Consider the following 72,089-nt stretch of genomic DNA (forward strand, 5'->3'; position numbering starts at 1 on the left):
TTATGATGAGGAAGTGAGAACAATTGTTGCAAATTGTCACAATAACTTATGTAGAGCTAATATTGCACTTCCTAACATGGATTGTAAGAAATGTAGTAGGAAATATGAGCTAGTGATGATAAGTTATATAAAGTATCATGAAATTATGTAAGTAATAGTGTGAAGAATAGGAAACAATCAAATAACTCAAAAAGATCCATAAAAGAACACATTGGCCATTCAGCCAAGTTAATAAAAAAAGGAAGGAAGAAAATTTACGAATGATATGGTTGGATTCATAATGGCAAGAAGAATTATACAAAAAAAATTAGCAAGAAATGATTATATGTTGGAAAAACATTTGGTGTGTGTGTGTATTTCACTTATGTAAGTGGTCATACATGTGTAAGTGTGGACATGATAATAATGATAATGATACCTTGCTTGAAAAGTGTATTAGAGAAAATGAGATATTAGGGATGAATAAGATGATACGAAAGTATTCGTAAATGCATTATAAAGAATGTAGAAAGATTCATAGTTGAGAAGTATGATAACTAAATATATAATCATGATATATGAAATGAAATGAAATCAATTATAAGTTGACAAGTAAATAAATGTATAAGTATGTGTATTAATGACATGGATTAAACATGAATACGAGAATTCATAATTGTGGTGAAGTTTATAAAATAACCTTAGTCACCAACATTATAGTTATTAAGTATCATCACAACATATCCTTAGTCACTAACTTTACGGTCACTAAAACATGTTATTGGTTTTGAATCATGATGAATGTGTATTTGGTTTGATTGAAGTGTAAATATATTCTTGTTACTTTAGATTTTGGACATGTCAATTGATTTGAACTTTTCATAACTAAAAGTTAGCTCAGGAATTGTAAACTCTGCTTCTCGGATGTCGTACTAAGAATAATTGGATTTGTATCATAAATGTTGATGAAATGTATATTTGTATATTTATTGCTTTGGTGGATTTGTATTTTTCTCACAAGTTAAAATTAGCCTAAGAATTATAAAATTTAATTAGGCTTTTTTTGAATGTACTATGTATATGAATATTGATTTCTCATGTTCTTGTCTTTTTTTCTCTTTTAATTTTATATAGTCTAAACCTTCCTTGTAACTTAAAATCAACTCAAGAATTGAAAATTCTAATAAGGTTTTTTTCTTGGATGTCACATTAAAGGTAAGTAAGTTGAATTCACATTTATGATTCTATTTTTATGTGATTACCTTTGTCTTGTAAATGATTTTGGCTGGATCGATGTGTACCCACATAAGCCCATTAAGAGCGAGAGGCAACCTCCAAGCCTAGTTGATATATAACAAGAAGAAATGAGTTAAAACCTAATTAACCATAATCATTTTTTCGGCTACAATGTTTATATCTAAAAAGTAAGGAATGGGTTTTATTACCAGGCCCGGGTCCCAAATCACTACTTTAGGTTTTAATAATCTTTTACTTTTAAACACTCATATATCAGTTTAAACAAATTCTTAGTATGTAAGAACAATAAACACCTTTATCATAAATTCTTAGCATGTAAGAACAACAAACACCATTATCATAAAAAATACACACAATGCAGCTTAATTCAAGTAGGATGAACAAGATGATAGTTATCTTTCCTATTATATAACCAACCATTTACCTAGAACATCTGAAGACCAATTAAGGTTTCTAGTTACCATAAAATTAGGTGCCAAATCCTTTTTTTTTTTTTTACCCTAGCTCACCAAGATGTCCCCTACTACAAAATGACAACTCCACTAAAGAATTAATAAGGGCTATGCCTTGTTTTCTTGTTTAAAAATGATATGTTGTGACTTATATTTTTATGATTACCTATATAATGTGATTTGTTTGTTTATTTTTCTACTCTGATTTATTTATTTATTTATTTTATATATTTTGTTATCATGCATGTTGGATTCGATATGAAATTATGCTCATGCACACACTACACAACACTCATTTGCACATGCATCGCTTTAGGTTAGTATGAGGAATTAATGGTGTCCCAATGTGACTTTGCCCCAAGCTAGCATGTCTGAAACCTCAGACTCTCAATGAAAGTCTACTTGGTTGTGATTAGTAATAGATGTGGAATTAACCTATTCTATACTCTTTGCACCTTGTGGGCTTCAAATTGACCTTTTAAGATTTGTTTACATGAGAAATGAGGGACCTTTTGAGACCATTAGGTTTGAGAAACTACCCATATGTAATGACTAGAACCTTTCTTTAGGGTGTCATCCTATAATGTTACTAGGTAAGCCTGATATGCATGAAATTTTAGGAGGTGTATAACAAGACAATTGAGATAGTAAATTATACTAAAAAGTACTAATAAAAGTATAAAGATTGAAAATAGAAAGGGGTTGTCTAATAGAGAATCTAAAGCATTTGTATCAAATGGCTAAAAAAGCTTATAAACTTTTGGAAAAAAGCTAGAAAATACAATGTTACTAGAAGCCTAGTCAATACATATTTTTTATAAGTTGTTATCTCTTTAAGGAAATAGCTCGATATGGCAGAGTTTTTAAGGCATGGTTTGCTAACAAACTATTTTATATATTACCCTATTATTTTAATGAGTAAAATTTTAAAGTTTTCTTCTTAAGTGGTATAGGTCAAGACTTGTAATTTTCTTATATTTTTAGATAAAGGAAAGTTGTATACTAACTTCCTAAAATATATGGATATTGTGTTAAGTTATTTCCCATATTTTTAAACGAATAAAAATCTTTTATTTTTATTCTCAAAATTGATAGATTGGTATACGTTAATGGTTCAGTGCTATTTGGATCTACAAGGAAGCATACTAGATCTTTATTTTGTATACCATAGAACAATAAAACAAAATCTATTGTAAAATTACAAATGTGGTTATTGGACTTTATATCGCCACCAAACATTTAGCAATTATTATCACCTTTCATGCAAAGCTAATCCAACTTAATTAAATCTTTTTATACTTACATGTGAAAATTTATGTTTGTACTCTCATTTTCTTTTACATAGCTCTTCCTTATAAAACCAAACTTCTCCCTTAAACAAACAACATCAAGCTCAGAAAAAAATGGAGAATAAAGAGAGAGATCTTTTAAAGAAAAACCACCAAAAAGAAAATGAGTTTATGAAGAGCGAGATAGTTAGGCTTATAATTCTGCTTGAAAAAAATTTTTAGAATAGATTTTCTAGTGAAGAGCTTTCTAACAAAGAAAATATTGCAGGAATACATACCATATAATATACCCCCGATGCTTATAATCTCCAAATATAGTTCCAGGTTTTTATTTATAATGTATTTCCCACCAAGAAGTTGCATTTCATGTTGAACCAATAAACCAAGAATTTCCAAAAGCTCTTAATCCTTTTTTCAATGTCTCTAAAAGCATGGTTTACCCTTACTTTAGAGCCAACTATAAAGGAGATTGGTAATCAAAAGCCTAAAGAAGAGTTAGAGGCTAAGAATTATTTTTTTATGATAAAAGGATGCTTAAAAACGATCGAGTGTATTGATTTGTATGGTTCTGTAACGGTATCAAAGATGAGTTTAGTGCCAAATATAGTTATTCATCTAAATTTCACAGTGCTCATGTTTGCTAAGTATATGGAGTTAAATGCCTAAAGATCTTATCGTAACATCTACTATAGTAAAATAATTAAAGATGACAATGCTCATTCACTTCTTTCATGAAAGTTTAAGTGGTGTTGCCTTTACTTGGTACATGAGCCTGGATGGAAGTAAAATAAAAAAATGTAAAGATCTTGTTGAGGCATTTACGCACCAATATAAATTCAGCTTGGAAGTAGCTCCTAACAGGTCAAGCTTATAGGTGATGGAGAAAAACAAAAAGCCAGTAAAGAAATGTGCCTAACATTAAAGAGCAGTCTCGGCTCATATCCAACCATCTCTTAAAAAATAATAGTTTCCCTATTTATCAACACCTTTAAAAGTTCATTCTACAATTATTTGTTAGAGAATGAATCAACTAGTTTTATTGAGATTATGCTCGTGGCTGAATGAATAGAACAAGTAATCAAAGTTGGTAGAGTTGGTAAAATAACTGAATCTATTTCAAGAAATAGAGGAAATCTCAATAAAAGAAAGAGACAGATGTGCACCAAGTGACTTATCAGTCGAAAGGTTATAGAAGTCATCATGAGATATCTTTTCACTCCTATTTCACTTAAGATGACATTATCAATACCTCTTCTCCACTATATTTTCCATTTATCATGCCTACCCTACACCATATAGCTCAACTAAAACTATGGTTGATATGTTTTATTAAGTGCCACAATATCCCTAATACCAACCTCTAGTTATACCATAAAACACTCATTTTTTTTACCACAACTAACAACATACCAAAAGACATGATAAAAAAAATCATTGTACTCTTAATCCCTTTATAAGAACTATACTAGCACCTAGTTAAACTATAAAAAATTACTCTTATCCCTTATGAATATAACTAATTTACCCTTATTAGTACAAACCTAATAAAAGATATGATTATCATTTGGAGGCGATAAGTCATGACATTGTAACATTTACTTCATTTATGAGACATGTTGGTTTGTTAATTAAGAATGTTTGGATATGCTTCAAAAAAAGACACAAACACTCCATATATAAACATTAACCCTGTTACAAACCATACTAACGTCAATGTTGAAGGAAAAAATTATTAACTTTTAAGGATGTAACGAGTGACAAGAAAAGGTCATCTTTGAAAGTACTAATAGCTAAATTGTTTGACATGTTAAAAGCTATAATACATGTTAGCAACCTAAACAGAGCACAACCCATATAATGCACTGGCTAATTTTATGAGTTTCATCAAGACTAGGGGCTTGATAATTACGATGAATTCCTCCATGAAGTTGAGAGCTTAGTAACTCTTAACACTTTAAGGATTGGATAGAGCATATAATCTAAAGAAATCAACATGATGACTTTTGAATCCTTTGAATAGGCAAATTTAGTTGCAAACAACTAAGATGATATAAGATGCATAATGTGGCTAGTAAAAGCTAATGTTTATAACATTGTCAATTTATTTTTGTTACAAAACTTTGTTAATAAGATCATTTAAACCTTATTTTTCTTAGATTTTTTTCATGTGTTTTGAGATTATGTTGATCTTTTAATAAAATATGCCTTTGTTTTCATGATCTATTATTTTTATGAAATCAAGAGATGTATATGTAAGAGTAACACTTGATATAAATATAATAACAAAGTCATTGTTCAGATTTTGAGACATGTTATATAGATATTAGCCTTATTTTTTAGAATCCTAAAACTTTTTTTACCACCCTTAATAAACCTTAAAAGTATCAACCTTGTTTCATACCTTCATTTTGAACTCCATATTACCTTATTTATTTATTTACAAACCTCTATAAAAGGAAAATCTTTCTTTAAAAAAAATCTCATATGGAATGATATAACTATGCCCAAAATGAGATCAAATGATTTGATGACTTAGATAATGATAAATATTATCCATTCAGGTCATGATCCCACCACTTCTTTTCTAAGATCAACCTCATGGTTTTTATGATCAATAATGATTTTGAATAAGGCTAATATTTATCAACATGAGCATATTAACATTTGAGATGAAAAAAGATCACCTTTGATTTATCTTTTATAAACAAGATTATATCTTTTACAATCCAAATTTGAGCTTGAAAAATGTTTCTTGAATAATAACCCAGACTAGGATCACTTCTCGTAATAGGTACAAGTTTTGAAAATTCTTTAAATAAAAGAAAAGAAAAAAGATAAAAAGTGATATTAATGAGAGTTTACAAGAAAAAAAAAAGCTTTCCTAAATGTCCCTAATGTGACACAAAGTCCACAATTGAAGAAAAAATATCAACATCAAAGATTGATATAGAATTTAAAGAATTGAGATTGAGGTGAGATCATTCCTTAAAATGTCAAAATCAAGGTGGCGAACCTAGAAGAGCTCCATACAGAACAAGTGATTATGTTTTTAAACTCTCAAATGCCTTTCAAGCCTATATATATATTGCCACACACACAAGTAAGATCATTACATGGAGTGGTATTGGGGTATAACACGTCGTATCGTCACACCAACCCAACACAAGTTCCTCCACGTAACATGAAGTATGAGCCACACACACAAGTAATTCAAAATGTTGTAAGTGTTTGATATTTTTTGCAATTAATATGTGATGTTTAACGTGTTTTATTTATGGATTAATAACTATATTTACTGAATATTAAGTTGGCAATTTGTTGCGTGATGATAGAGAAGTCGTTACTGATATTTATGAGCTCAAAGATGATAGACTTGTTCATTATTATGCATTTTGTTGGTTCAACACTTGCCACACTACACTTGAGATGTTTGGAGAGACATCATGTCTTGATAATGCTGTTTTGAAAGATAAGACGATTTAGACACTGGAAAGTCAGTCTATCAACTCATCATCATATATGTAGATAGACTAGGATATATGTACAATGATTTTTAACTATAACTGATGAAATCACAAGAGATGAAGACGGGGGACAAACAACAACAGGAACAATGGAAATTTAAATCAAAGATCAGAGCGGGAATGTATCCAACGACTAAACGCACCGTTTTAGTTATTTTGCAATATTATTAGAAGACACGTGTAATAAGGAATATTACCCTTAAATTCGGAACAACCAAATTGTGTGTGTATATAATTGATTGCAACAGAATAAAAACTACGCTGAAAAATTGTAATGCAAGAAATGCATGAAGAGAGATTCGGGTGAATCATTTCTTGTTTCTATACAATTTTTATTTCATATTCATCTATCCAACTGATATCTGCATTACAATCTTCATTGAATTAACCAAATTAAGATTGAGATTAGTAATAGGGGAAGCTATTCCCATTCCACCCATAACAACTGGTATCAGAGCTAACCTTCCTTGGCTGAGGTTATGGCGCCCAACACACGAACCGCAGAGATAAAAAGGCTTAAGGATTCCATTGAATTGACAAAAAAAGAAACCAATACAAGTATGAAGTACTCGTTACTCTCGTGAAAGAACAAGGCCAGAAGCTAGACACCACCACAGACTGTCATGGAACTCAAATCGCAGACATAAAGAATTTTCTCAATGGTTTGGCGCAACAGTTGGAGTTTGTCATGCAAAGGATTCCATTTGCTACAGGGGAATCAAGTCAAAGTAGGGATCAGGAGGCGGCTTATCAAAATGAATCTACAAGCAGACCTAGCTATTCTAATGAGGTAAGACCAACTGCTTATAAGGTACACAGGCCAAAACACCTCTTTCCAGTATTCAGAGGGGATGATGTGCATAAATGGTTGTATAAATGCAATCAATACTTTGAGATTGAGGATATTGAGGATTCTGAGAAACTAAAACTTGCTTCTTATTATTTAGATGGCATAGCTCTATATTGGCACCAAAATTTAATGAGAAACTTAAATAACCGGAGAGTAAGTTGGGATGAGTATCTAGAAGCTTTATGTTATAGATTTGGAGGGTAAAAGGACCCTATGGAAAACCTGATTGATCTGAAATAAGTAGGGACACTAGAAAACTATATCCATGATTTTGACATTCTATAGAATAAGGCAGGCATAGGAGAGAAACAAGCTTTAGTTATATTCTTAGGAGTTTTGGAATTGGAGATTAAAAACATTGTTAAAATGTTCGAACCCAAAGACCTGAGGCAAGCTTACAACCTTGCTAGGTTGCATGCTAATACCTTAGCTCACAGACAAAATGCGGGATTTGCACCAAAACACTCAGCCTTTACCACTAGCCACAGCCTGCCACAAAAAAAACCATGCAACCACTAAACTTAACTCCTACAAATCTTACAACAGCCAATTTACCCAAGGCTAATCCTACATATTGGCAAAATAACAGTGCTCAAAATTCTTTTAACAAAATTACCAATAAACCCACCAAATCTATAAAAAAAAACAAGAGTTTGAAGAACGTAGATTAAAAGGGTTGTGTTTCTGGTGTGATGATAAATTTGTTCCAAGTCATAGGTGTAGAAATAAGAGGTTGTATTCTCTAAGTATTATAGAAGAGGAGGAAAAAATTAGAGGAGAGGAGTAATGTGAAGAGGGGTGTCCAACTGGAGAACTAATACCCTAGATTTCATTAAATGCTTTAGAAGGGACTATTGGGTTCCACACCATGAAAGTCACAGGGAAGGTATGGAAGCAGGTTCTCCACATTCTGATAGATTCAGGAAGCACTCATAACTTTCTAAAATCTTCATTAGCCCAAAAACTACAAAACAACTTAACCACCATCACCCCTATAACTATACAAGCTGCTAATAGAGGAAAGATGTCATGTACTTCAGTGTGTAAGAGCCTGAAATGGGAGATACAAGGGGTGTGCTTTAAAACAGATGTGTTCATCATGGACCTGATTAACTATGACATGGTGTTAGGTGTTCAATGACTGTCAATGCTAGGGGACATTCTGTGCAACTACAAACATCTTTGGATGTCCTTTGATTGGCAGGGCTAAAGGGTATTGCTGAAGGGAGAGAGTCCAATCAAATTCTAAGCTATTAAGCTTGCACAACTACATGGGTTATTAAAAAATTCAGAGCAGGTGGCAGAACTTCACTTCTGTAGTCTACAAGTCTTGGGGATTGATGATCTCACTCTTAGCTCCCTGACAGTAAAGCAACATCACCACCAGGATACCACATTAACTACATTACTGGAGAATTACAGTGACCTCTTTCAGGAGCTCGAAGGACTACCTTCAACTAGGGGCCATGATCATGTTATACCCTTGAAGGAAGGAAGTCAACCAGTTAACTTGAGACCATACAGGTACTCAGGGCTGTAGAAGGATGTGCTCAAAAAAATGATGGAGGAAATGCTGGGAACTGGAATTATAAGGCATAACAACAACCTTTTTGCCTCCCCAGTAGTGTTGGTCAAGAAGAAGGATTCCACATGGCGACTCTGTGTGGATTATAGAGCACTGAACAAATTGACTATCAAGGATAAATACCTATTCTAGTGGTGGAAGAGCTACTGGAGGAACTGGTGGGAGCAATAATATTTTCGAAGATTGACCTTCGATCTGGTTATCATCAGATTAGGATAGGTTCAGGGGAGGAATTTAAAATAGCTTTCAGGACACACAATGGCCACTACAAGTTCTTAGTTATACCGTTTGGGTTAACCAACGCCCCAACTATGTTTCAGATCTTGATGAATGAGGTTTTCAGAGCACACCTCAGGAAGTTCATCTTGGTATTTTTCGACGACATATTAATCTGCAGCAAGACATCTGCAGCTCACTATGAACATTTACAGACTGTTTTCAACCTCTTGAGGATACATCAGCTGGTTGCAAAGGAAAGTAAGTGTAGCTTTGGCAGTGAACAAGTCGAATATTTGGGCCACATTATATCCAAATATGGAGTTGCTACCGACCCCAACAAAATCAAAGCTATAATTAAGTGGCCATTGCCTAGGAACTTAAGGCAACTCAGAGGGTTTTTGGGGCTTACTGGCTACTATAGAAGATTTGTCAAGAGATACGGATCCATTTGCAAACCCTTGACGCAACTCCTAAAAAAGGATGCCTTTGGCTGGAACCTAGAAGTAACTACTGCATTCACCTTACTCAAGGAGCTGATGACCACTCCTCCAGTCTTATCTTTGCCAGCTCTAGATAAATTGTTTGTTGTAGAGACCGACACTTCCATCGTGGGTGTAGGTGCAATACTGATGCAAAAAGGGCATCCCATTGCCTACATCAGCAAGTCTCTAGGCCCTAAACAGCAAGCCATGTCTATTTATGAAAAGGAAATGTTGGCTATACTGCATGCAATCAACAAATGAAAGCATTATCTCTAGGGGCGACATTTTAAGATTCACACGAATCATGCACGTTTTAAATATTTGCTAGACCAAAAGATAGTTACTCCTATGCAGCACCAATGGTTAATTAAATTAATGGGGGTATGACTATGAGATCAAATATAGAAAAGGGAAAGACAATATGGCAGCTGATGCCTTCTCACAAACTTCAAGCCAATTACTATATTCCTTGGTTGTTTCTTCAGTCTCTACCCATCTTATGGAGGAGATTGCACAATCTTGGCACAAGGATCCATAATTACAGACTGTCATTCAAAACCTGCAAGTCTCTCCTACTTCACATTCACACTACACATGGGTTAATAGCCACCTACAGAGGAAGGGAAAAATTATGGTGGGACGTGATGTGGACTTACACAGAAGTTTAATCTCCTTATATCACAACTCAGTCATGGGTGGTCACTCAGGAAGCATGACTACTGCAAAAAGGGTAGGCAGTTTGTTCTACTAGAAGGGCCAGCAGAAACACATCCGATAGTTTGTGCGAGCATGCTCAATCTGCCAGCAAAACAAGCATGAGAATGTAGCCACTCTATGGCTACTACAACCTCTGCCTATTCTTCATGCTCCATTCATCGATATCAGCATAGATTTCATCGATGGGCTACCTAATTCTGAAGGCAAGGAAGTCATTATGGTGGTAGTTGATTGCTTCAGCAAATATGCTCATTTCATGAGCCTCAGCCACCCCTATTCAGCATTTACAGTGGCTAGGATATTCATGGATAATGTGTATAAATTACATGGTCTTCCAGCATCAGTTGTTAGTGACAGCGATCCAGTATTTCTGAACAAATTCTGGAAAGAATTGTTCACCATACAAGGGGTTAACATACTCTACTCCTCAACATATCACCCTCAAACTGATGGTCAGACAGAGATCGTCAATAAATGTGTTGAAAACTACCTCAGATGCATGACAGAGACCAACCCAAACTAGTGGGCACGATGGCTTTCATTGGTACAATACCAATTTCCATTCTTCAACTTAGCTCACTCCCTATGAAATACTATATGGGTTTCCTCCTCCTATACATGTTCCTTATCTTTCTAAAGATTCTACGATGGAGTCAATTGATGACATTCTAACTAGGCGAGAAGAAATGCTTAAGCAAGTCAAAAGAAACCTACAAGTTGCTCATAACAGGATGACACAAATTGCTAATAACAGACACAGAGAAAGGAGCTTCTCTATAGGGGACTACGTTGATCTTAAACTCCAACACTATAGGCAAAAATCAGTAGTCCACAGATCATCACAGAAACTATCAGCAAAGTTTTTCGGTCCTTACCTGGTGATCAATAAAATTGGCAACGTGGCGTACAAGCTAGAACTTCCACCTTCCTCGACCATACATCCAGTGTTTCATGTTTCACAACTTAAGAGGCATGTCGGGAGCCACCTAGTGCAGACTAGCCTGCCACAAATGCCTCCAACACCTGCATTACAACCATAAGCAACAATGGACAGAAGCATCATGAAGAGAAAGAATCAGGCCGTTACTCAAATATTAATTCATTGGAGGGGTTCTCACCTGCAGATGCTACTTGGGAATATGCAGAGGAAATCGCAACTCGTTTTCCACAATTTAACCTTGAGGACAAGGTTGTTTCAATAGGGGAAGATTTGTCACATACTATAACTGATGAAATCACAAGAGATGAAGACGGGGGACAAACAACAACAGGAACAGTGGAAATTTAAATCAAAGATCAGAGCAGGAATGCATCCAACGACTAAACGCACCGTTTTAGTTATTTTGCAATATTATTAAAAGACACGTGTAATAAGGAATATTACCCTTAAGTTCGGAACAACCAAATTGTGTGTGTATATAATTGATTGCAACAGAATAAAAACTACGCTGAAAAATTGTAATGCAAGAAAAGCATGAAGAGAGATTCGAGTGAATCATTTCTTGTTTCTATACAATTCGTATTCATCTATCCAACTGATATCTGCATTACAATCTTCATTGAATTAACCAAATTAAAATTGAGATTAGTGACAGGAGAAGCTATTCCCATTCCACCCATAACATATTATAATACACAAACAAAAACAACATTAAAATATTACATCAATGTAAATAAATTTTAATATCATTTTTTTATGCTTTTTTAAATCTAATAATATCCCACCTATTTTTATTCGGTGGTTTTTTAAATTATTTGTGTTTTTGGGGTTTGAATTTAGGGTTAGTAGTGTTTATGAATAGAGATTTATATTTAGGGTTAGTGTTTAGAATTTAAATTTTAAGTATTAGAATTAGGGTTTTAAAGTTAGGGATTTTGGGTTAGATTAAGAGGGCGTTTGTTTACGCGGTAGCTTTTGCTTTTAAAGCAAACCGCGTAAACCAGACGTTTGGTAACATATAAACAACAATTTATTAGTTGGTGGGTCTCATAATTTTTTGCATGAAACCGGCGTTTTGCACAAGCAGCTGGGAGCTGCTTCTCTCCCGTTGCTTCTCTTGTAATTCACATGGGCACTGTTCATAACAGTGCCCATGCCAGGTGACGCCAGGTGAATTATAATTCACCTGGACACTGTTCACTCAAGAAGTGAACAGTCCCAAGGTGAATTATAATTCACCCGCGAGAAGCATTCACTTGGCACTGTTCTCGTGAACAGTGCCAAGTGAATTTTTTTGCACTATTCATGTGAGTAAAATTTATGGACCGCGTCCGACCTGGTAAAAAAAATTTAATTTTTTTAAAATTGTGTTTTACTCAAAAAAAATAATGTTTAATATTATTTAATAACACTATATAAATTAGAAGAACATCGCATGATGACATAACACTTGTGGAATTTGATCGCAATTCCAATTCTGTTTCTGATGATATTTTACTTGATTTTGTTGCGCGCTCAAAAAACCATGGAAACTATAGTCCTTATCAGATGAATTTCATACGTGATGAAATTGTAGATAATTTAATGAAATAATAAAAAGTATTTGATATAAAATATTATTTATTTAATAATGTAATAATGGTAGTTAAATCTACAATATTAAAATTAAAAACCATCAATATTAATACATACATCAATATATTTAATTATTTTATAACCTCAATTTGTAAAGTATTTTTTTAACCAAACACATTAAACTACTTTTTACTCAACTTCAGTTTCAACCACAGTTTTAATTAAACATATATTTTTCCAAACCAATCTCAATTAAAAGTACTTTTTATAAAATAACTTTTTTCAAACCACAACCACAACAGCAACCGCAATACCAAACACACTTTAAAATTATGGAGTTTAAGGTTGGGGTTTACGAGCTCACTAACTGAACAACTAATTAGTTTGATTTTTGAGGTCACTTTCAAGTATTAGTATTATCCTCTGGTGGCATCTTTTGTCTTGGCTTTCAAGTGAATAAAACTCCGACAGGTTGCGTAAGTATATCTTTAAATACAGTTCCAACAGACCATTCTATTCATAGTAAGCTAAAGAACTAGCCATGGCTAAGTCAGGTCCTATCTTGTATAGGATCTTTTGTATGTTTTTAAGCTTTGTTTTACTCACTCACTCAGCCCCTGAAACTGCTCTTGTTACTCAGCTTCCTGGCTTCTCTGGCACTTTTCCTTCTAAACACTATTCTGGGTATTTTAGTTTCCTTTTGCCTTGTCATTTCTCTACTTGCATAGAATTTCTTGTTGCAATTATATAAATATATTGTAAGTAATTCGTCGCTGATGGTTTAAGATTTGTCAAAGCCAAAGCTAGTTCTTTTTATTGTTTCCCAATTCTGGGAATCACAGTGTAGTTGATATACTGGAATTAATGTCTATATTGGAATTTTTTTGGAAGGTATGTGACCATAGATGAAAGTCAAGGCAAGAGATTGTTTTACTATTTTGTTGAATCAGAAAGGAACCCACCAGAGGATCCAGTTGTTCTTTGGCTCAATGGTGGACCTGGATGCTCTAGCTTTGATGGATTTGTATATGAACATGGTAAATATTCATCTCATCAAGTTTCCCTTTTTAATCTATCTGTTTTATGCTTAGATTGAGATTTGGGCTGGTTATAACATAGGGATTGAAGGAAGCCTTGCTCCTCTTCGGTGATGATATTGGGGTTTCTCGTTAAAAAAATTGTCTACGTTTTACTTTTTAGTAATGTCAGTTTAGTTTTTCAAAAATGCGAGGCCCAGGGTAAAGTTCAGTCACTAATTCAAAACCCATCAATTTTATCATCTTAGCTATTTGACCTCATGGAATTGAATTAACAACAAAGAGGATGGTCTTATTCAGCACCTAGCTATGTTGGAATTTTTATTTTTTTTTACCAATTCATACTCTGAAAACAACTGTGTCTTGTTGCTGTGGTTTTGTGGATTGAGTTAGTTGTCGGTTTTTGAACAATGAATTCAATGTATATGCAGGTCCTTTCAATTTTGAAGCAGCAGAAACAAAGGGAGATCTGCCCAAATTGCATCTTAATCCATACAGCTGGTCCAAGGTTGACCGAATATTCTTCTGACAAAAGATATAATTTCTTTTGTGTGCTAATAAACGTCATAAGATTGCTTTGGCATTTCAGGTTTCCAGCGTTTTATATTTAGATTCTCCTGCTGGTGTTGGGCTTTCTTATTCCAAGAACGAAACTGATTATATAACTGGTGACACAAAGACTGCCTCTGATTCGCATGCCTTTCTACTCAAGGTATAGAGGGGAAAGAAAAATGGATAATTTGAGCATGTTTATAGCTGCTTTCTTATTTCCAAAATACTGAATATCAGTAATTTGCTATTCTGAAATCAGTGGTTCGAGCTATACCCAGAATTCCTCTCTAACCCATTTTTTATTTCTGGAGAGTCCTATGCTGGAATATATGTGCCAACTCTTGCTTATGAAGTCGTGAAAGGTATTTTTTTCAATCTATGAGTTGCGTTTTTGGAACTTGAGAGTATAATGCATTCTTGCTTTTTTCAGGACTTGATGCTGGTGTAAAGCCCATTCTCAATTTCAAGGTATGGATTCTTGAAATCCTCTTTTATTGAATTCAAAATTTATGACTGCTAAGTACTTAAACCTGCATTTTATACAGGGATATTTGGTGGGAAATGGAGTTACTGATGAGGAGTTTGATGGCAATGCTCTTGTTCCATTTGCACATGGGATGGGCCTGATCCCAGATGAGTTATTTGAGGTGAGTAAGATAAACATTCTATGATGATTTATGCTGTTTCCGTATGCTAGCTTTCCTTAAATACTTGGAAATCTTCACCGTGGAGTCTCACATCATTATAAAATCCTTGACAATATTTTGTGGTTTTGATATTAAGATAGAGTTTCTTTCTTTCCCTTTCCTCAAAACGTGTTTTCTGACAATGCATGATATGCTACAGGAGGTAACCAAGGAGTGCACTGGAAATTTCTACAACCCACTCGGTGAAACTTGTGAGAGCAAACTCCAAAAAGTTTACAAGGTACTTAGTGGGTTTCTCATAATTTGAAAGTTAAAATAATCTGCATAAAGTGCTCTGTCATTTGCATTGATATTTTTACTAATCCCAGGACGTTGAAGGTTTAAACATATATGACATTCTAGAACCATGCTATCATGGCTCAAATATAAGGGAGGTTACAGATGATAGAATCAGGTTACCATCCAGCTTTCGGCAATTAGGTGAGACCGAAAGGCCTCTGCCTGTGAGAAAAAGGATGTTTGGCCGTGCCTGGCCTTTTAGAGCTCCTGTAAGACCTGGAATTGTTCCAACATGGCCACAGCTTCTCGATGGCGAGAGTGTTCCATGCACTGTAAGTCCAATATTTATTTGTTGTAAACCCTGTGACTTTTATCTATTAATGTACTTATTTGTTTCTGAAATCCTCCATGGTGAATTCTGGTGGCTTGTTCTGTTATCTAGATTTGCTGAATGTTATTGTTGTAATGTTTGATGCTATTTTATCTTATAAACTTCCACCAGTAGTGTATGGTGAACATTGCACAAAAATTGTTTTTCAGAAGAAAAAAAAGATTGAAGTTGAAATGCTTCTTGAATAATGTGATAAGTTCTTAAGAATCAGTAATGACACTACTGAAAGAAGTTCTGCATTTGCATAGATGTGACACCATTTTCCAACTAGATTAGCTGATACTAATTCTTTTTGTTTTTCATTACAAAGGCACGACCATGCCAGTGAGGAAAACACAATCATAAGCTTTATAAGCGATGGAAGCCCTGGGACAAAGGGAGAAAGTTTAAATGTCAATCTTGTGGCGGAATATAATTTGGTCTTAAATAAACATTGATGGCAAATATAGAATGCTTGCTGAAACATTTTTTCTTCTTTTTTTATATATCTTGAAGTTGGACAGATTACATGAAAATAGTCTACTGTATGTTCACTTTTCAATCAAAATGAGTAAACTTTATGAAATCTATGCTATGGTGTACCTTCTTTGAAACTTATTTAAAATTCAGCATGTTTAATTTTTAACCTTAAGGAATGTTATTGTTTGATTATTGTGCTTTCATTCTACTATCAACATTCCCGTGTAGTGTCCACCATAACTGTTTAAACAAAAGCCAAAAGGATAAAGAAATTTTTTTTATTCATTTTTCTTGGTTCCTTGAAGCCAACCTGTCGTATCTAGCTATACCCAATTGACACTTTCTCTATGTGCATGGTGTCATTTTCTTTGTTCACATTTGCCTTTCTGTTTGCTAATAATTTGGATTCATCTGAAATGCCATTTTGTTAGGATGATGAAGTTGCCACGTCATGGCTGAACAATGAAGCAGTTAGGAAAGCAATCCATGCTGAACTAGTAAGTTTGCTCAATTTTGTCAGTCACGCTACAGTTTGAAAGCAGTTACCGTATTTTATGAACCTTATGTAAAACAGGAAAGTGTATCTGGTACTTGGGAGTTGTGCACAGATAGAATCCGTTTTCATCATGATGCTGGTAGCATGATTAAGTACCACAGGAACCTTACTTTGAGGGGATTTCGTGCCCTCATATTCAGGTACATGATCTTCAAACTTGTGTTCTTAATCTTATTAGTTTCGGTGAGACAAGTGACTTGGAGAAGACAGGAAAAGAAAGGAAAGGGGTTTAAATTGTTGTAAGATTTATTTTTACTGTTTTCCGCCTGTGTAAAGAACAATGGAGATACATATAACTTTGAACGTTCTTGTTCGGTGCTTGTTTTTTATTGGTTCCATCTGTGTAATTGTAGTTCTCTGCTTTTCAACGTCATGGATCAGATGAGACCCTTACACTTTTTTCTTGCACTGTTTATTCCATGAATTATGTGGATGATAGTAACTGCTATAGCTTTACTTTACTTGTAGCGGGGATCATGATATGTGTGTTCCATACACCGGGAGTGAAGCATGGACGAGATCAATGGGATATGATATAGTTGATGAATGGAGGCCATGGACTTCCAATGGACAAGTTGCCGGGTACTTTATTTGCTCTTCTTCTTTTGGAAAGGACAAACCTTTTCTTGCTTTCGAGTTCCAATTGATGAGACTAATTTTTCAGTGATGAAATCACAAGTTCAAAACATTAGGACAAAAAGCGTAGAGGGAAAACGAAAAAACGTTCTCTTTATGACCTTCCAGTTTCCACACTATTTTTCTCGAGTAACGAATAAACACCTTCTGGGTGTCATTTTTGTTGCAGTTATACACAAGGGTATGCAAACAACTTAACTTTCCTCACCATGAAGGTAGGTCGCAGCTTACTATTTGATTCAGTGACTTGAGTTGTTCATCATCCTTGCCCTAATTTGATTATCATGTTGGTGCAGGGGGCTGGACATACTGTCCCAGAATACAAACCACGAGAGGCATTAGATTTCTACAGCCGTTTTCTGGCAGGGAAACCGATATAAGACATTGTTGATCACCAGATTTCATCGCACGCAGAGAAATGAATAAATCCATCCTGCGGAGTGCAACTTCCTTGTTAAGCAACTACTTTTATGCTACGCTACAAGTGAATGTATCTCATCATACTTTTCTTCTTCAAGCACCAATCTTATTGCAGATTCATCATTACATATGTAAGCTTATGCTGAGACCAGTTTCCACATGCCGTGACCAAATCCTACCTCTGTCAAGTCTTAATCCAATAACTTTCTGACATAAAAGAGGATTTCCCTCCATGCGTAACACATGATGCTCTATGATTGCTTTTCAACATCTAGCACATGAAATAAACTCTTGAGTGATTGACGACAGTGACGAATCAAAAACTTTGTTTCGCTTAGGAAGGTAGAGGTAAATAAAAAATGTTTAAAGTTTTCATGTTTAGAGATTAAAAATCAATAGTTTTTAAGGCAAAGGGCACCAAATATAAGGGGGGAAGGGTAAAAAAATTTCAACCATGAGGAGGCCGTGGGCACAACCCTTTTGTAGTGTTTGTAGTTGTAAGAAAATAAATTGAAAAATTAATTATATTGAGAAAACAAAATAAAATAACTGAAAAAATTGAATTATGAAAAAAAAAAATGATTAAACCAATTAGAATATTTAAAAAAATATTCTTTTCGGTTTTGGTTTTATAAACTTGAAACTAAAAAACCTCAATCGAATCGAACCGATATAATTAAAAATAAACTGAATCAAACTGAAAAAAAAATATATAAAAAATTAAACTGAATCGAAACTAAACACATCAGAAAATCTAAAAAAACCCAAAAAACAATATAGTTTTTGATATAAAATAATCGAACTGAACCAATAGGATGTTTGTTTACCGGAAAGTGGTTTTCCGGAAACCACTTTCCAAACTTTCCTGTGTTTGTTTGCCATTAGAAAAGTTGGTTAACGAAAAACACTTTCCGGTCAAAGAAAAATTTGACTTGGTTTCCAGGAAAGTGTTTTCCTTTTATTTTGGGTGGAAAACACTTTCCGGAAGTTGTAAAAAATTTAGAAATGTCATATTATTTGCTGATTATATCAAATTTGGTCCTCATTCTTTTGATTGTTACTTATTTTATTTGAAATAATTTATGAAATGTTAATTATTATTATTTTAATTTCTTCATCTTTCAATTTTTTTAATTTTTATTTGATCTCTATTATTTTGATTATTATTTATTTTATTTGAGATAATTTATGAAATTATATATTTTTTTCAATTTCATTCTCATTCAACCTTTTAATTTGTAAGATTTGTTCCTCATTATTTTAATAAACTTGAAAAAAATAAAACATTAATAAGTTATTTTCCAGCTTATTTTTCATGATATAACCAAACACTGGAAAATATTTTTCAACTTATTTTCCATTACATTACCAAACATCGGAAAATACTTTCCCGGAATTCACTTTCCAAAATAAAACTACTTTTCAGCAAACAAACGGGGCCCAAAACTAGTTGGTTAGAACTGATTTCAGTTTTATTTTTTTATATTTTTTTATATTTTAGTTTAGTTGTTTTTATAAGTAAAAATCGAACCAAACAAAAAATAATCATCTCTATCCTCTTGAATCCCTCAATAACCGATGACATCCGTCATTGATAGTAGTGAAATAGTGTATCTTGATTCCTTGAATAATCATTTTTTTCACACAAAAAGTCACCATCTTGATATATATATATATATATATATATATATTATTGTTGAGATAATCTACCAAGGTATATTGTTTTTATATTTTTTAAAAAATAAAATTGTTTTAGTTTTTTATTTGCTTCAAACAAATATTTTTTAGTATTTTCATATCATTTTAATATACTAATATCAAAAATAATATTTTTAAAAAATATGTTATTTTAATATATTTTCAAATACAAAACACGTTAAAAATAAATTACACCATACTTTTACTTCCAGACACGCTCATGAAAAATTACTAACAATACGAGGATCCAACCTGTGCTGATTCTAGGGGTGAGCAAAAAAACCAAAAAACCGATTAAATCGAGAAAACCGAGAAAAAAATAACTAAAAAAACCGAACCGAAAAAAAAACTGATTAAAATTTTTGTAAAAATTTTCGGTTCGGTTTCAGAAACCTGAAACCAGAAAAACCCCAACTGAACCGAACCGGTTCGGTTTAAGGGGTACTATAAATACAAAAAAAAACGTGTTATCTTTCTTAACCCTGGCCGTCCTCCTCCTTGCTCCTGAGCTGCTCCCTCAACTCACAATTCACAATTTCATATCTGTAACGAAATCAATCCATCTTCATCTACAGGACCACAGCCAGCCACACCCCTCTCTCACCATCTTCATCTTCAAACGCTAGTCAGCCACATCCCTCTCATCCCTCTCTCACACGGTCACACCCAACCTTGAATCGTAGGACACATAGTCACACACCACACCGGCACACCAAACCTCCAAAGTCCAACTCCAGATTTAGAAAAAAAGACACAAAAAGAAAAAGCAGGAAGGCATTCGTCATTTGTTATGGGGGGTTTGTAAAGCACTCCACTCCATGTTTTTGAAACGCTGCGGCTGCAATTCCTTCACTAGCTAGATCTACTTGTTTGGCTTTGGACATTCCTTCCACTTGAATCCACAGAGAGGAGAGGAAGCTTGGAGTTTTGCTAAGGAAGTTGCATTTGTTTCTGGATCCAAGCGCCATCATTTGAATCCAAGGATACATGTTTTGCTTTATCTTCTTTTTCGCTTTTAGCATGTAAGTTTCTAGTTTGTCTTTGAGTTCTCTTTGTCGGTGTTTTTTTTTGTGTGGGAATATTGCGTTATTATTTTAAAAAGGAGTGAAAATGACTCCCTAACTGAAATTTGTGATTTTCTCTTAACGTTGTTGTTTCTTTTTTAATTTGCTTACTTATTTTTTGACATTTTCTCAACAACCCAATACAAAACCAATCAATAATTCATTGCCTTTTGTTTTCCTTTCCTTTCCTTTCCAGGGTCCATGTTGTGTGTGTTTTTTTTTATAAATTAAATTCAATCATTCTTACAGTAGGATGTCTTGTTGTTGTGGTGGTTAATTGAAAAGCATGCTTGTTTAGCTTAAAAATGGAGGAACCACTAGGTGACGAGGGGGCTAGAAAGGCCCCGACTTCATAGAGACAGGTTTTCTGGTTTTTTTATTGAAAAAATCGAACCGAATCGAAACCAGTTAGTTTGACCCCATTTTAATTTTTAAGTTTTTTAAAATTTTATTTTGATTATTTTTTAGATAAAAACCGAACCAAAGATCCCAACCAAGAAGCACTAGGGGGCACCTCTATTGTCTTTAACATAAAGAGAGAGTCTTACAATCTTTCATGGACTGGTGAAGAATAGCCCATGAAAACATTGGTGGCCCATATTCGACTTCATCAACAATAAGCAATTAGCCCACATCTTGATCTACTTGCTCTCTCTGCTCCCTAGTTCTCTTGGTTCGCCGGATAAAAGGAAAAATAAAAATGGTTGCCGTCTCCCCGCTGCTGCAAAGGCGCCTGTTAAGCACCAGCGTGACTAAAACCCACCATAAACCTCACCAGCAATGGAGCATAAAGCAAGTCACAAAATCAAACTTCGCTGACACTCTTGAGGACATAAAATCCCATGTCTCCAATTCCGATTTTGTGGCCGTGTCCTTGCAAAACACCGGCTCCTTCTCCGCCCCTTGGCAACGCGTCTCCCCTTTTGACACCGCCGACACGGCTTACTTAAAAGCCAAGTATGCCGCTGAAAGGTTCCAGGTTCTTCATTTCGCTGTTTGCCCCTTCACTGTCAGGGCTTCTAAAGTCACTGCCTACCCGTTAGTACAACAATCTTTAACCAATCTTTGTTCTGTTAAAATCTAGAATTGATGATGAACTAAAACTGGATATTGCTTTTGGCGCAGATATAATTTTCACTTGTTCCCAAGAGCTGAACTAAAGATGGAAATGCCTTCTTACAGTTTTTATTGTCAAACCTCGTCTTTGATATCTATGGCTCGCCAAGGTTTTGACTTTAATTCTTGCATAAATGATGGTATGTATTCCCTTAAAGTTGCATTGCTTCATATGTGTACTCTATGATTTCCAAATTTGGATTCTAATTCTTTCTTCTATATTCTAAATCCTTTAGAATGTCACATTGTTTAAATTAAAGAAAATAGAAGTGAGCCAAGGTTAAGATGCTTTCTCACTCAAATCATTGAATAAGGTTGAGTTAATAGTTATTTTTGGCACTAACAACTGGCCACTCTCAAGTCTAAGCCTAATCAAAGTAAGAATCATCCATATTTGGTTTTTTTTTTTTTACCTGTTGAAATAGATAGTGAATGTATTCCAGTATCATTTTAGGAGCATGACAAGTGTTGAGTAGAGTCTGCTGCCTCCATGTATTGAGCTTGTTTTTGAAAATCTGTGTGATTCTTCTGATTTGATAGGTATCTCATACTTGTCCAGAGAACAAGAATCTGCTGCAAAAATTCAGATGGGGAATCCAATACTTGCAAAGAATGTGATAGAATCCACTTCTACCCTTTCTGTTGCTGATTCTGTATTCATTGAAAGGATTAAATCACACATTAAAAATTGGAAGAAAGCATGTAAAGAAACTAGCACAAGAAAAGAAGGCAACCAAATTCAAGGTGGTTTGATTATGCCATTCCTTTCCTTTCGTTTGTTTTTTTTTTTTTATAAGAAAACAAAATTATTATGAGTTTACCTTTTTGTTTCCAGATGCTCTGGTCAGATCCTTAAGAAAACTCGTTCTAGGAAATGAAGAGTATGATTCAAGACCGTGCATGAATATAGATGTTTGCAGCGAACGCCAAGCGCAACTTGTGGTTGAGGTAGATTGAAAGGATAGTCTGGACTGTCAGTTAGTAGTGATGCATGAGATTCTTATCCTTATTGCTGGTTTTACTGAATTAGACTTGTTTTGCTTCCAATTTTTGTTGGTAATAATATCTTGAATTTTTATGTTTGTTGGCTACAGATGTTGCAAGAATTTGCTGATGATGTTGTTCCTTTAATAATTCCAGCAAAGGGTGGAGCAATGCAGGCAATTCGTGTTGTTTTAACAAGTTCAAAGGAGGATAAAGATCTTCTGCAGGTAGCAACTATATCTCAATCCTTGGTGATGATCATGGTCAAGCTACACTTAATGATCTAATTGATGCTTGATTGACAGGGAAAGCTTCAAAATGACGAACGGGAACTAAAGAAAAAGGTCCGTGGCTTTCGAGAGGTGATCGATTTGATATCTGCTTCTCAGAAGCCTGTTGTCTTGCATGGTTCCCTTAACGGTGTATATCATTGAACTCAAGTTTCTGTTTATCTGAAAATAAAGTATCTGTTTTTTTTTTTGGTAGCTAATCTCATGGATCGATACTGCTACATGCAGATTTAACAGTTATTCATTCAAAATTCATAGCTCCCCTGCCTCCTACAGTGGATGAGTTTATGTGTTCCTTGCGTTTGGCTTTTCCCCTGGTAATTGATGTCAACCATCTGATGAAGGAGATCAGTCCTCTGAGAAAAGTTACTAGTATACCTGTAGCTATTTCTCAATTAAAGAATCGGTTCTTTACACCCATTGATATGGAAATTCCATGCCAAGGTCAGTTACTCTCTCTGGTTTCATGAACAGGCAGACATATGTTATATGATAGGGGATTCATGGAAATCTGTGTTACGCAAGTCTATTTATGAATTGCTCATTTATAGCTTGTAGGTTCTATTTTCTTGCCTGGTCTCCAAACATTATGAAGTAGGCAATTGAAATTTCTTTCGGCAAATTATGAAGTTATACCACTTGACATACTTGATTGATGTACACCATATTTGATCTTTTCAGCTATGGAAAATGAAGACACTATTCATGGGCAAAATGTTGTGAAGATTTGTGAATTGTTTGCTAGGCTATGCAGTATACTCAAAATCGATCCTGCTGCTGTCAAATCAGATGAAGAAAAAGGGTCTTCAGCCCTTGAACCTTACACAAATATTTTCAGTCCATTCTGTACTGCATCTGAAGAACCAATAGATGGAGAAATCAAAATATGGACTAACAACACAAGAACTGTGAGCTGTGAGGATTTGGTTTTCTTGTGGGGATTTGGGGATAGGGTGACAGCTGGGGTACTAAAGAGCCTGCTCCAAGAGTCTCATGAAGCTTTCTCCAAGGAATTTGATGTGCGATTGGTAGATAATAGCTGCGCCATTGTGATTTTCTGGCAACATGGGTTGTCAGAAACTTTTCTGAATACCATGGATAAGTGCTCAGACATGTGCGGACCTTTGAGGGAGATGGTTTCAGAAGGTCTAAGAGCTGCAGGGTATGAGACTTACAATAGAGCTTGTAGGTTAGGTTTATGGGAGTCAAGTTTAGCAGATTCCTTAGACAGAGCCTTGGCTGACTCTGACTGTGCTTCCGAAGCTAATTCTAAAACGAAGTGTTCAGATAGGTGCAATGAGTGGATAATTAACCTGGATGATCTCTGATGCTTAGTTTCTATTTATTGAGTTCGAGACCCGCGTAGCTAGTCTTTATTCATAACAAGGTCGAAGCATAGAACTTTTACCTTTTTACCGAAGACGAAACTAGCTTGGCAGCGATATGACAATTCTCTCTGGTTTCTGGTTAGAAGTGAGTTTCCCCCATTATAGGCTTCAAGCCGATTTGATTAGAGATATGCATTTGCAGTTCTGTTCCCGGTCTGTATAATGAGTTTCCCATGTTGTATTTTGGTGATTTTGTAATAGATCCTCTCCCTCCCTCTCTTTAGAAACCTCTATACCCGTTTTGAATTGCATCCCAAGCCTATAAATTCTGTAGTTAAATCCTAAATATTTCCAGTTTCGTCTGTAGTCAATGTTTTTCTTTTAATAGCTTGTAGGTTTAATGTGCACTTGAAAAGCAAGCTTTGATGGGAAGTTGAGCGCTCAACACCTTTTTGTGTGATGCGCATGTACAAGGAAATTTGATGGAAATATTGATAAACATTCAGATTTTTTTTTGAAATGTTCAGTATCAAATTTCTAGATTTTGGACTCAATTAAAATTGAGTATATAGTTTTTTTTTTCCTGTAGAGTAGAGGGAAAAGTTGCCCCCTTTTTCTTACAAGAAAAAAAAGGTGTGTGTATATATATATATATAGAAGAGTTTAGGATTTCACCCTTCAATTACTTGGCTTGGCTTGTTTGAGAGGTAGAGAGGTTTTTTTTGTGGGATCTATTAGTTATTATAAGAAAAAATAGGTGTGTATATATATATATATATAGAAGAGTTTAGGATTTCACCCTTCAATTACTTGGCTTGGCTTGTTTGAGAGGTAGAGAGGTTTTTTTTGTGGGATCTATTAGTTATTATAAGAAAAAATAGGGTTAAATTATATTTAGTTTTTTGTATTTTTTTTTCATAACATAATTACTGTATTGTCCTTGATAGCAAAAAAAAAAAAAACATTAAACCTTGGTTAAGGGATTTTTTCGTCTATAACTTTGATTTTACAACAGTTATTAACTTTGAAATTTAAAAAGTTTTGTCTTTGTTTGGGGGGTTAATTTATCTTTTGTATTGATTCTTTTTTATAGTTATCGAGTGTCATTGGAGATAGTTTAGAGATAGTAAGGTAATTTTTATAATAAACAAAAAAAATATTGAAGATGTGTGAATAGTTTTTTTAGGTTTCAGACGACATGTAGGTCTTTTTCATGTAGCTAAAACCTTATTTTCAGGACGGCGGTCGAAACATCTGGCATCCCCTCCACAAATAAAGTGCCACGCGTAGCTTAATGGTGGCTAGTTTGGCGCATGTGAATTTTTTTTCTCTTTTCTTATTTTTTGTTTTGATCTCAAATTAGCTCATGAGGTTTGTTATCTTTCAAATTTTATTCCTATTCTTTTTATTATATATATATTTTTTTATTTAGAATAATTTATGAAATTAAGGATTTTTTTCAATTCCATCCCTATTCTCTTTATTACTATTTTTTTATTTAAAATAATTTATAAAATTAAAGATTTTTTTTTCAATTTTATCCTTAATAGATATTTTTCATATGTTAGATTTGATTCCTATAATTTTGATCACTTTTTGTTTTATTTTAGATGATTTTTGTAATTGTTTTTTATTGCAATTTCATCATTCTTAATTTTATTCCTATCAAATCTAATTCTTTTTATTATTGTATTTTCTTATTTTGTAAGATTTTTATTTTATTTTATCTTTTAATATTTAATTAGCTGAATACTTAACTTCTTAATGGAATATAAATCTAGAATTTAATGAATTGTAAGTTTAAAAGATTAATCCCAGTTTATAATGTGGACTTGAGTTTTCTTTGTTTTATTTATTTATTTGTTTTTAATTTTTTTACCACTCTCAGAATTTTGTTGTTTTTTTAAGAAATTTTTTAGTTGTTTTAAAAATAAAATAAAGTTGAATTGATAAAAAATTTAATGAATTAAGGATTAAGTACGGTCGTAACAGTCAACACCGTTTCCTTTTTCTTTTCCTTGTCGAGGTAACCGTTCTGTTTCAACTTCCAATCGCAAATCAAAGCCAAAAATGGCCTCCGTTACGCTACACATACAGTCACCACCACTCAACAACGACGTCGTTTCGCTTCCAAGGAATCATTTCCCTGTCGTCACCTTCAAAACAACCTTCTTTGGCTCCTCGTTGACCGCGAACGGGAAACCGCTTTCTCTACCAAAAACCTCTCGAACTCAACCCGTAATCACTTCTTCTTCTTCTTCTTCTTCTACTACTACTCACACGTTCGATGTTGTAATTATTGGTGCTGGAATCATCGGGTTAACTATTGCCCGGCAGTTCCTCATCGGGTCGGACCTTTCCGTTGCTGTTGTTGATAAGGATGTCCCTTGCTCTGGTGCTACTGGCGCTGGTATTCTTAGAAACAAATTCTGATTATTAGCTCTCGTTTTGTTTATTTTTTTCAGAATATTGTTTTTGTTTTACTTTGTGATGGTTACAGGGCAGGGATACTTGTGGATGGTGCACAAGGAACCAGAGAGTGACACATGGGACCTCACAATGAGAAGCTACAAACTGTGGCAAATGTTTGCAGAGAAGGTGCGTGCCCAAGGCCTGGATCCGTTACAAGAATTAGGTTGGAAACAGACTGGTAATTATTTAAATTTATTCATAAAAGTCTCTGAAGATAACTTTTATGTTTAGCTAATTGGGCAGTGTGATCATTGTTTGTGATTTTTTTTCTTAAATTATTATTATAGGAAGTTTGTTGGTAGGCAGAACTGCCAAAGAGGCGGCAACGTTGAAAAAGAAGGTGAAGAGATTATCTGAAGCTGGATTGAGAGCAGAGTACTTAACAAGTGATGCTTTGCGATTAACGGAACCTGAGCTTGAGGTCGGTAAAGATGGCGGGGCTGCGTTTCTACCCGATGATTGTCAATTGGACGCTCAACGTGCTGTTGCATTCATTCAAAAGGTTTATTAATTTTTCACTTGTCTCAATTAGTCAGCATTGTTTTCAGTTGGCATTGTTTTCAGTTGGCATGTGGTGGAATTCATGCTTGTGTGGTTCATGTGTATGTAGGCTAATAGGCATTTTTCTACAAAAGGGAGATATGCGGAGTTCTTTCATGATCCAGTGACAAGTTTATTGAGGTTTATTCTCACACTTCTCTGTAACTGGCTGTGAATTCTTTGTGGTTTCAAGGGGGTATAAGTTCTGAGATTACTACTTCAATTCTAACGTGTACAGATCTGATAGCAGCAGTGAGGTTGAAGGTGTTCGGACTTTCAAGAATACATTGTACAGTAAGAAGGCTGTTATAGTGGCAGCTGGTTGTTGGAGCGGGTCTTTGGTACATGATTTGTTTAGAGAATCAGATATTTTGTTGAATGTCCCTGTTAAGCCTCGGAAGGTTGGAACTAGGATCACATAACCCAAGATTTTTATTTTTATTTTGCATTATATAAAATGGCCTGGGATTACCATTTTCTTTCTTTGTTATTTATTTATTAAACATGAGCTTTATTGGGTGATTCCATTTTGTATCTTGCACTTGTTGTATATATAAGACCTGTTATGCATTTAATCTTTTTAACAGGGTCACTTGGTTGTCCTTGAGAACTTTAGTTCCTTTAGATTGGACCATGGCCTGATGGAGATGGGTTATGTTGATCATCTACATGATGCTTTAGATCGCAAAAGTTCACATTCAGTAAAAGTTGAGGAAGGGCAAACCCCGTCTGTCTCGATGACGGCCACCATGGACACAATGGGAAACCTTGTTCTTGGTAAATGTTTTGTACTTTTAGTTCCATGATATCTAATATCATCGATCTTAACTTGCATACAATAACTTGGGTGAATTGCAACCTCATAAGACTTGATACTAAATTGTTTGCATGAGTAATTGTATTTGGCGAACAGAGAGTGAGTGTGGCTTTCTGGTAAATCTTGTATATTTATGTCACGTCTTCTGCTCTTCCTAGCATATTGTTTTCTTCGTAATTATGTTACTTCAAAATAAGATACTGTTGTTCATTCAATGACTGCTTGTGTGGCCATCATCTACTATTCAACTTTTCAGGGAGCAGCCGTCAGTTTACTGGGTATAGCACTAAAGTGGATGAGTCCATTATTAATCATATATGGAAGAGGGCTGGAGAGTTCTTTCCCAAACTAAAAGAGCTGCCCCTTGAAGATTTCACTTTGGATAGAAAAGTGAGAATAGGATTACGCCCTTATAGTAAGTCCATGTACTTCAGGACATGCATAGAGGAAAAAAATTCTTTCCAAGGCACTGGGACTTGAAAATTTTAAATTTGTACTTTAAGCCATCACCTTGTACTTATGAAATGTGGTTTACTGTTCTAGTGCCTGATGGGAAGCCAGTGATTGGGCCTGTGCCTGGTTTGATGAATGTGATCATCGCAACTGGGCATGAAGGAGGAGGACTTTCTATGGTAATATCTGTATCCCCCTTTTCCACTGAAGAAAAGTGGTTAGGTGTTTTTCCTTATTCTTTTTTTCCCCTTCTAAAAATAAATTCAGGCTTTTAAGTTTGACCATATTGTTCTAGTTTTAAACTAAACTTGATTAGTGACAGCTTATGTTCCCTGCCTGTATTTGGAAATTAGCTTCGCAGTTATTTTTTATCCTTTTGACCGCTGATAAATCTCTGCTGAACAAAGGAATCGCTCATCATTTTTTTTTCTTCCATTTGGAGGCTTTGGGTACTGCTGAAATGGTTGCTGATATGGTGTTGGGCAATCCTGGAATTGTTGATTTGGCAGCATTTGCACTTCAGGGTCGATGTTGCTAATAAATACCCGTGTTTTTTACAAGATGGAAGATGGAATGGTTGCATGATTGGCCGGTATTTAATGGTCTGCTGGTTTTCTGGGACATCTCAAGGTCACAGGAAATAGTGCTGAATTTTGGTAGCTGCTGACATATTTTGTATGCCTTTCGTATATCTGCTTCTTTAATTTATATTTGTATTCACTGAACCATTAGTTTTATCTTCTAGTTCTTTTTTTTTTCTCTCCTTTGTCTGTCTTTCATTATTTTACTGTTAATCTTGCGTGCACATCTAAGACAAATGTTATAGTCCCATTTGACTCTCTGGCTCTAGCTTTCTCCACTTTCGATGATTGTCTAGGTGAGACAAAGTCCATTGGCAGCATACTGCCTTGGATGAATACTCTTAAATTGAACCCTTGATATTTTCTCCCCTTTGACTCATAAGAAACAAAGAACATGTTTCAGTACTGCAATCACTATCAGGATGAGACCAGGAAAATGGTGGAGCTTAGCATGCTTTGGACAAGTATATATTTTGGAGAAACACTTCTATAGTGACTGTATAGTCATCACTGGACTACAGTATGCAGTATAATGAAGTCGTGCTATATTGATACGCTGTTAGGGATCCCCTTTCCTGTGATGCCCCATCTGGGTCCAACATTGGATGTATCTGGGTAGAGAAGTTCGTATGGGATCTTGGCAGGGCCGCTCCTGTTCTTAAACTTGGGATCTTTGTTCCTCTGAATAATTTTCTTCTCTATCTCTTGGAGATGTTCATTGAACTTCTTGAATTTTTGCTGAACTACATTGTCAGTGCACTCTAACAGCGGCCTCTGACCTAAGTATACTTCATCAGATGTGTGCTTCGAGAGAACCTCTGTTAATGCTATACCAAGGCTCATCTCAAATCTGCCGGGCAGCATGTTAAGATAATATTTGTCTGGATCTCTTAAGAACTCGGCAAATTCTTGTGTCCCTTCCTCTGGAATAAATTTTCGACATAGCATGGGACGATTTAAAGGGCAGCCAGCATATGCATATTGCCCAAAGTTGACGGAAGCGTGAAGGCCTGATGTAATCCATATGAGTGTTGTTAGAGCCTCTGTTAGGTCTAAGAGAGTTGTCATTTTGTACCACCATGTCTCGTTGCACTTATCACCATGGCCTACATTCTGGATCTCAGACCACCATGCTTGAATTTCTATATCAGAATTGACAGAAGAATCGTCTTTGTAGAAAAGTGAGCAGAAGTCTGTGACCCATGTCTTGATGGCATGCCAAATATCAAGTCCATCTGCACCATAGGGATAATCATCGAAGAGGAGCTGTACCCCAGTGGGATTATTTGGATTGTCTGGGTCTTCCAGGGCCAATCCTCTGAAATAGCATTTGTTATAAGACAACATTAGAACTGAATGCTAGAGTAAGAATTCATGTTTTCTGAATTTTTGAGGTTGCTTCTAGGTGTTTGTTTTCTACTATGCTCACTTTGGTTTTTTAGGCTCAGAATTTTATTTTGCACTTACTCTAGAATGCATGGCAAATATTCAGCATATCCCTGACAGATTTTATGATATTTATGCTCATTGTTTCCTTTTCTCTTGTTTATTATATTAAATCTCAACTTAAATGTTGACATTATGGATTTTTCCCCCTTTTGTGTTGATAACAAAAAGAAACTAGGTGCAAGGAGGAGGGGGGCTATTTGTTAGAATGAATTACCTTTTGACAAGATCAGCAGGAAGAGCTTGTTCATCAAATCTCCATTCTTTATAGAGTTCAGAAGACAATTCCATGGATATTTCACCAGAAAAGAGTGTTTTCTCAAGGATTCCTCTAGAGTTTATGAGGATACTCCGAGCCAATGAGTTTATGTGCATGGTGTCCTTGAAATGAGGACGTAGTAGCCAGTTGATTGGGTGCATGACACTCAACTGCCTTCTAGTTGCAATAATGAACGGCTCAACTACTGCATGAGTGTGTAACCTGGACATTGCACATATCAGAGAGAACAAAAGCATTGGGCATTTCTTTTTTCAATGAACCATCAGTAATGATTTAAGAATGCATTTAGAAATTTCAGTCAAAAATTCTCGAAAAGAAAGAAAGAAACAGTCATTAGATGGCCTATATAATGCTTAGCTGTTGATCTCTGAGAAAATACTTTTGTTGTGGGTAAAACTCCACAAATAATATGGAAAATCCAAGATTGAGATTGGCAAAGTATCTCAACTCACCAATGGCTGATTAGTTGGTGGTATGCTGAGTCATTAGCTGCAACATGAGCTTTAGCAAGCTGCCATAGTGCTGCTTCAGTTCCTTGATTTGCTGGGAGAAACACCCTGCTGACTTCTGTGTCCTCACTGGAGCCAGGCAGGCTCAATTCTATTGCTAATGGCTTTAATGTACCATCAGTTCTTAAGAAAAATAGTGTTCTTGATGCATAAGCACAAACACCCTTTGTGTTAATTTTGCTTAAATACGGCATGAGATAGTCATGGTGATCCAAGATGAATATCCTCCATTCATTCATCGCCTGTGATTTATATTTAGAAAGAAGTGAATAGCTACAGAAGACCTCTTGCATTCTGCATTGAACTCCTTGAGAAGGATAATCAGAAATATACACAGGGTTTTCCAACTTGGATAAGTTATATATGCAATGCTCCAATGAGAGTACTTGCTGTATATTCTGAAAAACTCCCAACTTTTTAGAACTAAAGTAGTTTGTATGGCGTTTTTGGAACAAACTATACTATATCCTTCAAGGGTGTTCTTATGAATTAAACACATATCCTATACCCTTGTCAGTGATTATTGCTCTAACTCTGATGCAAGCGACAGAAACAATAATTTATGAATGAATTTTACAGCAGTTATGTACCTAGGTTTTCCTTCCACTAGGTGTGTTTCCTTGAAACCCTACTATTATAATGCAGTAGTAGCCCTTCTATGTACCCTTTCAAGGCTCCAACTCAATTACAAACCATAAATCCTTTTATTTCTTAATCCAAGCTTTAAAACCCCAAATTTCCAAGACCTAGCTCACCATAAAGCACTTGTAGGACATAATTTCAACCCTCAGTTTTGTCATAATAATAGAATGCCAACTTACCTTAAGGCTGCTTTCTAATAATGATCATGATTTTAAAAGATTTGAGGCTTGCAAAGGCTCCACTTTGTAAACTAACTGCTGAGTCTGTTTTTTTTCCCTGATTTTTTTCCTTGTTCATTTCTCTCGTCATAAGTAGTCTCATTGAGTAATCTTGATATTGAATCTTTCGCCAAAAGAGATGTTCCTGTTGTTATGACACACAATGTATAGTGTTTACTGGTATTTATATATCCTAGGGTAGATTGATGATATATTTAATAAATCAATATGAAAAGTATTCTAAACTTGTGGCGATCAGATATATGAATTTTTTTTTAATTAATGTGAATGTCTGGGTTAACTTGTGTGTATCTTGATTAATTTTACAGGTTCTGAAATTAACAACCATGTAAGCCTCTAGTAGCCTTGAAGTTTATAAAACTCGAACTGGTAATATTTACAAAACAAATTTAAAATCTGATCAGTTGAGCTACTCATTTATTCTAGAATGGGTTGTCCTACATTCTATGCGTAAAATTTGGCTGTTATTGCTGTCCTACATAATTCTCCCCTTGACTTGATAGGCATTCTATGATCTCACAATACTTTGCTAGTGCTCTTTAATTCTATAGTACTTGCTTTAGTTCATAATTTAACATCTCTCTTGTCTCTTACTACCTTGTGGATAATAATAAATCTTGGACATGGAACATAAATGGTTTTAAGTGTTTATTGGTGTGTGAAAAAGTTATTTCCTGGCTTATGAGTTTTGTTAAACCTCTGTCGCTATTCCTAGATATCTGAACCTTACATTATGTGTATTCTATTATTTCCCTGCATTGTTTAAAATTTTTTGAACTCTACAAGTGTTCACCATTCTAATTTAACATTAACCTCTAGCCTAGTCTCATTTATGAAACGAATTTCATGTCCTGTGATTACTCTTGTTGTGCATCATCAATCTCCTTGGAGAGAAGGGGGGAAGAGAGAGAGAAAAGAAAAAAGAAGAGGTTTACTGAGTGGAGAAGGATGTGGATGGTTACCTCGAAAAGTGTCAACCCATCAAGGTTGTGCTCTATGTGTGATGCCTCTATTGTACTCACTCCATATCTGCCTTCTGGTGGGAATTCCTGTGAAGTATAGTCAAATTAGAACATTTGATGGGTGCTTATGACTAAATCATGACTTAGTATCAAGGTGACCTGCTGCTACAGTGTTGAACTGTGAAGAGCAACTTATAAGAACTGTACTGTGGGTTTGAAATCAACATGAAAATAATGAGTCTTGCCAGGTGTTAAGACCGGTATAGGGAACATGATCTTTGCTATGTTTGTCTGTTGTATGTAGTTCATGCCTTATGAACATATTAAGGAAATTTCTTGATTAATGGAGAGTGATATAGAACGGTGCAGGTTTAGGCTTTAAGCTGATGATAGATCCAAAGCAGCTCATAAGGTTAGAGAAACCTGCAAACTTCGTATCCTTGCTGGATTAGTTCCTGCAAGCATTTGACGTCCAAATTCCTCATCGTTTCCCCAGGCTAATTCATTCTCTGAAAAATACATTTAAAATAGACGCATAATGCTGAGACAATTTAATAGAACACAATCCTTTAGGATCTATGAATTATAAGAGCAGATTGCTAGAGGAATTACCTCTTATAATTTGAGGTAATGGGAATTTCACGAGGTCTTCTTTGCTTACATAAGTAATTTCTTTGAAAAGGACATCTGGAACTAATTTCTTCAATCTTTCTTTGACCTTTCCCTTCAATTTTTCTTTGGCCTTTCCCTCTACTGCATTACTTCTCTTGCTAGAAAACATATCATGTATCTCGTCAAATGACTCAAAACTATTGGAATCTTGTTTGAATAATGAATCTGCCTCTGTGATAATGAAATGCAAAGTAGCCTGGATTGAATTTGATATGAACTGTGATAGTTTCTTGGGACTAAAACGCTCATCTGGAGGAACATATATATCCAAGTTGATTGTTTCTGTCCGGCTCTCGGTTAAAGGTTCTATATGTAAGTGATCACAAGTAGCAAACAAAAAGAAAATCATGTATTAACAGTGGAAAAAGCTATGAGGGAATTTTATAGGAAAAGGAATCGTGGCAAATCATCTGAACCACGTGAGAGAGAAATTTGGGATACCTGTGTTGCTGGGAGGGTGACCTGTTCTCACCCTACGGGGGTATGGATGTAATTCAGAACCACCCAGGACTGGTCTCATGTGTTCCTGACCTTTATCTGGATTACAAAGATCGTTGTAATAATCATAGTCATAGATTCGATCCCATTCCTTCCTCACTTGTTTTCCATCCCCTCTCAGGCTAGCAAGTTCCAGCTTTCTCAACTCCACCAGAGCGCTAGGTGTATGATTTGGAAGATAACTCTGCAACATTAGGTATGAGTTTGATTGTGCTTCATTATATATATATATATAGATATAAGTTTGGCTTTTAACTTGCATTGTTTGAGAAGAATAGGCGCTCTGATTTTGTCTTTTGGAATGGATATACCCAAGATCTGCAGTCAAAGTAGATGATCTGATTGTCTAGAATTTCAAGAGTTACAGATTCAAGGAAGAATTTATGCTTATGTTGATTTTTCATAAGAAAAGCTCCTGGAATCCCAAAGTCCGGCTCGACATGTATTTTTATTTTGTATACTCTTGTTTTTGTGCCATCATGTCCCTTGCTTTTTCCATGCTTGAGGTAGGCTTTTGTACTCAACATTCCTTTGCCTGTGCCTAGTAGAAGCAGCATGAAGTAGAAGATCACAAGGAGCTTGATGTTATGCAGACAGACTTATCATTATCAAACTTTTGTTTCTTATGATCAGCTGACGTCGCACCATCATGGATTATTATCCTAATTTTAAGGTCCAGTAAGCTGGTCTCATCTAGTTTTTGAGAACTCAAGTTCTTCCTAGCTTTTTTACATGGAAGACACACAAAGGGAAATTAATATCAATTGTATCAACTGCATGGCAATAATAAGTCAGAAATAGCTATAATGTTGTGATAACTTTTGTGGAAATACATATTCCAAGGAAAAAATGCATTTTCTTGGTGTTTCTCTAGAACTCTTTTGCATTAGGTTGTTTTTTGCATAGCCGAAAAGGAAGTTATAATATAAATAACACTGTATTGAAGATTTCGGCCTAATATGTTTATACTATGAGGAGAATACTTTATTAGAATAATAATCAGGGGGCAGGGCTATGTAAGCTGGGTAGTTCACTTGTTTCTCAGCTGACTGTTAACGATAAATTTCTGTTCTTTTAGTTTTATGACTGAATGCAGGAAGAGCAAAACCTATTCATTTTAAATAAAACTTGATATAACTCAAATACTTACTTGGATCGATTGTAGTGCTGCTATAAATCTGTACAGATGCTGATTTTCCTGGTCCTGATTGCCCATGATTTTGAATAACAATTTTTCCCTTTATAATGTTTTGCTTGATATGATGATTTTGAAATTTGCTTTGGACATCTCTCACTCGCTCTTGCATGCTGGGATATGCTCTGGGGAACACCATCTCTATATTTTTGTTATTTTTTCTTCCCAGTGGGGGTTGCTCAGCCTGTATTTCTGCTATAGCATCTTAAATGAACCCTGGTGAGTTTCTGCCTACCTTGTATTATTAAGTACACATCTGATTTTTGCTGCAACGAATGCTGGTGTGCGAAGGTGTTTATAACTTGGTGTACTTCACGTGGAAGGAAACAAAAATGTTCCTAGCTTCGGTCATTAGCTATGCATCAGATCCATTGCTTGCCTTTCAGGTTTACTTTAGCACTCTTGGTGTTCCCATCACATGCTTTACTTGCTACAGTAATTCTACTCAAGGGGAAGTTTTGTTTGTGTTTGAAGGCATACCACCATTGACAGCATGCTGAGACAGTGTTCAAGTTGGAGGTCTCTGGTTCTATAATGCAAATGGGATTCCGATGAGACAGCCACAATTTCGTTGTCCTTTTCTAACTTCTCTAGCGCGTTAACTTTAATCAGGGGATGTTGTCACGCTGATAAATCTTTTATTCTCCTTTCCATGTCTAGCTTTTCTTGCTGGGCATTGAAGATGATGATTAACAACATGAATGTTAAGTTCAGTTACAGTTGTGCCAAGAGTATGATGACAAGAGGTGGATTTTTATGTATTTTCTTTTGATTACTAACAAAGTTTACAGGGTTGATTTTTGGTCTCGGCATGATCACATTCAACAATCGATAATTATAATTTTATAAATTATTTTAAATAAAATAAATAATAATAAAAAAAATAAAGATCAAATTTAATAAATAAAAAATTTCAATTAAAAAAATAATAAGATAAAAGCAAATAACAATCATAAAAATGAGAACCAAAGTTAATATAAAAATCAAATTCTAAAGGGTGAAATTGAAAAAATAAAATTCAAAACAAAATATATAGCAATCAAAAGTTTGAAGACCAAGTTTTTCACAACTTCTGTAAAATGTTTTCTGCTAAAAAAAAAAACACTTTCCTGGAAACCAGACCAAATTTTTCTTTGACTGGAAAGTGTTTTTCGTTGACTAATTTTTCTAATGACAAATAAATACAGAAAAGTTTAGAAAGTAGTTTTTAGAAAACCACTTTCCACCAAACAAATAAGGCGTTAGTCGCTTTTCTTTTCTTGGCCAAGCGGTAAAAGACCTTATTATCTCATTAAAGGTTCATTATTAGCAGTCCTGAAACTATTAAGCGGCCAACTTTTGATAGGTTATTTGTACCTCTAGCAAACTCAACTTTTGGTCACGAGGGATGCAAAGCGGTGGTGATTATTTTGATGACAAAGTGGTGGTGATTATTTTGATGGTGATGATTTTTTTGTTCAGAAAAATCTATTTCAATTTTTTTTTAATAAAAAACACATAATAAATACTCAAAAAATCTAATTAAATCCTCTTTTTCCCCTCAAAATACCTTTGAATATGTAAGAAAATAAAAAATCAAATAGAACAAAAAAAAATTTTGAGTCCTGATCTTTATTTATTTTTTGCAAGATAGAAGTTGTATAACACCTCATTAAAACTGTTTTGGTCAAGAAAAATTCAATGACACCAAGATTTTTTTTTTTTAATGTTGAAATATGACCAACCAATCACTTTATCTCTTTTTTCTTATTTTTCAATAACTTTCTTTCTTCTCTATTAAAATTCAAAAACTAAAATATAAAATAAATGATGTTTAGAACCTAAATGTGAAAACCTAAACCTAAAACTAAAACTAAAGGAACCAAGAATAAGTTAACACAAAACTTTTGGAGGAAAATGAACTTTTTACATGAATCTAAAAAAATCCCCACTAGTTTTATGTTTTTTATCCTTCTTTCTTTAATTTTTTAACACTACAGTCAAAATCGTATTTCATGAACTTGACCTATAACTCAATTATAAAGATTTGTCAAACACATTGAGTTGTCAAGAAAATGCAAGGGGAAGAAAATATCAATACATAAAATATCATGAACAATACATCAACATATAAAATATCAAATATAGTAATAAAAAAAACATCATATAAAAGATTTGATTGAAAAAAATAAAGTTTAGTAACTAAAATGAGAAAGTAAAAAAAAATAAACACTGAAAGAGAGCGTTCACAATGATGAATAGTAAAAAACTAAACCATTTAGTTTACTAATATTAATTAGTCTTTTCACCCACACTAGTCACATATAGAATTTCAAATTAATTTTGAACATAATAGATAAATGTATTAATTTTGTGGAAGCATTTTAAAATTTCATAACTTTTTTAATTAAAAAAATGCAAACATGTTGTTTATGTGTAGGATTTCAAGTCAGTTTACAACATATAAAATAATAATTATATTATAGATATATTTTCATGTATTATAATATTTTTAAATTGAGAAATAAAAAGATGTTATTCATGCTTTATAAAATAAACTGAGAAATATATGAACCGATAAATAAATAAAAAGTCACCAACACTAATTAACTATTAAAGTGGAAAGCTAACTTCATGGTAGAAATAAAATATAAATGTACATACAAATATTTTATATTAACTATTCTTTTTATTTTAAATGTTTTCCTTCATTTTATCTTAATGGCTAAATGATGTTGATAATAACAAAAGATTTTTTTTTTAAATCTTTATACAAATAAGATTAAAAAAATTGATACAAATTAAACTAATCTCTTCAAAATATCATGCAACTAGAAAAATATAAAAAGATAATCACTATTTAAAAAATAAAATTTATTAAATTTATTTAAGAAATAAGAGAGAAAACATAATCCAATATCCAAATAGAAACAATTACTGAAAATGAATAAAAAGAAAAACAAAAAAATAGACTAGGTATTGATGGGTCAAGGTAGCACGCCCGACCTTAATAAAAAAAAATCTAATAACACATGTACCCAGGTTTTTTTTCATCAAGAGCGAACAATGCGCCATTTTCTCTTTTGTTTATATATAAAAAAATATATTGGTGACATGTCATTTGTTGTAGAAGTCTAGCTAATTTGTGTTTTAGTAACCTCCAATGACTAAAAAACTAAAGTCCAAGTTTTTGGATCCCAACAACCTAAATTTTAGTTTTTTTTTTTACATAAAAACATAGTATAAACCTCTAAAAACCACTAACCAACCTCAAAAGTCACTCCAAAAAAACAAAAATCATTTGAATGAAAAAAACCAAATAAACACTAATATATTTTTCTTAGAATTTTATTGTGAAAAACCACCTCCATTTAAATCCTCTGTAGAAGAGGAACCTATTGACATAAAAATCATTTTTTTTACGATCGCAATGTGGCTAATCAACAACTTTCTTTTTTCATCACTTTTTTCCAGCTAGTTTATCTCATATTTATTAAACTCAAGGACTAAAAAATAAATAAAATAATTTTTTATATAAAAATAACTTTTCACATGAATTTCATATTGACTGTGTGTTTCCCAGGATTTGAGTTTTGTTTTTTCTCTTTGATTTTTTTCTTTTATAAATTGAAACCATAACTTCTTAAATTGTCCATAAAATGATGCAATAAAAAACAAGTTTAAGCATAAAAATGAAAAAAAAATAGGGTATTGTTCTTATGAACAGTAACACCCAAAATCTTTTAAGTGTATTAGTATTAGCTAGATTTTTGGCATGCACTATGCTGCAGGCTATATTAATTTTTTTTAAAAAATATAAAGTCATTGTTAACGTATTTTTTTAGTAGTAAAAACAAATTAATCATGAACTCAAAATGTTATGCATATTGGATAACACTTTTTAAAATATGAAGATGGTGACATATTGGACAATATCATTTTTAAAAAAAATATTGAGACTACTTCATATTGAATCAACTCAGACCAACCTGTAAAATTCATAACAAGGATCATAAGATCACGATAACCTCATAGAAGACAAATTGAATTATATTATCAAGCACAATTCCCATTAAACCTAATGGTGAATGACAAAAATGAAACAAAATCAATATAAAAAGAGACAAAAAAAAATGACTTGAGTCATCTTTGATAAATTGCCAAACTTGAAACCTGTGTTATGAAAATGAAATAACCTTATATAAATGAAATTAAACAACATTATAAAGCTTAATTATCAACCAATCCAATATGGATAGAATTAAAAAAAATCAATTAAAAAAATAACAAAAAAACCTGAGTCAACCTAGTTTAGCCTACTAAACCTATGACTTAGATCATGAGACTATGATAATCTCATAGAAAACAAAAAACAAATTACAAAGCCCAATTCCGAACCAATTCGATAATGAAGGATGATATTTAAAAATAAAATGAATTAAAAAAAGAAAAAAAAAATAGCCCAAGTTGACTCGAGTTAACCTTTCAAACATGTGATTTAAGTCATAAGATTGGAGATACTCCCATAGAAAGAAAATCATAAAAAAATATATGAAGTCTAATCTCTAACCAACCAAATATTGAAGGACTAAAATGAAAAAAAAATCCAGTTAAAAAAAAGAAGAACATAGACTAAATTTGACACAAAAAAACTAGTAAGTCACTTTGCTATTTTGAATAAAGCTAGGCGTAAAAACTAAAGAGAGAAGAGAGAAAGTAGAGAGGATAAAAAAGAAAAAAAAGTAGAGATTGTCAGAGCAACATCGAATCCTCACCATTGTAACATGCCACCTTATAACGAAGCCTTTATTGAGACAATTCTAACAATACCAATAAAGGCCATTATTGAATCCTAAAGGAAGCCTCATATGCCACTACATCATGATAGCATATTTCACACGTGTCACCCTTTTCTCCACTACATTCCCTAGATTCACAACAAAGAGGGTTGATTAGTACTTAAAAGTACATTTTTATCAAGGTTTTATATCATCATTTTGCACTTGAAGTATCAATAACTCCTTAACTAGAGCATATTTTATAATAACAAGTGTGATAATATAAGATAGCTTTAATTTATGATAAATACTCATTTTAAATGCATGCATATCTCACAATTCAAAGGATTGATTGATGTGATTAACTATTGAAAGTGAAAGGACAAAGAAAAGGCGAAGCTTAGAAAAGAGATACCGATTCAATTCAAATTGGAACAATGTTCAGTTATTGGGTCATATCTGGAGCTGTAGATCTTGGATTTCAGTTTAATTCATATGGACAGAAAGATAAGAAATAGGCCTACAATGTTCATGAATAGTGGAATACCCAAATCTGCTCTTTTCAAATCCAAAGTTTGGCCACAAAAGAGAAGTCAGAATCTGTCCTGCAATCCAGCCTAAACACTGCTCATAATTTTACCCATATCTGGAGTTCTAGAAGGCCAAATGATGTAAATTTGGTGGGTGGAAGGAAAAGACAATTTCCAACAACTTTCATGAAGAAGACCTGCTCAAATTCTGATGGTAACAATGACATTTCATCCAGCCAAAATTCTGATTGCATCAATGTCGATTTATCTAGCCAAAATGCTTGAGTGTTGCTGTCCACCAAGCCCACTAAATCAATAGTTAGCCACTACATCAATAATCAATGACCAAATGAATAGTTCTGAATTTTAGCCTATAAAAGGAGGTATTTGCCATTCATTTAGGAATCTTGGTTCTTCATATCAAGATCATGTTATTGCTCTCTCTTTATATTTTTATAATACTTAAGTTTTGCTTTCATTAATCTCTTGTTCATGCTTTTCATTTCCTTTACTATACTTAGTTAACTTATATCATGTTTATGTTCTTATATTGTTTATTTATGTTTTTCTTCTTCATAATGTCTAGCTAAGTTAATTATGTCAAGGTGAAAAGGTTTCACTAATGGTGTTAAGATAAGTATAATATAAACTCAACATGGACTTTAATATTTATATCCAAGAAAGTTTGCTATTAACATGTCTTATCATTTTTATCTTATTAATTCTTAATACCTTGCTTGTTAAATGGTTAATCTAGATTTGTGTTGTGTAACACTTGGTACATCAAATACTTGATCCTTCATAGTCTTCGGCCGACATCGTTATTATGAGAGGAACTTGATTTGTTGTCAACATAAGTTAGCATCATGAATACCTGATAAAATTTATAAGTATGGTGTTACGTAAATAAGATGAATAATATGATTATGTTGATAATTTATAAAGAGTTTATACTTTACTTATCTCTAATATTATTAGTGAATCCTCTAACCTTGACATTTGTTTTTGTTTAATCTTCACATTTATCTTACATCTCAGAGTCCTCTTTAACTCATCATCACCATCACCATCACCATCATCATTGTTGTTGTTGTTCTTGTTATTATTATTATTATTATTATTTATAATTTATATAGTACATCTCCCTGTGGTTCGACCCTGGTCTTGCCGAGTTATTTATTGCTTTGACACTCCTACACTTGGGATAAGATATCAACTCTTTGATCGTGTCAAGTTTTTGGCGCCGTTGCCGGGGAGGTAAATTCTTGAATAAATTATAATATTTATTTTATTTTCACTTTTCACTTTTCTTGTATCTAACTTTTGTTTCTTTTGTTTTGTTTCTTTTTCTTTTGTTTTCTTCTTCCTTTTATTCTCTTTCTACACGTGCATGAGAGTTTGGTCACGTACATTAAGTGGTAGACTTTGTAGGGTATCCTCATCATATTTAGAAAATATGACCGAAGAAGATAACCAATCACTTCATAATGAGAATAATGAGAATAATCGAGTTAGAACACTAAGAGACCACATGAATCCAACAAGAACAAGTGCACCCTCATGTATAGTTTTCCCTCATGATACATCTCACTTTAATTTTAAGCCAGACATTATTCAACTTTTACCTTCTTTTCATGGCTTAGATCTAGAAAATCCATACTTGCATTGGAGAGAATTTGAAGAAGTCTGTAACACCTATAATGACTTAAATTGTAGCATGAATACCATCAGATTAAAACTTTTTCCTTTTTATTAAAAGATAAATTTAAAACATGGCTACAAAATCTTAAGTCAGGATCCATTTATGCTTGGGATGAAATGCAACAACAATTTTTAAAGAAGTTTTTTCCATCTCATAGAATAAATTCTTTCAAAAGACAAATCATCCTTTCACTCAAAAACCAGGAGAAACATTTTACCAATGTTGGGATAAGTATCGAGATTTGCTTAATACTTGCCCTCATCATGGTTTTGAAACATGGAGATTGGTTTCACATTTTTATGAAGGGTTAACACCTAAAGATAGACAAATGGTGGAATTGATGTGCAATGGAACTTTTGAAAATCAAGACCCTGATGAAGCAATGAAGTACCAAGACTTCCTAGCTGAAAATGCTCAAAATTGGGACACTACAGGCAATTATGAGGCACCAGGTAAAACTCAACCTCATACATCTAGTGGAGGTATGTACAACTTTAGGGAAGATCATGACCTCCAAGCCAAATTTGTATCTTTAGCTAGAAAAATTGAGGCACTAGAATTAAAAAAAAGTGGTCAATTAAAATCTGTTCAAGACATTGTGTGTCAAATCTGTGAAACGAATGAACATGCAACCAATGACTGTCCAACTTTGCCTTCTTTCAAAGAATGCCTCCATGAACAAGCCCATGCTTTAAATAGTTTCCAAATGCCCAATCGTAACCCATACTCACAAATATATAACCCTGGTTGGAGAAATCACCCAAATTTCAGTTGGAAGAGTGGTAACAATAATGCACAAACTTCACAGCCACCGTTTCAAGCACACCATAATTTCCAAAATTCTCATGGATATGCACCTCCTTATGCTCCACCTCCTAGAAGAAATCTTGAGGAAACATTGCATACATTCATTGAAAAGTAGGAGACAATCAACACTCAAAATGCTTAAACCATGGCAGATCTAAAAGATGCTCTTGCAAAATTCACATCTTCTCTCAGTTTTCAAGAGAAAGGTAAGTTTCCATCTCAACCACAGCAAAATCCCAAGGGGAAATACAATGCAAATGTAAGTAGTTCCGGAAGCCAAAATATGGATCAAGTTAAATCAGGCATCACTCTTCGCAGTGGTAAGGTTATTGAAAAACCCACTCTTGAACCTTGTGAGAAAGATGATGAGTTAATCTCCGAGGGTAAGGAAGGGGTTGAATCTGAACATTGTAAAGAAAAGACTGATTCCCTACCAGCACTTCCATTTCCTCGTGCCATGACCAAACAAAAGAAAGTCAATCACAACTCTGAAATCTTTGAAACTTTCAAACAGGTAAGGATCAATATACCTTTGTTAGATGCTATTAAATATGTACCTTCTTATGCTAAATTTTTAAAAGATCTGTGCACTGTGAAGAGAAAACTGAATGTGAAAAAGAAAACCTTTTTAGCCGAACAAGTAAGTGTCATTCTTTAGAACAATAATGCTTTGAAATATAAAGACCCTGGTTGTCCTACAATTTCTTGCTTTATTGGAGAACATAAAATTAAAAGAGCTTTACTTGATCTTGGAGCTAGTGTGAATTTACTTCCATATTCAGTCTTTCAGAGTCTCAATCTAAGTGAGTTAAAACCAACTTCTGTAACTCTTTTACTTGCCGATAGATCTGTAAAAGTGCCTAAAGGAATAGTTAAAGATGTGTTAGTACAAGTTGATAAATTCATTTATCCTGTGGATTTTGTTGTCTTGGATACACAACCTATTGAAGCATGTAATTCAATTCCTGTTATTTTAGGATGTTCGTTTCTTGCAACTTCTAATGCATTGATTAATTGTAGGAATTGATGAAGCTATCATTTGGAAACATGACATTGGAGATGAATGTTTTTAACATTTGCAAGCAACCTGGAGATGATAATGATTTACAGGAAGTAGACTTTATTGAGAAATTAGTTTATGATTAATTTCAAACTACTTCCAGTGACATTGAGTTTAATGAATCTGAAGATTTGCAAATGGTTTATTTTCAGGAAGAATTAAAGGCAAGTAATTGGAGACCACAAATTGAAGAATTACCACAACAATCAATTGAGTCTATACCTTCAAGTGTTCAACCACCAAAACCTGATTTGAAGTCGTTACCATTCAATCTCAAATACTCATTTTTGGGAGAAAATGAAACTTTTTCAGTAATAATCTCTTCCAAACTTAATGCACATCAAGAAGGTAAGTTGTTACAAACTCTAAAAATGCACAAAAATGCATTAGGATGGACCATAGCTGACATAAAAGGAATTAGTCCTTTGATTTGCACACACATGATTTATTTGGAGGAAAATGCTAAACCCTCTAGAGAAATGCAACAAAGGCTTAATCCTAATATGAAAGAAGTAGTGAGGAATGAAGTCATTAAGCTTCTAGATAATAGAATCATTTATACTATTTCTGACAGGAAATGGGTAAGTCCTACCCAAGTTGTACCCAAGAAGTCTGGAGTTACTGTGATAACAAATGAGAAAAATGAGTTAATTCCAACTAGGACTATTACTGGTTGGCGCATGTGCATTGACTATAGGAAACTTAATTCAATGACTAGAAAAGATCATTTCCCTTTACCTTTCATGGATTAAATCCTAGAAAGAGTTGCAGGTCATGAATTTTATTGTTTTCTAGATGGCTATTCAGGTTACAACCAAATTGAAATTGCATTTGAAGATCAAGAGAAGACTAGTTTCACATGTCTATTTGGTACTTTTGCATATCGAAGGATGCCTTTTGAATTATGTAATGCACCAGCCACGTTTCAAAGATGCATACTTAGCATGTTCAGTGATATGGTTGAACGTTTTCTTGAAATTTTTATGGATGATTTTTCTGTTTTTGGCGATTCATTTGATGATTGTTTGACTAACTTAGAAAAGGTTTTGAGCAGGTGTGAAGAGAAGAATCTTGTGCTAAATTGAGAAAAATATCATTTTATGGTAACAAACAGCATTGTACTGGGTCACATTGTTTCATCGAAAGGAATTGAGGTTGACAAGTCTAAAATCGAGTTAATTGCCAACTTGCCAACACTAAAATCTGTTAAAGATGTTAGATCATTCTTAGAACATGCTGGTTTTTACAGAAGGTTCATCAAAGATTTTAGTGTCATATCTAAGCCATTGTGCAACCTTCTAACAAAGGAAAATGTTTTTGAATTGACTGAACAATGTGAAAAAGCCTTTGTTAAACTTAAAAGCTTGCTTACTTCTGCTCCTGTCATTCAACCTCCTGATTGGTCATTACCTTTTGAAATAATGTGTGATGTTAGTGATTATGTCGTAGGTGCTGTCTTAAGACAAAGAAAAGATAAGAAACCCTATGTGATTTACTATGCAAGTAAAACTTTAAATAGTGCTCAAATGAATTATACTACCACTGAAAAGGAATTACTTGCAGTAGTATTTGCATGTGACAAGTTCAGATCTTATCTTGTTGGCTCACCTGTTGTTGTTTTTAGTGATCATGCAGCTTTGAAATATCTTCTTTCAAAAAAAGGATTCTAAGGCTAGATTGGTATGATGGATTTTATTACTTCAAGAATTTGATATCACAATCAAAGACAAGAAAGGCACCGAAAATGTTGTCACGGATCATTTGTCAAGATTGACAATAGATTCCACATTTGACATCACACAAATCAATGATTACTTTCCTGATGAATATTTACTTTCTATTGCTACAATGCCTTGGTTTGTTAATATTGTTAATTTTCTTGTTTCAGGACATTTGCCAGCTCATTAGAACACCCAAGACAAAAGAAAGTTCTTGAACGAAGTGAAGAACTTTTATTGGGATGACCCTTATTTATTCAAATATTATCCTGATCAAATATTTCAAAGATGCATTCCTGACAATGAGGTAAGTAGTGTTATTAAATTTTGTCATTCTGAGGCATATGGGGGTCATTTCTCATCAAGAAAGACAACTGCAAAAATCTTACAAAGTGGATTTTATTGGCCCACCATGTTCAAGGACACACATGCATTCTGCAAGATTTGTGAAAATTGTCAAAAGTTGGGATCTATTTCAAAACATCACATGATGCCTTTAAATCCTATTCTTGTCATTGAGATCTTTGATTGTTAGGGTATAGATTTTATGGGTCCATTTCCTCCATCATTTGGTTTCTTGTATATATTAGTTGCAATAGATTATGTTTTAAAATGGATAGAGGCAATTCCAAGTCGAAACAATGATCACAAAACAGTGATAAAGTTTTTGAAAGAAAATATTTTAAGTGAATTTGGAATCCCTCGAGCCATGATAAGTGATGGTGGAACACATTTCTGTAACAATTCATTTGAGTCTTTAATGAAGAAATATGAAATTACATACAAAGTTGCCACCCCTTATCACCCTCAAACAAGTAGACAAGTAGAACTTGCTAATAGGGAGATCAAACAGATCTTGGAGAAAACAGTGAACCCTAATCGGAAAGATTGGTCTTTAAGACTTAATGATGCACTTTGGGCTTATCGAACTGCTTATAAAACATCATTAGGTAAGTCACCTTATAGACTAGTCTATGGGAAACCTTGTCACTTGCATGTGGAACTTGAACATAAAGCTTATTGGGTTATTAAAGCTTTCAATTCAAATCTTGATGATGCTAGTCAGCTGTGAAAATTACAAATAAATGAGCTTGAGGAAATAAGAAATGATGCATATGAAAATTCAAAAATTCATATAGCAAGAATCAAAGAGTTTCATGACAAGAAAATATTGAGAAAAACATTCAATGTTGGTTAAAAAGTCTTGCTTTATAATTCTCGACTCCATTTATTTCTTGGAAAACTAAGACCAAGATAGAGCGGTCCTTTTATTGTGAAACATGTGTATCCATATGGGGCATGTGATATTGAGAATCCAAAGAATGGTAATGTTTTCAAGGTAAATGGACATTGTTTGAAAGTTTACTTTGACAAATTTTCAGTTGAAAATGACTCTATTGAATTGGGTGATCCTGTATATAAAGATTGATTCTTTTTCTCACATTGTTTTTGTGTTTCTTTTTGGTGTAACCTTTGTTTTATTAGTTTCTCTCACCCCGGTCAAATGACGGATAACGGTACTCTATGACTCTTCAAATCGGTTCTTTCAGTTTCCCATGATAGCTGATATCTGTGTATATATTTGTGCAATTCTTTGCTCTTTCTCCCTTCTTTGCATCTCTTTTCCACTTCTCATCTAAGAAAAAATGGACACCATTCTTGAAAAATTGAAAAAGTATTTTCCTGCTCTGCCTCAGAATGCGATTACAAAAATTTATCGTGCTAGATGTGCAAGATTGTGATTGTTAATGAACCATGAAATTCCTGAAGATATTCACTGGCTAATTGAAGCAAAGGTTCGATTATTAGGTGAGTCCTCTAATTCTTTCATTTCATATGTCGTACATCAGAAAATCCGCGCGGTGTCGGCTAGCGATTTTTTCGTTGTGTGTTTCTTGCTTGAATTGATTCGTTGGGAGTCGCCACCTAGTAATTGATTGAGGGCTACTGGGAAACCAAATGTACTGGTCTTGTCAGAGATTCGCGGGTAAGGGACTGGTTATGTTTAGGGAAGGTATTAGCACCCCTAACACACCCTACCTGAGATAAGCTGCTTCGTGGTTTGATGTGTTAAAGAAGTTTTAAAAATTTTATCTTTTCATCGGATATTAGAAATACAACTTACGTACAAGTTAATAATTCTGGACCGTGAGCAAATCAAAATATCAAATTCTTCTTTAATCTTTGCAATTTTATCATAAACAAAAAAACATCCATAAAAAAAAATACAAACACACACATCCACTTTCCTTATATTTTTTTCTTTTCTTTTCTTTTCTTTTCCTTATCTTTTTTTGCTTCCATGTTTACAAAATATAAATTATAAAAACTCAAAAATAAACAAATATTACATTAAACAATTTTAAAATTACAAAACAACCATTCAAAAATCCATAACAGTGCTGGGACCATTTATGTGACAGCATGAACAGTAGCGACACGTCTTCCCACGTGCCACCGCCACTGGCGGCGTGTGGGTTCACGCGCCGCTGCTGGAAACTCCAAAAAACCAGGGGATCTGGAATGTCTTCTTCCCCTCTGTCTTCCTACGCCGGCGGTGAGAGTAACCATCACCTGCAAAAACCCATAAATACACAAGGCAGCTGGTTTTAGTTTTTTCTCTTTCTGGTTCACGGATCTGTTTGTTTCCATTTTGGATCTGCTTTGTTCTTGGTTTCACCTTCTTCTCTGCTTCATTGTTCCCTGCTGGTTGCAGCTCCGGCCGTCGATTCTCGGTTGGAAATGGGGCCGCTTCTGTAGGCACCGCTGGAGGAAGAAGGACTGTTGTTGGCCGGTGAAGAAGCTGGAAGGTGGAGGCTTGCTTCTGTGGAGGCTGTCGTTGCTGAGGAGATGATAGGGACGACTCTGTGGTAGAGGAACTTGGCTGCTGTTATGGGGTTCTTCAGGTGTGGCTGGCGGTTGGAAGGGAAAAGTGAGGGGGAGCTGTAGTCGGGGAGGCTTGAGCTGCTGGTTTTGTGTTGATGAGAGGGAGAGGGGACAGTGTATGGGCCTTCGGCTGAAGGAAGAAGAAACCAAATCCAGGGGGGGCCGGCTGGTTTGTACCTGTGAATGGGAGTGGGGTGGCTGGTTTCGGAGAAAGAAAATCAAAGCCGGGCGGGGGGCGGCTGTTTGGGTTAGATAGGTTTAGGGTTAGGTTTCCTCTTTTTTTTTTGTATTTTTCTTTCAAAATCCCCTCCCCCTCTTGAGTGTGTTAAGGAGATCAGTATTTATAGGCAAAAATGTTGCTAGGTTTCCAAACTTGGTCCCTCAACTTCTTTTTTTTTTGTAAATTTGATTTTTCTTAATTTTTTTTGTATTTTTCTTATCAACATCGTCTCGAATGAGGAAAATCGGTGATTTTTAAAAATAACATGTTAAGAGCCGAACGCGTTCCCATGATCTTTGAAAATTTAAATTCTTTTGAAACGATGCTAAAAAATCTAAAATGATGCAAATATATTTAAAAAGTATTTTTTTGGATTTTCGATGTTTTTCTCTATTTTTGGATTTTTCTGAAAAAATATCAAAACATGGGAAAAAAATTGGGTAGCAACATCATACATGCTTGGAATAGGTAAAAGCATTTTTGCAAAGAAACGTCGTGCAAAACGACTGCAAGTTTGTCACAGATGTGCCAGATGGACTTGTAATGCAAAATATCATTCTTTAGGAATGGTATCTGTAAATCGTAAAGATAAAATACAGTTCATTAAGGATGGCCTGAGTAAAGAGTCTTTAGATAATCTTCTGTTGACTCTTGAGACGCACCCTAGTGGAGATGTGCATCGTGCAATTCATGATTTATGGCCACAATTTCATAAGGAACATGCTCGACATAGTCTTGGGAATCTGACTAAAAAAAAAACCATGTTTGCCAGTTTTTAAGAAAATTGGATGGGAACCATATCCCCGACCCATAGAAGGCGTTTAAGTCGTTCTTGGACGTAAAACCAAGGGAAGATGTGAGCCACAATCACAACTGCTTGTACATACATATGTTTTTTAAAAAAAATAAAAAAAAAAGAAAGAGAGAAAAAGAGAGAGAGAGAGAGAGAGAGAGACTCCAGCTGACCTATATATAGGTGGTATGATTGCTTTTTCAATTTCTCATCTATAAAATTTTCTCTTCCTTCCCTTCATTTCTACTCAACCCACACATTTAACAGATATCAAAGTGTGTAGAAATGGCAGGTTCCTCAAGTCCTCAAATAAGAAATATTTATGTTTTCGGTGGATCCAGTCCTGGGAAAGAAAAAGAGTTTTTAGAATCAACAAATCATCTTGGTCAGGTATTAGCTGAGAGAAAGATTCATTTAGTGTATGGCAGAGGCAGCTTTGGGTTAATGGGAGGTGTGTCAATAGCTGTATTTTTAGGAGGCAGTCAAGTTTTGGGAGTCGTCCCCAAAGCTTTAGCAAAAGAGGACCTCCTTGGAAAAACAATTAGAGAGGAACTACAAGTCTCCACAATGTCTGAACGATTGAATATAATGTTTAAACACGTTGATGTTTTCATTGCCTTATCAGGTGGTCTGGGCACATTGGAAGAGATCTTTCATATTTCCTCTTGGGCCCAACTTCACATTCACCATAAACCTATAGGTTTGTTAAATGTTAATGGTTTTTACGATAAATTGTTGTCTTTTCTTGATCAAGCTGTGGAACATGCATTTCTAACATCTTCGGCACGACAAATCATAATCTCTGCTGCTACTGCTGAACAATTGATTAACCAACTACAATCTTTCATCCTTATCATTGCTCCCTCCATGAGTCGCATACATTGGTCAACTGAGGAAAGCCGTAAAAAGCTTAGATTGGATTTGAGCCTTTGTTTGTGAAACCTTGTGTCTTTTGGTTTTATTAATAGCATATTATTTTGTTTTGTTATTTCTTATATTTGTTTAAGTGTGTTTCAGGTTTGTCAGTGTTCGTTGTTTCAGGTGATATCTTCTATACTCTATCTTTCTACCTTAGGACATTGAGGACAATGTCTCGTTTTGGTTGGGGGAAAAGGGTAGTAGTTGATTGATACTAAAAAAAAAATTAACTAACTATGTTTTCTATTTGCAAAACCGTTGTTACTAAGATGGCAGATTCAAAGAGTTCTTTTGTTAAAGTGACTCTTGAGACGCATCTTAGTAAACATTCTTAACAAGGTCTATCATAATACTTCTTGAAATATTCAGGTTTACAAACTCTCGCATTATTATCAATTGATTCTGCTTATATACTAATTGAACAAGTATTCTTAAACCTTCATTTTCACACATACACTTTAACATATGATTGTGGGTCGCACATTGGATTATTACATTATTTATGTTCTTTTGTTAAAGGTAACAACTAAGGGAAAGGGATAGTATATAATTCAAAAAAAACAAAAAAAACGAAAAAAATATATAATAATAATAAAAACGTAGATAAGTTTGGTTTCGTAGCCTCCCTAATCTAAGCAATTAAGCCCGAAGGGGTGTTTCAACATCTAATACCCTAAAGTCAACTGACTTGGGAGTTATTGGCCCAACGCTTGTTATATGGGTTGAGGAGAAAAGCTTAAGGGAATCAAACATTGCATTATCTATGTATCAGTATCTGTAACCCGAGTTATTAAGCTCGAATGGGTGTCTCAACACTTAATGCTCTAAGACCAACTGGTTTGGGAGTCATTAGCTGAAATCTCATTACATGGGTTAAAGATGCATTGTGTTTTAAGTTATATGTATATAAAAAAAAAGAAAAAAGAAAGAAAAAGAAAAGGATAATAATCTCAACCCGAGAAAGTTAACCTTAAACATTAGAATAGAATATTGTTTTCTTCTAATAAAAGCCTCATCATCTATGTTTTCATATATTTGAGCACATAAAAAAAAGGTTTATTAATATTTTGTTTAAGAGGTATTGAGCAGATATATATAAATTTAATGAGAGTTTGTTTACTTGGATAGATTAATGGAAGTTAAATGATGAATGTCTTGCTTTGTGGAACTTGCAAATTGTTTTTCTATTTTAACGCTTTGATTACTAGGGACTAGTAATAAGCTGGTTGGGGGATGTGATTAGTATTTAAAAGTGTATTTTTATCAAGGTTTTATATCATCATTTTGCACTTGAAGTATCAATAACTCCTTAACTAGAGCATATTTTATAATAACAAGTCTGATAATATAAGATAGCTTTAATTTATGATAAATGCTCATTTTAAATGCAGACATATCTCACAATTCAAAGGATTGATTGATGTGATTAACTATTGAAAGTGAAAGGACAAAGAAAAGGTGAAGCTTAAAAAGGAGATACTGATTCAATTCAAATTGGAACACTGTTCAATTATTGGGTCATATCTGGAGCTGTAGATCTTGGATTTTAGTTTAATTCATATGGATAAAAAGATAAGAAATAGGCCTACAATGTTCATGAATAGTGGAAGACCCAAATCTGCCCTTTCCAAATCCAAAGTTTGGCCACAAAAGAGAAGTCAGAATCTGTTCTGCAATCCAACCCAAATACTGCTCAGAATTTTACCCATATCTAGAGTTCTAAAAGGCCAAATGATGTTACCTTTGGTGGGTGGAAGGAAAAGACAATTTCCAACAACTTTTATGAAGAAGACCTGCTCCAATTCTGATGGTAACAATGACATTCCATCCAGACAAGAACTTGAGGGTTATCCACCACGTCAACTAGCAGCACTACTCAGTATTTTAGCCATATCTCAAGCGCTAGTGATCCAAATGATCTGACATTTTATGGGTGTAAAGATAAGATGATTTCCAACAACTTTCATGCGGAACACTTTGCCAAATTCTGATTGCATCAATGTCAATTCTCTGACATTTTATGGGTGTAAAGATAAGATGATTTCCAACAACTTTCATGAGGAACACTTTGCCAAATTCTGATTGCATTAATGTGTGGAAGGAAAAGACAATTTCCAACAACTTTCATGAAGAAGACCTGCTCAAATTCTGATGGTAATAATGACATTTCATCCAGACAAGAGCTTGAGGGCTATCCACCACGTCCACTAGTAGCACTACTTAGTATTTTTGTCATATCTCAAGCGCTAGTGATCCAAATGCTCTGACATTTTATGGGTGTAAAGATAAGATGATTTCCAACAACTTTCATGAGTAACACTTTGCCAAATTCTGATTGCATCAATGTCAACTTATCCAGCCAAAATGCTTGAGTGCTGCTGTTCACCAAGTCCACTAAATCAATAGTTGACCACTACATCAATAATCAATTACCAAATGAATATTTCTGAATTTTAGCCTATAAAAAGAGGCATTTGCCATTCATTTGGGAATCTTGGTTCTTCATATCAATATCATGTTCTTGCTCTCTCTTTATATTTTTGTAATACTTAAGTTTTACTTTCATTAATCTCTTGTTCATGCTTTTCATTTCCTTTACTATACTTAGTTAACTTATATCATGTTTATGTTCTTATATTGTTTATTTATGTTTTTCTTCTTCATAATGTCTAGCTAAGTTAATTATGTCAAGGTGAAAAGGTTTCACTAATGGTGTTAGGATAAGTATAATATAAACTCAACATGGACTTTAATGTTTATATCCAAGAAAGTTTGCTATTAACATGTCTTATCATTTTTATCTTATTAATTCTTAATACCTTGCTTGTTAAATGGTTAATCTAGATTTGTGTTGTATAACACTTGGTACATCAAATACTTGATCCTTCATAGTCTTCGACCGACATCGTTATTATGAGAAGAACTTGATTTGTTGTCAACATAAGTTAGCATCATGAATACCTGATAAAATTTATAATTATGGTGTTACGTAAATAAGATGATTAATATGATTATGTTGATAATTTATAAAGAGTTTATACTTTACTTATCTCTAATACTATTAGTGGATCCTCTAACCTTGACATTTGTTTTTATCATTGTTTAATCTTCACATTTATCTTACATCTCAAAGTCCTCTTTAACTCATCATCACCATCACCACCACCACCATCATCATTGTTGTTGTTGTTGCTGTTGCTGTTGTTGTTGTTGTTATTTGTAATTTATATAATACACCTCTTTGTGGTTCGACCTCGGTCTTGCCGGGTTATTTATTACTTTGACACTCCTGCACTTGGGATAAGACATCAACTCTTTGATCGTGTTAGGGGTTTAATATTTATTTTAATTTCAAATTTAATCCCTAAAAATTCAATTCTTTTCGATCAATAAAATTGCAATTAATTTTGTCAAACCAAGCATCAACCGAGCCTCAAAGATTTTTCACAGCATCGTGAGATCCCAAAATCAAGCCAAACAAAACAAATCATCAAGTCTAATACCACATCAATAATATATGAAAAGATTTAAGTGACAAAAAATAAAGGGTTCGACTTTTAGTCTCTGAATGGGCAAAACAAAAGGGTTGAACATTTTTTTTAGTTTCAAATTTAGTCCCTAAAGTTTCAATTGTTTTAAATAAATAAAATAAAATTTTATTTTGCTAATTCGAGCATTAACCAAGAGAACCCAATATCAATCCAACCAAAATAAATTACCAACTCCAATTCCACATCAATTAAATGTAAAAGTATCAAATTGAAAAAAATAAAAAGTTAAGTGACCTAAAAAAATAAAAACAAATAAAAAAAGCCATTGAACACAATTAAAATTCATGATGTTTCGTATCTTACATTATAGTAAAACCTCCAAACTTTTATTTATACTAATAACTAGCCAATTGGACTATAGTAAGCAACGAATCGGGGTAAGAAAAAATATTTAGGCGTTGGTGATGTGTCTCTTAAAAAAAGATTTTAATCATGAATTGAACTATATTCTTATCTACTATTGAGATGGAAACATATTAGATATACCTAGGTTAACCTGAATTGACATGCAAAAGTCGCGAGGATAATTTTGAAAAAACATAAATTGAAAAGCTCAACCCTCATTTAATTCAATGTTGAAAGATGAGATTGGCAAAAAAAAAAACACTTAATTGTTTTTTAAAAAAAATTAAGAGAACTCAAGCCAACCAAGCAAACTCTCGATGCATGTCATCCACGTCATAATTTTTAATAAATTTCTTATCCCAGATATAGTTTTTCATTTAATTATATGACAATAAAGCGCATGAGAATTTTTTTGTATGAAACATTTTTTTAAAGGAAAAAAAACCATGATAGGCATATAGGAAAAGTAAATTGTTGATAACAAATGGTGAAGTTATATGTTTTTTTTTGTTTTGAGCTAAAAGAAATATATCATCGATAACAAAATGTGAAATTTAATTTTTTTAAATTGAGAGACAAAAAAAGCATTAACAAAAAAAAAACAAATAATAATCTAGATGTTGCAGACTAACTCGTTAAACCTGTGACTCAACCCATGGACTCAATTGGGTTCAATGATTTTCTTTATCAATTTTTTTGAACCAAATATAAATAAATAAATTACAAAGTCCAATTCTCAATCAATCCAATGTTGAAGGACGAGATTTAAAAATAAAATGAATTAAGAAAAGGACAAAATATAATCCAAGTTGACGCGAATTAACCTTCTAAACCTGTGATTTAGATCATAAGACCAGAGTTACCCCATAAAAAGAAAAATATAAAAAAAAATATACCAATCAAATGTTGAAGGATTAAAATGAAAAAAAAAATCAAGTTAAAAAAACTTTAAAAAACAAAAACAAAAAAACAAAGACCAAATTTGATAAAAAAAAATAATAAGTCAATTTGTTATTTTGAATAAGGCTAGGCGCAAAAACTAAAGAGAGAAGAGAGAAAGTAGAGAGGATAAGAAAGAAAAGAAGTAGAACCCAAAGAAGACTACATTGGATTCTCATCATTGTCATGCGCCACCTTATAAGGAAGCCTTCATCGAGATGATTTAACAACACCAATGAAGGCTACCATTGAATCCCAAAGAAAGTCGCACATGGCAGCATATTTGACACGCGCCATCCTATTCTCCACAACATTCCCTAGCTTGGCAACAAAGGGGTTTAATATTTGTTTTAGTTTCAAATTCAATCCCTAATATTGAATTCTTTCTAATTAATAAAATTGAAATCGATTTTGTCAAACCAAGCATCAACCGAGCCTCATAGATTTTTCATAGCATCGCGAGAACCCAAAACCAAGCCAAACAAAACAGATCATCAAGTCTAAAACCACATCAACAATATATAAAAGGATCAATTTGAAGAAAAAATATTAAAGTGACAGAAAAGGGGTTGGACATTTAGTCTCTGAATTGGCAAAAAAAAAAAAAGATTGAAAATTTATTTTAGTTTCAAATTTAGTACCTAATGCTTCAATTGTTTTAAATAAATAAAATAAAATTTTATTTTTTCAATTCAAGCATTAACAAATCTCTAGACTTTTCTTGATATTGTGAGAACCCAATATCAGTCCAACCAAAATAAATTACCAAGTCCAATTCCAATTCCACATCAACTAAATGTAAAAGTATCAAATTGAAAAAATAAATAGTTAAATGACCAAAAAGATAAAAACAAATAAAAAAAGATCATTGAACACAATTAAAATTCATGATGGCTAGAATTGTTGTCAATGCAGACCTTTTGTCTCTATACTGGAATCCAGTGAACCTCTCTCTCATCTCATAAAAAAATTAAAAAAATAAGGAAAATAAAATTTGATACTGAAATTGAATTTCTGGATGAGAGAGACCAACCACCTATTAACTGAAAAAGATTGAGAACTAAAATAAACTTTTCAAATGAAATATGAAGTTACCACCTACTTTCCCTATTTGTTTTTACTTCGATCCTCTATCTTTCAATTCAACCATTTCTTCCAAAAAAAAATATGCAATTGGGCATCAGTTTATGCTCAAAAGGGTTCAATTAGAAAAAAAAAAGTTTGAGGACTAAATTGAGAATTTAGAAAAAAAAAATAAGTATTCCAATCTACAATTATTTGTAAGAGAGTAAACAATGCCACATTAATAACAAAATCACCAAATAACTTAGTTTTTTTTTATCAAATCCTTGGCCACAGGTCGGATTATTTTTTGAAAAAATATAAAAAATGTCAAGGTATTGCTAAAATGTTTGTTAGCAGAGAAAAAACCAACAATGAAATCAAGACCTAACATATTTTGGATGATATCCATTTAAAATACCAAGACAACACCATTTTTAAAAACATATTTAGACGGTGATATATTGAATTGACTTAAACCAAGTCAGGTTAACTTGGAAACCAAATCATGAAATCGTAATAACCTCATCGAATGCAAAATGAAACAAATTAGAAAGGTCAATGCTTAATAAGCTAGATATGTAAGGAAAAAATGAATCAGTTGCAACACAGATGGGAATGTATGCTATGAAAGATAGGATCGAGTCTGATACATCAACCGTTTACTCAATATCCTTCTACGAGTCCACAATCACGATAAAATATATTTAATTTAAGAAATGGACTAAAAAACTCGGCGCAAGTCAACTTAGGTAAACCCATTAAATCCATGACTTGAGCCATAAGAACTGAATTACCTCATAGAAAGTAAAAAAAAAAATAACGAAGCCTAACTCTCAACCAATCTATTGTTGAAGGATAAAATGAAAAACAAAATAATTTTTTAAAAAAAAGAAACATTCAAGTCAACCAGGTTAACCTAGTAAACCCACTATCTAGGTATGAGACGAGGATAACTTAAAAGAAAGAAAACAAAAACAATAATAAAGGCCAACTCCTGACCAATTAAATCCATGGCAAGAATCATGGTAACAAGATTACCATACATAAAACAAAAACAATTGAATCCCAACTCCCAACCAATCCATTATTGAAGGGTGAAATAAGAAAATAAACAATTTCAAAAGAAAAAAAATAGTCAAACTTAGGTTAATCCAACAAACACGTTACCTTGGTCATAAAACTAAGATAACTTAATAGAAAGCAAATAAAAAAATCATGAAGCTCAATTTCTAACTATCTAAACTTACGATCCAAGTTATGAGAATGAAATTACCCCAAAGAGAAAAAAATAATAATAAAATCCATCTCCCAACCAACCCATTATTGGAAGATAAATTTTGAAACAAAATAATTAAAAAAATGATTCAACTCGGGTCAACTCTGCAAACTTGTGATTTGAGTTATGAGAATGTGACAACTTAACTGAAAAAAATAAAAAACAAATTATGAAATCTAATTCCTAAATAAATAAACATTAAACATCAAAATTGAGAAATTTTTTTTAAAAAAAATGCCCGAGTCAACCATACTAACTTTCCAAACAGTGATTTAGATCATGAGACTAAGTTAATTTTATATAAAGCAAATTAAAAATAATTATGAAGGTCAATGACCAAACCCACCTAATATTGAAAAGCAAAATTAAACAAAAGATTTAATTTAAAAAAATAAAGATTAAAAAAAACCCGAGTCAACCTAGGATAGCCCACCAATCTCATGGACTAGATTATGAGATCGAGATGACCCTATAAAAAAAAATAATGAATGTCAATCCCCAACAAACCAAGTGTTATAGGATAAATTGAAAAAAAATAATTAAGAAAACACAAAAAAAAAAGACTAAAATCAACCTGAGCTAACTTTCCAAACTTGTGACTAAGGTCACGAGGCTAGGATCACCTCATATAAGACAACCAATAAGAAAATCATGAAGTTCAATTCTTAATTAACCTAATAATGAGAGGTCAAATTGAAAAATGATATCAATAAAAAAGGATTTAAAACAAAACAAATAGCAATAAAAAGAATGAGTACCTAATTTGGCATACAAATAAAAATGACATGATCCCTTTCTATTTTGGAGAGTGGTGCAAAAACTTAGGAGAGAAGTGTAAACCCTTACATAAATGTAGAATTGAAGGTAATAAGATCTCGACGAGTAATGGAAACTTAGGATGAAACGAAATAGATAAATGATGGAAATAATAATAAATGTGATGTATAATAAAGGGTATGACCTTTATGAATAAATTTAAAGGTATTGTTGAAGTTAAAATAAGAATTATCAATTTTAGTTTAGAATTCACAATGTCAGTGAAACCAATAATAAGGCTCAACATATAAAAGAATTATGAAAAATTTAAAATAAATGTTTTTTTTAAGAATGATAGAATAATTTTGAGAAATTATAATGGAAATGAGGTATAAAAGTTAAAAACAAATTGCACAAAAAAGTGTTAGTGTAAATCCTAGATAAAAATTGGCAATGTTACTGAAAAACTGTAACAAGTCTGTAGGTGAAATAAATAATAAAAATGCAAAATAAATATATGTTGGAATAAGAAAATAGTTTCGGGGACTTAGTAAAATAACTAATAAGATTTCAATAAAAATTGAACAAGAAAACTCAGATTTTTAACTTAAAATCACCTACTGACTAGTTTTTGTTATCGAGTATAGCTTTTAACCTGACTATTGGATCAAGTTTAAATTCTATGAGGAATCTCCTGACTTGTGGTTCTACCTTGGGCTAAGATTTTAGATCAATCATAGTCGGTAAAGCCTTGGAATTTAGGTCATAAGTTGGGTATGTTTCAAAAAAATACAAGGGATAATCATAAGAGGCAAAATGGTAAACTATGATAAAATCCCATTATAAAAAGGGGTTGTTCCTGCTGAATTTTCCTGTAGCCATGATATCTTCATCTTTTCTTTTACAAAATAAAAGAGAAACACATTAAATGGTTAATTTAGGAAAGATTGAATTAGGAAGGAAAACATAAACCAAGTGGTTTCAGAGAGAGACAAAAAAATCATATTTTGGAGTGGTGAACTTAGTGAGAGGTACTAAAGAATTTAAGGAGAAGGAAATGATAACTTGAGCAAATCTTCCAAACTCTTCTTAATTTATGTTTAAAAGGGTAAGTACACATCTTTTCCTCCATTTCTCTATAAGTTTGGTATGATTTTGTTGCAAGATTGAAATGTGTGTATTGGAAAGTTAGGGATTGGATTAAAATGGGTGTATCTAAGTACTTAAATTGTATTGATGAACTCATAATTGAGTAAAAAATATGAACTAATGGACATTGAACTTGAGTAATGAATATGGTTAATTAAGGACAAGAGTCTTGATCTTTAAATGAATTATAATTCAAAATAGACTAAGGTATGAATTTATAAATGATGAATGAGATTAAAGAATGTGTTGTTTCAAAGTAAGACTTGTGTGACCCTAGAAAGTGAGTCACAGGGTTAGAAGGGAATTAATACATGAACTAGGAGTATTAATTGTTCAATGTATACAATCCGCTTTAAGCATGGGATATAATCATTGAAAATGGTCAATCAATCAAAGATGCAAGATGTGATGATGCATATGTTAAATTATAGAGAGAATATGATGATAGAGATATTAAGGGAAATGAATATGTATGAGTTCGAGTTATTGAAGTAGTGATACTTCAATATAATCATTGAAAATGGTTAATCAATCAAAGATGCAAGATGTGATGATGAATATGTTAAATTATAGAGAGAATATGATGATAGAGATATTAAAGGAAATGAATATGTATGAGTTCGAGTTATTGAAGTAGTGATACTTCAATATAATCATTGAAAATGGTCAATCAATCAAAGATGCAAGATGTGATGATGAATATGTTAAATTATAGAGAGAATATGATGATAGAGATATTAAGGGAAATGAATATGTATGAGTTCGAGTTATTGAAGTAGTGATACTATAAAATCTAACAAAGATAATTGTAGTAAGAACCTATGTGGTGAGATAAAATGTTAGAAGTCGTTGAAGGATATCATAGAAGAGAAGAGGAAAACTTTAGTAGTATATTAAGAAAGAAAGTAAGAGGAATGTGTGTCCTTCAATAAAAAGAGAAAAATGAATCTGAAATTATAGTTAAATATGAATATACTTGTAAAAGATTAACAATGACATGAATATTTTCAAAAGTGTGATAAAGAAAATAATGATATATATATCATTAATTTATATTCTATTATATTATGTGTAACATGTATATTCAACCAAAGACCTCAACTTTGTGATTGTTTTCTAGATTCTTCTATGAAATTAGTTTAGAAATTATGAGATTGTAGAATAATTCAATGTATTATATTTAGATTTATTTCTTGTATTGGCTTAGCATAATATCAGAATTTGTAAACAAGAAATGAAGGACATTTTTTTCTTGATTTGTGGATATTGGTTACGGTATAAATATGTATAGTGAATTTAGTAACATGAAATTATATCTATGTACATGTATGGGTCATATAGGATTACATTCTTATGGAATAGATGAAGATTTTGTTGTTGAGTGGTATGCTTGAGGAAACCTTAGTTGTGATAAATGGTGGAGATTCTGATATTTATTATATACAAGGAATATAGCAGGACAAGTTATTAAATAAGAGTTCTGAATGAAAAAAACTTTGCTGAAATTTTGTTGAATTAAGAATAAACTAAATTAGGTTAAATGTTACATAAAGGTAGGAAAATAATTCATGAGTGTTATAAATGTTGATGGATAGTAAAAAAAAAATTACCCTATTTTCCTTCAGTATAAGGCTTCAAGTATCGTTAGACATTGTATTAAATTGCAGGTGTTATAAGGAAGAGAAAAGAGAAAGGAGAAGAAAAAAAAATATACTATCATGTGTCTCTGAAATCAAAATGCGCCGCACATTAGGACAAGCTTGTCGAGACACATTAAGAGACACCAAAGAAGGTGGTGGTTTGACATAAGAGAAAGTTGCACACGCCGCTAAAGACCTTTTTGTTTTTGATCATTTACCATAATTGTTTTTTTTTTTTTAATTTGATCCATTAAGCCTTAATTATTTTAAACTAATACAATTGAATGTTAAGCATCAAACGCTTGTTATAATTTTCCTTGACACCATGAGATCTCCCTTTATAAACAACAGAAAAATTGTTATGTCGAATCCCAAATAAACTAAACTTAAAAGGATTAAATTGAAAACAAAAGAAATTAAATGATAAAAAAATCGAGGCCAATCATTTACATAACTATACAATTCAGTTCCTAATTATTTAAAGAAAAAAAAAAGCTAAAATAATCATCAACCAAACAACATTTTTTATTCGATACCTCGAGATCCCATAACTAGGCATTCAAAACATATAGTCAAGTTAAATTCCAAATAAATATAATTTTAAATTAATAAATTAAAAAAAAATATTAAAATTAAGAAAATTAGAGGATTAAAACTAAAAAATGAAGAAAAATATCATGGATTACTATTGTAATCCATAATGACATGGGTGTGGTTAAATATTACTTTCCAATAGTAATTTGCAGTAACATGGGTGTGGGTGAACAAAACTTTTCCCCATACCCTTTATTTCTTTTTTTTTTCATAATAATAAGTAATATTAATAATACTTACATAGATGGCCTGCACTTTGTTTTGTGCCAAGTTAAATTTCTTTAACTAAAAAAAATAATGTGAATGCCTGTTAATAATTTTTTTTTTAAAAAAACTTGGTGACTAGTATCATAAACCCTACCATGTTTAATAAGATAATTTTATTTAATTATATAATTAAAAAATAATGATAATAAACTAACTAAATTTAACAAGAACAAAAAATATGATGACCTGGAAAAAATAACGTCTTTTAAAAAAATTAAGAAGTTAAATTTTAAGATAATTCAATTATAAAATATAAAATTTATAAAAAATATTTAAAAAAAAACTAAATTAAAAATAAATAAATTGAGTAACCAAAATAAAAATATATAACCAAAAAAAAGTTTTCAGGTTGTAAATAGACAAAACTCTCAGACAGCACAGTGAAACACTGCACTTTAGGTTTTTTTTTTTTCTTATATAATTTGAATTTAATTTAATTTTAATATAATAACTTACTACTACCCACACTGTAAAATAGAGGAAGAAGCACCCAAACACAAAGAAATGGCAATATCAACTCTCAACAGACTCTCCTCTCAATTCAACCGCCTCCCTTCTCTCTCTCCCTTCACCAAATCTCTTCTCACCCGCTCCTTTGCCAAAGTCGCTGACAGAATCGTGAAGCTCTCCGCGATCGACCCGGACGGTCAGAAACGAGAGATCGTAGGGCTCTCAGGTCAAACTCTTCTCAAAGCCCTAGCAAACAACGGCCTAATCGACCCAGCTTCGCACCGCCTGGAGGAGATCGAAGCTTGCTCCGCCGAGTGCGAGGTCAACATCGCGCAGGAATGGCTTGAGAGGCTGCCCCCGAGATCTTATGACGAGGAGTATGTGTTGAAGAGGAATTCGAGAACTAGGGTTTTGAACAAGCATTCAAGGTTGAGCTGTCAGGTTGTGCTTACCCAGGATCTCCAAGGTATGGTCGTTGCTGTCCCTGAGCCTAAGCCTTGGGATATTCCGTAATTTGAATGTGCTAACTTTGTTTGGGATTAAATTTTGAATAATGTGCACATTTGAAATGTTTTCTTGTTTTGATTCTGTTGGGTATCTGTAAGACTTTCCTTCAATTGGGCTTCCTATGAATTTATTTCTTTGAAGTTTTTATGTGCAGTTTGATATTTATTGAAGGTGTTGATGAGCATGTTTGGTTGGCCTTACAAATTTACCAAGTTAGTGACCTTTGATTAGAGAAAGAAACAAGTAGGAAAACTTAGGATCACTTGTCATCAGTTGTATAAATCGGTTCAACTTTGTTCGATAAGGATGTTACTCGGGGATAGATTTCTTGAAGCAATTGGGGAATCATGTTTACTTTATTTGAACCTTGGAATGGCATTTTGGTTTAGAAATGCCATGTATGAAACTCTGGCAATGGCTATCTAATAAGGTTCCATTTTTTACGGTTGCAGAGGTGGAGACTCTTTGAGGGTTTTTATATATATATAAAGGAAAAAAAAAAGAGCAAATAGAAATTCTTCCTTTGGAGTGAGACTTTTCCTTTTAGTGTTGGGTTATGAGGTGTTGTTAGAATAGTCAGCAAATGAAGGTGAGTGTGATTATAGAGAGTATCGTTGAGAAAAAAAAAGCTCCAGACAAGTCAAATGACTTAACTTTGTAGAGAGAAACCATATATATATTATTTTTAAGGCCTGATTACTGCTTCTAAAGCTTGCGACCATAATCATCTCAACATTAAATTTTAGAATTTTGTATGATTTTTATCCATTGAAAGGGTTTTGACTTTACTTGAGATTCTATGTGGTATTTTGAGATTAATGGCGAAGTTCAAGATTCACATGTAGTTTGAGATATTGTAACTCTTAGTTTAGCATTAGAAAATTTGTGTTGTGTGCGCTACTTTGAAGATCAACATTCAGTTTTTATGCTATGGCGTGTGCTGCCAAAGAAGTCCTAGGCAACATGGAGTTGTAAATCCTTGGAATCCTACATCAAATAAATTTAAGCAAGCCCATGCTGGGGTTCCACTTCGAGAGAACTCTGCATGGGTTTAATCATGAGCATATTTCCTACTGCAATTGAAGGGTAAAAGAAAATTTGAAAATTGTGGGGATTATCTCCTCATTAGGGCTTACCTTGGGTGCACACCTGAGTCATTCAAAACAATCCAGTCTAGGGAGTTTTTGTTTTGGTTGCTTGTGCTGTTGCTGGTTCCTGGGTTGCCTGTATTTTTAAGTTTGTGAATATACAATGCAAAATGAACACGAGGAATATCCCAGTTGTCAATTCTCTGTATAATTGTGATATTATGACCTTCAAGTTTATGACAGTACAAAATGGAGGAACTTGTGGGTTGATTTTGGGTAGGTCAATCAATCTGTGAGAATCGGTTTGGGAATGTCCAAGAACTTCTATTGAAATCACATCCTTAATTAATCTTTTGAGAAATGAAAGTATAAGACGTCCTTGATGCCTTCTGGCCTCAAAATTGGTTGACAAGAATCTCTTAGAACACCTGTAGAGAGGATAGCCTTATGCACTCCCCTCTCCATCAGTCTCACCCTTTTTCGTTTACTTCACCCAAAAAAGGGAGATTATTAAGACTGTTCTAGACATGAATAGAAAGAGCGTCCTCGTGTTCATCTGTGTGAGTTAGAGGTGAAGAAAAGTGTTGGTCAATCTCATTTCCTAATGTTGTGGCCATTCATCCATCCATCCATCGGCCAGTACAGGGCTGAATAGTTAGAGAACTGCCCTGCCTGTTTTTTTTACATTCCTCCCACTGAAGTGCTTGTAAATTTAGAAGGGAGGATTTGTTGTTCCTTGTTGTAGTTTCAACCTTCAAGTCTAAAATGACTGTCACCACTCAACTTATAGAAGTTCTAGACTAGGGAATGTCCTGCACTTAGTATTTCAAAATGTTGATAATGGTAGAAATTGTTGCTTATTATTCCCAATCATCTTGTTTTGTATCAACACTATTTAAAGAATCACAGGGCAACACGATGACTTTGTGTGGTCACCCTTTCACATGCAACAATGATATTTTTTTTGGTGATATCTGTGAATGGCTTTTCAAGCCTTTTACGATGGTGTTGGGAAAGTTGCCCTGCCATTTATAAGCATGTCATTAATGGGTTTGTCCGTGGCTTTGAAAATACTTGCGAGAAGCTTGTGGTTTAGGTATTAGGGAGTATTTATTTTTTCGGTTTAACCTGCTTTTCAAACTGTTTTTTACCTAATAAAAAGCATCAAAATGATGTTTCTGAGGTGTTTTTTGATATTTTTAATGTATTGATGTTAAAAATAAAAAAATATAATGTGTACTTTTGAAAAACATATTGCAGTGCATTACTTAAACACATAATTATCAACAACGATAAAATCAAATGTTCCATGGCTATCCCTTTGCCTCTTTTGAAGAGTGAGGCACGCTCTGTGCTGCTGCTGCAAGTGGGTGTTCAACAAGAAATCTTAAAATGGATCAAAAACATGTTTCAATGTCTAATTTCAATCATGATGAACGGACTCTCCTCTCTTTAAATGGATCAACAAAAATTCAGATGCAATCAGAACACATGAGTGGAGTTCACCCTTCGGTAGTAAGTAGAATTGTATTTCCTATTACCTAACATCATATCATAAATTGTTTATCCACAGTATTTATCCACACTTGTATCATAAATTGTTTGCTTACAAATTTCAGCTCCTATACGGCAGTTTAGTTTCACTGGACTAGGTTTTTCCTCACCATTTCACTCATGTTTACTAAGTCCTTTCCTTACCGTTTCCCTTATGTTTATCTATAACTAGGTGTTTTACCCATCTAAAGAGGTTTCCACACTTTGAATTGTCATAAGCAATAAAAATTAATGCAAGCAAATAAACAGAATAATGCACAACATATAAAAGAAAATTCCAAACATTTATTCGACACTTTAACATAGGAATTACATAACAAACCTATATATATCATGCATAAAACTTGCATGCTACATAGAAAAGGCTTTACATTCTATTTATAAACAATTATATGGAGCTAACAAGGAAAAATTACTGTTCTTCTTCTTTTTCAGGAAGTAGTGAGGTAGTTTTTCTTTTATGTTCTCCATGAGCTCAATGATCTCTTTTCCAGCAAGTGTTAAGTAGTCTCCCCCATGTTCCCTATAAACTTAATGTCCTGTAGAGCATTCTCAACCATGCCCCATGTTCGACAGCCCATCTCCTATGATTTGGACAATCTTCTCATTAACTAACCATGTTTAAAACTACTAAAAGCTTCTCACAACTCTGGTACCACTTTCTCCCATAAACTGCCATCCCTTCATTAGTAGTGTTATTGTGTTTTCCAGCCATTTAGAAAGTCCATCATCCTAGCCTTGTATCTATGCCAAGCTAAGAACTCATGACTTGCATGAATTGTTGCACGCTTCATGTCGAATTCATTTTTACCCGCACGGGTTGCCACTCACTATAGCAGCTAAATTTTAGGCAGTATGTATTCATCGACGCATTCTCACGCCTAGGCAGTCAATTTGAACAACAACTTGTCACCCTCATTGAACTTCAATGATCTTCATTTCTAGTTTGCATACTTCAACACCTTTTTGTTTGTGAGCTGTCTTGGGCTTACTCAAACAACTTTTATCTTCATAGCAAACTTGTACACAATTAGGCTTCTCCCGCCAAGCTTTTGCACAACTATCTCCTTGGGAATTTGGAGCTATGTCCCCAACACCAACTCAAAATATGCGTTTCCAAAGACTTATGGAGATTGTAGTAAAACCATGCATTGTCTAACAACTCCAACTAGTTTTGCTACATTATCGTCACATAATGTCAAGTATTTTTCTAGCAAAGCATTCACTCTCTTCATCTACCCATTGGTTTATGGATGATAACAATAGAAAACTTTAATGTTGCCCCCATCATGTTAAACAAAGTTTTCCAAAACTTACTCGTGAATCATACATTGCGATCACTAACAATATCTGAAGGAACTTTGAAATATTTTACTATGATTTGGTAGAATAACCCAGCAGCAACCTTAGTAGTGTATACTATTAGGGTAATAACAAACATTATATACTTGGTGAGTGTTTCTACAATAACCATGATAGTGTCCATGTCATCAACTTTTAAAAAGCTCACAATGAAGTCTATTGAAACTGACACCTAAGTCCATTGCAAATAGTGGCTGCAACAAGCTTGTTTCCTTTTGCTATTATACTTTGTCTTGTTCACATATAAGACAAGTCTTGACATATAACTTCACGTCTTCTTCTGTCTTTGGTCAATAGTAAGTTTTGGACAAAAAAGCCTACACATCCTTTACCTTTCAAGATGTTCAGCTCATTACAGGTCATACGTCTCCAACATCAATTACTTTTGCAGTTTCCTACTTGGCATATAAATTCAACCTTTTTTTTCATCAAGTAGATTATTTTCTGATCAGTATCTTCAGATTATCCTTTTTCATACAATATCAACCAGTTTTTTATAAGTTGTATCTTCCTCGACAACTTGGCGAAGTTGATCCTGCATGTCGACTCCTTTTGCATAAGAGTAAAAATAGTAGTAAAAACCTTATCTTCAATATGATTACGTAGCCTTGGCTTGTGCTCCCACACAAATTTGACTAAAAGTTATTGCCACCGAGCTTGGCGTTATGATAAATTATTCTGGGTTTTAAAGAAAGTGTTTGCCACATTGTCGATCTTCCCAATGAACTTTGTCCCTGACAATTATATTATCCACACCTTAAGGCAATGCACTATTACGATCATTTCTTTTTCATGTGTTGCATATTTATGCTCGGTCTTATTTAGTTTTCAACTCATGATTGCAACCAGATGTCCATCTTACATGAGCACTCTCCCAATGACCTTATCTAAAGCATCGATAAGCCCTTTAAATGGCCTTTCAAAGTCGAGCTGCCTCAAAACTAGAGTAGACATCACTGTTGTTTTCAACTTTTAAAAAACTAGTGGGCATTCAAACGACCATTCTCACCTATGCTTCTTCCTTAACATATTTGAAAGAAGGGTTGTTTTCTTGTTGTAACTGTCAATGAATCATCTGTAGTAGTTTACAAGTCCCAAAAAGGATTGTAAGTCCATAATTGTCTTCAATGCTAGCCACTAAAAAATAACTTGAACTTTTTTAGGATTCATTTTCATTTGAACCTCTTTAACCAAGTGATCTATGAATATAATTTTAGATTTTACATATTTACGTTTTTCTATTTTTACATATAATAGAACTTTTGAAAGATGTATTACATGATCCTTTATTCTCCTATTATAGATTACAATGTCATCCAAGTAGACCACACTAAAGTTGTCTAAATAATCAAATAATACATCATTCATAAGGTTGCAAAAAGTTGTTGGAGAACAACATAACTAAGAATTTGTATGCCACATACCTTGTTACACGTAGTTTTATACTCATCTCCTTTGACAATCCTAACTTGTTAATATCTAGATCATGAGTCCAGCTTCATAAAAACAGAAGTTTTACACAATTTATCCATCTAATCATGAATTAAAGAAATTGGATATTTGTTTTTTATTGTTGCCTTATTAAACGTTCGATAATCCACACACATGCTAAGACTATCATCTACCTTCTTTTGAAATAGAACTAGAGCACTATATAAAGCTTTGGAAGGATAGACAAACTCATCATCAATTAATTCTTTCAACTACTTCCTCAATTATACTAATGTTATTAGTGATATTTGGTAAAAGGGTTGAGATGGTGGCAACTTAATGGGCATCACATCCTCATACTACTCCAGCACATAAGTAATGGCATCTGGCATCTCTTCACATCGCTCCAATTTCTCATCCACCACTACCACAAGAAACACCTCCATTTTATTTTTTTGCAATCCTTTTTCAATTGCAATAGCTAAAACCAAGATTTTCTTTTCCTATTGATGTTATTTGCCATTAAAACTTCACAACATTGAACAAACACACGGACAGGCTTCATCTACGATCATAATGTCATCAAGATATGGCATTAGACCAATCTTGACCTTTTTCAAGAAGTCTATGTTAAGAATTATGTCAAAGTCATCTAGATTTACAACTAACATATCTTTCTTCCCTTTTCATTGATCTAAGACTATCAACATGTTATAAGCCATGCCAATTATTTTATTTGCTTTGAAACTTATTGTCTTCATGGTGGTGTGGTTGTTATTCAGCTATAAACCCAATTTTTCCTCTAATCTGTTGGTTACAAAGGTATGAACACTCAAATCTAACATAGCATTGACTTCTTTATCATTTATTCTAATATTTATATACATCAGAGCATTTAAAGCACCCAACTTTCCTTGTCGCAACACATCAATTTGTGTTAGGTAATGTTTGACAAGTCTAAAATCTTCCATTGAATCTCTCAACTTAGCCACCAAACAATTTAACACATGCATTAGGTTTACATGTTTGACTACTTCATCCTCATCGCCTTCATTAACTAAAATGACATTGAGTTTTTACCTCTTTGAATATTCCTTCACAAGCAAGCAAGAGTGGTCCATCATAAATGAAGTAAGCAAAGATTGGTTTAACAACTTTACTTGGTCCACCTGATGGTTTAACCTTGCATTTATCCACAATAGAGTTTGATGTACCCCTACTGAACTTCTTCTTTTCTTCTTTGTACTTTGTCTTAGATTTGAGAAGGATGCCACATAGCCCTCTCTCGTGACAGATATAAAATTGGCCAGGTTATCGGCAATTGTGATAGTAGAAAACAAAATTTTCACTATCTGTCATCTCAGCTCTATTTATACCCATGATTGGAGACCCAAAATAAAGTTGAACAACATGTTTATTTAAGACATATCCTCATTGTCAAGAATCAAAGAATTGAACCTTTTAACATACTCCTAAACTTACTTGTCATGCTTTAGCCTTTTTTAATTCCTCATACACAATTCATGATGTATTGTTCAACATGAATTGTTCTTTAAATTCTTGCTTAACTCGATCTTATATCTCAATCTCGAGATGTCCATCATTCAAGTCTTCTTTAATCCTTGTTCTTCACCATAACTTTGCATCATTCCCAAGATACATTATAGTGATATTGACTTGCTTAACCATACCAATATTATCTATGCTGAAATATTGTTTCATATCCCATAAAAAATTCTCAAATTCCTTGATACTTCTCACCTCATTGAAAGGCTTTAACTCACGAGGTTTAGGATTTGAAGTACTTAACCAACATGAGTGTTTGTTACCACCTTCTTCAATTGATTTCTTAGTGGTCTGCAATATTTGACTCGTCTCTATCGCCAAACCAACATACAAAGTCCATGTTAAGAATTATATCAAAGTCATCTAGATTTACAACTAACAGATCTTTTATCCCTTTTCATTGATCTAAGACTGTCAACATGCTATAAGCCATGCCAATTATTTTATATGCTTTGAAACTTATTGTCTTTATGGTGGTGTGACTACTATTCAGCTACAAACCTAGCTTTTCAAAAAAATTCTCATCTAAAAATGTTATGACCCTCGAATTAAGTTGGTACTAAGAGAGAAATCACCATTTTAACCTCTTTATTGAATATAGCCAGTGGAATTGGCATAATTGAGAAAGTAGTTGAGAGAGTTGATTGACAATGGATTTGTCCATCCTTTTAAAGCTCCATATGGTGCTTCAATTATATTTCAAAAGAAGATAAATAGAAGCCTTCACATGTGTGTGGACTATGAAATTCTTAACAAGGTAACAATAAAAAATAAATATCTAATTGTTTTATGAATCTAGACTTGTAATGCGAATATCGACAATTTAGGATTGTTAAAGGGGATGAGTATAAGACTATAAGTGTCACAATGTATGGTGCATATAAAATTTTAATTGTGTTGTTTGGTTTAACGAATGCTCTAACAACTTTTTCTAACCTTATGAATGATGTATTATGTCGCATGTGTGTGGCATCATGACGATCATTTTCCCAGATTGGGATCTTCATGGTGATGGGTAGAAAGAACAAGGAATTCTTGTTTCTTATCAGTAAAAAAAAGAATAGAGTTGTCACCTAGTATTTTGATCACTAAAAATCCTAACCAATCTCAAAGTTTGGATAAGGGGACTAATTATGTATACGAAGAACATATCACTCCTAATACACCTTACCAAAGGTAATCTATATTGTTTGTTTGTTTTATATAAACTAAGATATTGTTGTGTTTTCTAACTACCGGTTTGTCTAAAGTTTAAGAAAAGTCATTCTCGGTGAGGAGGTCCTTATCTTATTACATTAAAATCTAACCATTCTAATGTCAAAAAATATAAATAAAAGAAAATATCTTTTTATTCAATATTGAAAATATATCTTACATATAAATTCATAATCTCATATATTAAAAGAAAACAAAATAATTTTTTTGGTGTTTTTGAATATAGGTCAAGTTCTTATGACTTTAATAAACTGATTATTAAATCTAAAAATACATGCAAAAATATCAATAAAGATATTTTTTGAATTTTT

At 33.4% G+C, this 72,089-nt stretch overlaps 5 protein-coding genes across 6 annotated transcripts; 4 read left to right on the top strand and 1 right to left on the bottom strand.

Annotated features, from left to right (window-relative positions):
- Window positions 1-13,264: 13,264 nt before the first annotated feature.
- On the top strand, window positions 13,265-18,114 carry LOC133682720 (serine carboxypeptidase-like 20). The gene is made up of 14 exons (XM_062106215.1): window positions 13,265-13,553; window positions 13,761-13,906; window positions 14,338-14,414; window positions 14,496-14,618; window positions 14,718-14,820; window positions 14,889-14,926; window positions 15,004-15,105; window positions 15,305-15,385; window positions 15,474-15,716; window positions 16,666-16,731; window positions 16,809-16,930; window positions 17,259-17,372; window positions 17,596-17,641; window positions 17,723-18,114. The coding sequence occupies exons 1-14, from the start codon at window positions 13,411-13,413 to the stop codon at window positions 17,804-17,806; spliced, it is 1,488 nt and encodes a 495-aa protein (XP_061962199.1). The 5' UTR covers window positions 13,265-13,410; the 3' UTR covers window positions 17,807-18,114.
- Window positions 18,115-21,211: 3,097 nt separating this feature from the next.
- On the top strand, window positions 21,212-24,846 carry LOC133681890 (poly(A)-specific ribonuclease PARN-like). The gene is made up of 8 exons (XM_062105076.1): window positions 21,212-21,646; window positions 21,734-21,864; window positions 22,265-22,468; window positions 22,560-22,672; window positions 22,819-22,935; window positions 23,014-23,128; window positions 23,227-23,442; window positions 23,680-24,846. Exons 1-8 carry the CDS (start codon window positions 21,309-21,311, stop codon window positions 24,324-24,326), a joined length of 1,881 nt encoding a protein of 626 aa, XP_061961060.1. The 5' UTR covers window positions 21,212-21,308; the 3' UTR covers window positions 24,327-24,846.
- A 1,461-nt stretch (window positions 24,847-26,307) lies between these two features.
- Window positions 26,308-29,367, top strand: LOC133682405 (uncharacterized). Of its 2 annotated transcripts, none has more exons than XM_062105743.1 (9): window positions 26,308-26,736; window positions 26,827-26,961; window positions 27,086-27,300; window positions 27,409-27,479; window positions 27,577-27,739; window positions 27,926-28,115; window positions 28,412-28,570; window positions 28,699-28,787; window positions 29,051-29,367. In XM_062105743.1, the coding sequence occupies exons 1-9, from the start codon at window positions 26,397-26,399 to the stop codon at window positions 29,144-29,146; spliced, it is 1,458 nt and encodes a 485-aa protein (XP_061961727.1). In that variant the 5' UTR covers window positions 26,308-26,396; the 3' UTR covers window positions 29,147-29,367. The 2 variants fall into 2 exon arrangements, with proteins under 2 accessions (XP_061961727.1, XP_061961726.1); XM_062105742.1 differs by having other exon boundaries at window positions 26,310-26,736; window positions 26,827-26,976.
- Window positions 29,368-29,530: 163 nt separating this feature from the next.
- LOC133682403 (linoleate 9S-lipoxygenase-like) lies at window positions 29,531-35,914 on the bottom strand. The gene is made up of 9 exons (XM_062105741.1): window positions 35,588-35,914; window positions 34,698-34,978; window positions 34,381-34,621; window positions 33,880-34,245; window positions 33,691-33,776; window positions 33,268-33,354; window positions 31,368-31,666; window positions 30,853-31,116; window positions 29,531-30,507 (listed from the first exon to the last, which is right to left on the bottom strand). Exons 1-9 carry the CDS (start codon window positions 35,769-35,771, stop codon window positions 29,733-29,735), a joined length of 2,583 nt encoding a protein of 860 aa, XP_061961725.1. The 5' UTR covers window positions 35,772-35,914; the 3' UTR covers window positions 29,531-29,732.
- Window positions 35,915-63,068: 27,154 nt separating this feature from the next.
- On the top strand, window positions 63,069-63,702 carry LOC133681819 (uncharacterized). Its single transcript, XM_062104974.1, has one exon. The coding sequence runs from the start codon at window positions 63,110-63,112 to the stop codon at window positions 63,566-63,568; it is 459 nt and encodes a 152-aa protein (XP_061960958.1). The 5' UTR covers window positions 63,069-63,109; the 3' UTR covers window positions 63,569-63,702.
- Window positions 63,703-72,089: the final 8,387 nt, after the last annotated feature.

Source organism: Populus nigra, chromosome 2, assembly GCF_951802175.1.
Source record: "Populus nigra chromosome 2, ddPopNigr1.1, whole genome shotgun sequence".
NCBI classification, from domain to species: Eukaryota; Viridiplantae; Streptophyta; class Magnoliopsida; order Malpighiales; family Salicaceae; genus Populus; species Populus nigra.

Bases quoted from the DNA above. Each gene is read 5' to 3' on its own strand.
- LOC133682720 (XM_062106215.1), top strand. From the start codon at position 13,411: ATGGCTAAGTCAGGTCCTATCTTGTATAGGATCTTTTGTATGTTTTTA. The intron at 14,415-14,495 runs GTTGACCGAATA...TTGGCATTTCAG, and splicing joins ATCCATACAGCTGGTCCAAG to GTTTCCAGCGTTTTATATTT. The intron at 14,619-14,717 runs GTATAGAGGGGA...TTCTGAAATCAG, and splicing joins CGCATGCCTTTCTACTCAAG to TGGTTCGAGCTATACCCAGA.
- LOC133681890 (XM_062105076.1), top strand. From the start codon at position 21,309: ATGGTTGCCGTCTCCCCGCTGCTGCAAAGGCGCCTGTTAAGCACCAGC. The intron at 22,469-22,559 runs GTGGTTTGATTA...TTTTGTTTCCAG, and splicing joins AGAAGGCAACCAAATTCAAG to ATGCTCTGGTCAGATCCTTA. The intron at 23,129-23,226 runs GTGTATATCATT...TGCTACATGCAG, and splicing joins CTTGCATGGTTCCCTTAACG to ATTTAACAGTTATTCATTCA.
- LOC133682405 (XM_062105742.1), top strand. From the start codon at position 26,397: ATGGCCTCCGTTACGCTACACATACAGTCACCACCACTCAACAACGAC. The intron at 26,977-27,085 runs GTAATTATTTAA...TTATTATTATAG, and splicing joins ATTAGGTTGGAAACAGACTG to GAAGTTTGTTGGTAGGCAGA. The intron at 27,480-27,576 runs GTTTATTCTCAC...TAACGTGTACAG, and splicing joins CCAGTGACAAGTTTATTGAG to ATCTGATAGCAGCAGTGAGG.
- LOC133682403 (XM_062105741.1), bottom strand. From the start codon at position 35,771: ATGGTGTTCCCCAGAGCATATCCCAGCATGCAAGAGCGAGTGAGAGAT. The intron at 34,622-34,697 runs GCAAGTTAAAAG...CTAATGTTGCAG, and splicing joins GCCTATTCTTCTCAAACAAT to AGTTATCTTCCAAATCATAC. The intron at 30,508-30,852 runs GTAATTCATTCT...ATGCTATTTCAG, and splicing joins CCTGCTGATCTTGTCAAAAG to AGGATTGGCCCTGGAAGACC.
- LOC133681819 (XM_062104974.1), top strand. From the start codon at position 63,110: ATGGCAATATCAACTCTCAACAGACTCTCCTCTCAATTCAACCGCCTC.